Below are 72,089 nucleotides of genomic sequence, written 5' to 3'. Positions count from 1 at the left end.
TTCTACTTTCCTTTTTGGTTCCGGCATCAGTTCGGCCATAACCAGACTTGCCCAGCAGAGGGGATGGAATACCCAGCTTCATACCTGATCAAAGGCTCTCATCTTGCCCGACATGCCGCGATATGGGGAACTAGAGAACTTCTGGCCCCCGCTCCCACTTTTGACTGTATTCTTTCTGATGAATGCATGGTGTGGCTGGAGTATGAGGCACAAATTGGGCCAACTTTGGCATCTGAAGCTTCCACAAGCTCTGGGAGGGGGCGCGGGAACACCTGACTTAACCATGCCCCTAGTTTATTGCTTTAATCTGCACTTTCAAGTTTTTTTTCTGTAATAAAAAGCAACTTCAGTTTTGTATCAAGAGTCGGAGAACTCTATATTGAAATCAATGAGATTGAAGGTTGTGGGTACTGAAAATTTTCCGTTTGGTCCAAAAATGGTCAAAGTTGTAAAAGATTAATTTTGAACGAAATCAACTTTTATTAAAACTTTCCAAAACTATTTTCGATATGGATCGCAATTGGACACACCCGGAATCTATCGCTGAGATGTACAACCCCGAATTTGGCAACTGGAAAGTTGCCCCTAGTCTGAACTGCGCTGCACTGGAGATCACAACCGAACTCTTGAATAAAGAGACAAAGATGGCCAAGGAAATCACATGGACATAGTTGATTTGGAGGTGTTTGTGGCTGGACTTCAGGGTGAAGTTGCCTACATATCCCAAAGATGGGAATCAAGCCTTACGTAGTTCGGTTAAGGTTCACTCGAGTATTGACGCTCTCCTTTTGCGCTCTAACTTTTGCCAAGGTCGCCCTTTTTGGGTTTTCAACCTTGCGAGCTTGGTTTTCTCATTTCAAATTTTCTATGCTCTAACTTTTGCCTAGGTCGCCCTTTCGGGTTTTCGGCCTAGCGAGCCACTCAGGGGTAATATTTCTTCAACTTGTCCATGTTGATCGGTTTGGAAAATTCTAGGCCATCCAGGTCCATGAGAATAACAGCTCCACCCGACCAGACAGACTTGATGATGTAAGGACCAGTCCAATTAGGTCTGAACTTGCCCCTAGGGTCGTGGATGGGAGCTCGGTTGTCTTTGAGCACCAAATCCCCTTCTTTCAAATTCCTGGACTTAACTTTCTTATCAAAAGCCCTGGCGATTCTTCTCTGATAACCCTGGACGTGGTACAGTGCTTTCAGCCTTCTTTCATGAAATAGCATGAGTTCTTCAAATCTGCTCTGCTGCCAATCTGCCTCAGCTATCTGGCACTCTGCCAAGACTCGCAGTGATGGAACCTCAATTTCAATTGGCAGAACGACCTCCATCCCATAGACCAAGGAATACGGAGTCGTCCCAGTGGAAGTTCGGATTGATGTTTGATAGCCCCAGAGAGCAAATGGCAGCTTATCTGGCCAGTCCTTGTAGGTTTCCACCATCTTCTGCAAAATGCGTTTGATGTTCTTGTTGGCAGCCTCAACCGCTCCGTTGGTTTATGGCCTGTATGTAGATGACTTGTGAAAAGCCACGTTGTATTTCTCCAACAAGTCGATCACCTCCTTCTTAAAGTGGGAACCATTATCCTAACTGACCTCATTCGGGACCCCGTACCGGTAGATGATGTTGTTCCTGATGAACTTGGCTACATGCGACGCCTTCAGCACAACATAGGATTGGGCCTCGACCCACTTTGTAAAGTAGTCTATCGCCACCAGGATGTACTCATGCCCATTCGACCCCTTCGGAGTAACTTCCCCAATGACATCAATCCCCCAGACTGAAAATGGCCATGGTGAAGTCATGCTATACAGCTTCGACGGCGGAATGTTCATGCGATTTGCATGAATTTGGCATTTGTGGCATCGCCGAACAAAACCAATACAGTCTTCCTCCATGGTTGACCAGTAGTAACCCTGCCTGAGAATCTTTCGAGCTAGCATTACTCCGTTCATGTGAGATCCGCACTCTCCTCCGTGGATGGCCTCCATTAGGCGCTTTGACTCTTCTTCTTCGACACACAGTTTATGCATTCCCAAATGGCCCCGTTTGTACAATTTACCCCCGCAGATGATGAATTGAGCAGCCATTCTTTGTATCGCCCTTTTATCTTTGGCATTTGCCCCTGGTGGATATACCTCATTTTCCAAGAAGTTCCAAACGTCGTAATACCAGGGGTTCTGATCTTGTACTTCATCTATTGCCGCAATCAACTCGTAAGCCGGCGCAAACTTCTGTTCAATGATTATCGGACGCATCTGGACTCCGTGAGGAATGTCTATCATGGAAGATAGAGTTGCTAAAGCATCGGCGAACCTGTTGTTCTCTCTTAACAGATGGGTGAAATTTAGCTTTTCAAACCGAGGAATCAGAACGTCCAAGGTCTGATGATAGATTTTCATCCTTTATTCTTTGACTTTCCAATCTCCTTTTGCTTGAGATACAACAAGGTTCGAGTCCCCAATGACGTCCAACCGTTTTGCCCCTAGTTCCAAGGCGGCTTCTAATCCGGCGATGCATGCCTCATATTCTGCTTCGTTATTTGATACCTTGAACCGGAGTTTGAAGGCTAACGGTATACGGGAATCGTCGGGCGCTATCAGCAACACCCCTATCCCATACCCGTACTGATTTGACGCTCCGTCAAAGTACATTGTCCAAGTCTCTTCTTCAATATGCAAAATAGCCTCATCTGGGAACGCATACTCTACTGCCTTATCTCCTTCTACTGGATGATCTGCCAGGAACTCCGCTACTGCTCTTTCTTTTACTGACTTCCAAGTTATGTATATGAGATCAAATTCGGAGAGAAGAAGCAACCAGCGAGCTAGTCTACCCGTAAGTGCCGGTTTCTCAAAGAGATATTTGATGGGATCTAGCCTCGAAACCAACATTACAGAGTGGGCTAACAGGTAGTGCCTCAACTTCCTGGTGGCCCATACCAAAGCTAAACACGCCTTCTCCAACGGAGTGTAGCGAGTCTCGTAGTCCAGCATCTTCTTGCTTAGATAGTAGATAGCCTTCTCGGCTCTATCCTCAGACTCTTGAGCGAGCATACAGCCCATTGTTGTTTCAGTTACTGAGAGGTACAATATCAACGGCTTCCCTAGTTCCGGTGGCGACAGCACGGGCGGGTTCTGTAGATACTGCTTGATCTGCTCAAACGCGACTTGGCATCGGTCATCCCATTGGAACTTCTTTCCTTTCTTCAGGAGACTAAAAAGTGGTTCACAAGTCAAGGTTAATTTTGCGATAAATCGTCTTATGAATTGCACTTTACCCAGAAAGCCGCATACCTCCTTTTCAGTCCTTGGTGGGGGCATTTCTAGGATGGCCTTGATCTTGGAGGGATCGACCAATCATGGATACGGAGAAATCATCCCCCGAGCACTCTGATGTGATCTGAGGATCCGAGAGGAGACATGCCAGTGCTGTCCCGAACTCCCAATCTGTGCCGCTTGACTCATTTTCTTTGCACTACCCAGCCGCAGCTGTTAGGTTGATCTGCTCTTCTGCCATTTCAATCTCTGGTAGTTGCAAGTCAAAGAAGATCTCAAAACCCGGCAGGCGCCTCTTCTCTGGATTCAGCCATGGCTCTGGAAAGCCACAAAACGGGAAATCTTCCCCCTCCCGGACGAAGCGTCCGTTTAGGGTCCCCTGGATAGACCTATGCACCAACTCGTAGTGCTTCCCGGTCTGTTTAGCTCTGGCTCTTCCAGCCATCTCCTTTTTCTTTCTCTCCCAATCCTCTTTGGTAGAAGTATATCCTAAGCCAAAGGTATATGGGTTATGCGGCACTTCGGCCAGTTCTGCTACGCCCTTCCGGCCACCTTTTCCCAATCCCATTCCGGGTATGTATTGTAGCTTGTTCATAAGGTAGATTGATTGAGCGCTGACATACACCCCCTCATCAATAGCCATCATATTCTACACCACCCGAGCCTCAGCCAAGGTAAACCCGGATAGGAATACATCCTCCTCACCATGTATGATCTCCAGAACCGGTGTAGTGACTTCCGGCGGAGGATGTATAGAAGAGTTTCCGAAAACAACAGCCACCCCCTTCCCATGGGGGTACTTCAGCATCTGGTGCAGAGTGGAAGAAACGGCCTTCACTTGATGTAGCCACGGTCGCCCAAGGAGCAGATTGAAGCTCGCTGGCACATCCAAGACGTGGAACTCAACATCCTGTTGTGCGGGCCCAACCTAGGTTTGAATCCTAACCGTTCCCATCACTTCTCGGCTGGTGTTGTCGTAAGCCCGAATCACCTGGGCAGTCGGTACAAAGTCCGCTGGCTTCAAGCCAATAGCATACGCTGTGCGGGACGGGCACACGTTAATTGCGGACCCTGTATCGATTAGGACTATCGGTACCCACTTCCCCCTGCACTCCACAGAAATGTAGAGCGGCTTATTATGGTCAGAGCCCTCAGGCGGCAACTCTTTGTCAGTAAAGGTTATAGCGGGGGAAGCTCCACCCGAGAAGACCAACCTCACCAATTGCTCAGGCGTTGTGTCGATCGAAAGTTTGGCCTTGTCCATGGCTGATAAGACAGCTTGTCTGTGGACCCGTGAAGCCATAAGTAGTCCCCAGATGGAGATGTCTGCCTGAATCTTCTTCAGCTGCTTCAGTACAGCTTTTTCTTCTAACAACATCTCTTTCTGCCTTTCTGCCTCCTTTTCTTTCCCTGAGGGCTCTGATTGGTCCAGGTGCGGGGGTTTGAAGTACCGCCCGCTCCGGGTCATGTGGTCGACCTCCTCAGTGTACCATGTATTGTCAGGCTGATTCTCTCCCCATTCCTCGTCTGTGTGGGCAAGACATAGGTCTTTATCTTCCCACCACATCCCTTTGGCAACTGTCGTGCAATTATTCGGCCCCACCTCAGGCATTCTCGTTTTCAAACCACTGCCGGTCTGCGCAGGCCCTTTCCCCTTTCTAACCCTCTGCTCTTGTTCAGATCTTTCTTGTTCAAACTGCCCTAGCATGACTTCTTGCTCTGTGTCGTCCATGCATAAGCTTTCCAACTCCCGAGCAAAATTCTTCGTACCGGTGCTCTCCGGCAATATTTTTGACTTCCCGGCCATTCCGGCCACTGCAAATTGCTCCTTCCTCGAAGGTTCCTGCTCTGACTGCTGTACGTCGACGACATCTGGTTGATCACTAAGCCAGTCTGTATTACCCATCGAGCTGCTCAAGTCGAACCAGTTGACGGACTCATCCCCCGGATTCTGTTCGTCAAAGAAATGCAGGCTGTCGATGTCTTCCTCTAGCCCGGTCAAATCATCCAGCCTCAGACTCGGATTATCCTCTTTTATCATATCCACCTCCAGCCCCACAGGCAATTCAATCTTTGGTTCGGTCCGACCCATCGGTGCAATGTAGGCACAAGGGTTGTACTCTCCCTCTTCTGTTAAGCTCACGGGCTCTTCAAGCCTGCTCTCCTCCACCACAGTCACCACCACTGGCTTGGATTGGGGAATGGACGTGCTCATCATGCACAAGTCTGTGCTTTCGGGGATGAACAACGTCGGCTTAGGTAGGTGGGAGGGAGTGATGTATATGCTGGGGTCATATGGGCTGGCCGCTGTACGGATTAAGTTTACTTGTCTGGGTGGAGGGGGAGGTTGATTATGGGGAGGGAGGGGATTTGTGGTGACGTTGGGTTTTTCAGGAGGTGCAATCACCTTGCTGTCAATGAGATCTTGAATCTTATGATGAAGTCGAAAACACGAATCGGTGTCGTGACCGTGTTGTTGATGGAAGGCACAATACTTGGCCGGGTTATGTGTGGGAGGGAGAGGATTAGGTAGTGGGCGAGGTTCTAAGGGTTTCAGATGCCCCTTTTTGATCAAGACCCTCAAGGCCGCAGAGTATGGCATGTAGAGCGGGGTATAGGTCCTCTGGCCCCTAGGTTGGTATCTTGTCGTTTGTGGGGCGGTTTTGGGTGCACTGGTAAATGGGGTGGCAGTGTTGGACGTGGTGGTGACCATGCTGACGTCAGAAGTCCTCGCAGCAGCACCACTACTCGTCGCTGCATTTGGTCCACGGGTAAAGGCCCTCTTGGGCTGCTCCCTTTCATGGTCTATCAGACCTTGTTTCATTGCAACCTCAATTTGCACCCCAATCTCATGGAGGTCGGCAAAGGTGGGAAGGGGTAGGACTATCATCTTTTGCATGAGTTTGGGTTGTAGGTTGCGCACAACCATCCTTATCTGGTCCTTTTCCAATGGCCGGACCGTCATCATGGAGGCCTTGGCCCTCCATCGTGTAACAAAATCTGAGAATCCCTCCTTCTTCTCTTGGCGGGTCGCTTCGAGATCACGAGTTGTGACCTCGATCTGCGTGTTATATGAGTACTGAGCGACGAAGGCCTCGGCTATCTCCTGCCAATCTCTCTTCACAGAGTCTTCCAACTTCGCATTCCAGATTGCCGCGATGCCTGATAGGGTCCTGCCGACAAGGGATAGCTTTTGTACCCTCGATAGGCCCATCGGTCGCAGGATGTTTGAGAACAGCCTTAGGTGCACCCTGGGGTCGCCTGATCTGTCAAAACGGTCGATATGTGGCATCTTGAACCCATCCGGCAATGTCACAGCTGAGTCCGTATATCCATCCTCTATGTTTGGAATGGAGTTGTCACCCTGTGCCTTTTTGAACAACTTCTCCAGTTTGCTCAGTTTGATAGCGGTCGGGTCCATCTCCAACTCATATGGCGTATCTACCGGGTAAACCGGTGCTTTTGAAGTCTGTGGCGGAGCTGGTGGTGGGGCTGGCCCTGCTGGTTGGTCCGTATTTTCCTGGACATTGGCGGTATCTCTGGGTGTTTGAACCCTAGGTGGAGGTGGGGCTGGATGCGAAGCAGATGCTCCAGCTTGTTGTTGAAGCCTGGCGATTTGCTCTGCCTGCTGTGCCATAACCTCTGCCTATCGGGCAGTAACCTCGGCTTGGCGGAAGGCATCCCGCTGCATATTTTCCATGGTCTGCTGGAGCTGGCGCATCATTTCCTCCATAGTGACAGAAAACTGTTGGCTTGCTAAACTCGGTGTATCCCCTGAAGTAAATGTAGAAGACTGATCCCTACTAGGCACAGGTGACTGACGGACTGGCGAGCTCTGCCTAAATCTTCTATGCCTTGTAACCGGCGGAAGTGACACAAACAATGGTTGTCCACTCATAAGATCCCCAGATCGGTACAATCTCCTAACACGGGTCCAAAGTGCTCGAGGGGTAACTGCCTCTTCGGAAGCAATGATGAAAGACTACTCTGCAAAAACAAAAAGAAAGCAAAAGGAAACAAAAATCAGAAAACGGACAACACCTCGGCTCAGATAAACACACAGTTGTTACTACAAGCGAGATAATCTGCCTCAAACACTGATTCTTGCCTCCTACATTCTGCCTCAAATCTGATACCCCTCAAACAGTGATGTCCTCAGACTGATTCTCAAAACACTGATGTCCTCAGACTGATACCCAAAACACTGATATCCTCGGACTGGTACTCAAACTTGCAACTGATACATGCATTCTGGCAGAGACGCACTCTAAAGCACATAGCAAGCAAATTAGAGCCAAAACAGCCCTATGTTGGGGTAGGGTTTCCCTGTCTTATTTTGTCAGGAACTAGGGGTTCGCTACACAAGCAAACGGTTTCAAACAACTTACATTTGGGTGAGCATCCTGTCCTAGTTTGGAGTGGTCACTATGGATTCCGATATGCAACTAGGTCGATTGGTCAAAGAGGGTGCCTCGGCAGAGCCGAGGTTTGTGTTCCCATCATGGCAGAGCCCGTAACTAGTCAGCCTTGTGGCACGCTTTTCCAAGCAATGCCTCCGGCAAACCGCTCAGGAATAGCAGACGGCAAACACTGTGACTTAGGCGCACCAATGCAAATGCAATGCAAAGAGACACATAAGTGTAGACAAAACAACATATCATGCATTCGAGTCAAGTTCTCGAAAACGCCAGCAGAGTCGCCAGAAACTGTAGCTCGACTTTTTCGTGCCTCCCCCTTTTCGGGAGGGTTTCGAAATGAAGCCTCCACAGTGTCGGACTCGTGTCACGGTTCTGAATCTAGTCTCACAAAGTGCAATGTGAGACTGATAAATCACCAAAGAGTCCAATCCGGCAGTCATTTTAGAAAATCAATTTTTGAAACAGAAAATGCCAAAATTGGACTGCTTTGCCAGATTACAAAGTCGCCACCTAAATATTTTTATTTTGGAGAATTTAGGAAACCCTGACTCGGTGCCAAAGGCCAAAGTCCGTCATCACCAAATTTGCCTCGGCTCGGAAACTTAGGTACGAGAGGGGAAGGGCGTAACACGCAAGCACCCCCGCTCGCCCGATCAAAGATCGGCCTCTACTAACATGATACGTTGTTTTTGAAAACACATGCGTTCTTATTCCGGTTTATTAAGCTAGCTTACTATGTAATGCACATAGCATACAAGTATAGACTCGGTTGCGAGAATCGGAACAAAACAACTCATGTTTGTTTTTCGAAAATGGTTTGAAAGTGCTACCCTCAAGTAGGCTAAAGCGCGGATTTGCCACTATCTCAGTGGGCTTTAAAACATGATTTTGCCACCCTCAAAGTGGGCTTAAAACTCGCATTCGTTGAATTGTTCCAATTCAAGTAACCGAACCTCCACCCACAGGCATTCAAGCAGTTTATATCAACTAAGCACGTAGCCTCATAGTAAGCATGCTATCATGGCAAGATTCACAATCATACAAGGATGCTAAAGCGTAAACACTCACAGTGTACTCCAAGCCAAAATAGAAACTAGTTAGTAATCATGCATGATCCTAGCTATACAACAATGCCTAATGCGAGACATGCGATATGATTTAATGGGCTCGGCTACCTAAGATGGCATATGAATGCAACACTTTGAAACATGTGAGGCACGTATTCAAGAAAGTGTATTGAAATTACAATGCAATTTGAACGATGCACCGAGCCCGGTGCATGCAATACAGATGAATGATGCAAACATGCGAAGCATAAGGTATGCTAATTGAAAATGCCCTAAGACTAACCATCGAAAGCGGGTAAATAAAAGGGAGAAAGAAATGGGGCTTGGAAGACATGCACACACGCACGCACACTTATTACAACACATATGCCCTCACAGGGAGGGTCCGAATGAATGTCCAAAGTCCAAGTGTCCAAATAATAGTACAGTCCAAATGTAAATGAATAACTAGCTAATGTCTAAGCTAAGTTAAGTATTACAACTCAAACGAATTAGCTAATTAATTAATTAATTCAAATTAATAAACTAGGCTAAGTTACGTTATTACACAAGTTCAGAGACCCCGGGACACGGGGGATGCATGCATGCTCGTCGGGTCGCCCAAAGACCGCCACTGCTTTGCCTCGGCTTGCCTCTGTTTTCTTTTCCTCTTTTCTGTCGACTTCCATCGATCTCTGTCGATTTCTGTCGATCTCTGTCGATTGCTGAAATAACCGATTTCTGTCGACTTCTGTCGATCTCTGTCGATTTCTGAAATGATTGATTTCTGTTGATTTCTGTTGATCTTTGTCGATTTCTGTTGATCTCTGTCGATGGTCAGCCAGCCACAAATGCTAAATTGCTGGTGACTGTTGTACTACAACAGAGGGCAAGCTGGGCAAGAACAGGGTTTGTCTACAGGATGTATGCACTCCCGTGCCACTCCTTATCATGCTCAAATTCAAAGGAGGGGCATTCTCGGTTCCCAAGACCACCAATCGCGCATCTCAATGCGTGACGGCCAAGGGGCCAAGACATGCAATTTCAATGGATGCACACAACAAACACTCAAGAGCCATCACCCTATCATGTCTAGCCAAGGGCATTAGCGACTAGGGAATGCGACACGTCTCATCACTTTGAGTATGAGACGTCTCGCATTCTCAAACATAATGCAAGGCACACAAGCATGCAATGATGATATGCAAATGTGCACTAAGGATCAAGCAAGGCAAACATGCAAATCATGCAATGCTCTTCAAGCATATGAGCCACAAACATATGAAGCTATGCACAAGGACTGGGGCAGCCATAAACAGTGATCTTTCATGCCAAAACCAAGCCAAGAATGCTATGGAAATGATGGAACACATGGTAAAATGATATGCCAACATGCAGGGCTATGGAAGCATATGAACTAAGGTCATGCAAAGCAAAGCCAAGTGGCCCAAACCAGGTTATGGCAGAGGTTCTATATGCCAAATAGAAGGCCAAAACATACTGGAGGTAGGTCAAAACAAGGTGGGACAACATGCTTATATGCAAGGCTATCAAAGAGCATGAACCATGGCCACACAAAGCAGAGTATGCATGCTGGAAAAGGCTCAAAACAGTCACTCTATATGCCAAAATAGAGTGAGAATCATAAAGATCATGCTCAAAATCAAAGCTCTGCAACAAGTCAAAACATTAGGCTCCTAAGGCATGTGAACTAGAGCCATAACATGCAATGCATCAAGACTTCTTTCAGCCCAAAACAGTCCTTCTAAATGATGAATATAAGCCAAAAACATGCTGAAAAATGACTAACATGACCTAGCATCACATGCTCCCCTTTTAGGCCACTTTAAGCACTTAAACACAAGCATGCAAAATCAATGAACAGTGCAACAAAAGGATTGAAAACAGAGGTGTATCATGCCAAAATATGGACTTTTGAAAGCCAAAGTCAAGCCAACACATGATGGGAATGAGGGCTAAACCATGAAGCATGCTAGGCAACAAAGCACATTTGCACTACAAGTGTGTGAATCATGCAACCAAAGGCCCAACCCACCCAAAAAAGTCTTTATACATGGCAAAATAAGGCCTAATACGTGCTCATATGCAGCAAGGATAGCTCACAAAAATATGCAAGTGTGCTAAGCCAACTAGGCTTAGCATATGGAAGCTAGGAGGGGAGGCTATCCCCTCCCTTTTTGGGCTTCAAAACAGAGGCTCCACCATTGAAATCCCTCTGGGATTCAGTGGTTCAAAGGTCAAAATGATGTAGGCTCAAGAGCCTTTAAGCATGGCACACATGGCTAGCAAACAAGCAACAAAAAGAGGGACTCACCCTCAGCCTCAACAAAGGTCTAAACAGTCATTTTAACACATCAAAATGTAACCTTTTTCAATTGAAAAGTAGGTCAAAAAAAAGCATGCAAAATAGGCAAGTCAGTAAGCAAGAAATGAGGCTCAAAAGAGGAGAGGGTCTCACCCTTGAAGCCAACAGCAGAACAGTGCTCTTTTCTGAGCTCAAACCCTCTGATGAACCAGCAAAAACACTCTCAGGAGGTCTCTCCTCAACTTAGACAACTTAGGACTAGGGTTAGAGGCTCAAAAATGGGAGAAGGGCTCACTCTAAACACTCCTAAGCATGAAATTCTAGAGAGAGAAGAAATTTAGAGAGAGAGGCAAGTTTTTTAGGGTTCCAAATCTGCTGAACCTCTAACAAGGGAGAGAGCTTCTCTTTTTATAAGCAAGCATGTATTTAGCTTCCAAGAGAAGCCAAGGACCCCTCTGCATCCAGCCATACACGTGTATGGTGGATAGGGTAAGTGCAATCCAGCTGTGGCCAGCTGGAATATACTGAGTGAATGTGGCAAAAAAAGGTTATCGGCCGAATTTTATGGCCGGCCGGCCATATTAAATGGCCTACAAAAATTAAAAATGGCCGTCAGCCACAAAAACTGGCCGGTAGGGGTCCAGGGCACTCCCAGGGAGATTTAACAAGGTTTGGCTCAAAAGAAATCCCAAAACAAGGGAGGTTTGATGGTCCAAAAGCAAGGCACACAACCGAGGGCTTTGGGCCCTCGAAACGAACGCAAACAAGCGCGATCACCGGGCATACGGCTGATGACGTCCGAGTCTTAAGGTCGGTCAAAAACGGGGTGTCTACAGGAGGGGAGTGCGGAACGCACATGAACGGAGTAATGTTGGCTCGGAAGATCCTTAGATAGGGTTATTATTGGTCCACCATGGAGGAGGATTGTATCAGATTTGTGCGGCGATGCCACAAGTGTCAGATTCATGCTAATCACATGAACATTCTGCCGTCCAAGCTCTACAGCATGACTTCGCCATGGCCTTTTTCTGTCTGGGGAATTGATGTCATCGGAGCGATTACGTCGAAAGGATCAAATGGGCATGAGTATATTCTGGTGGCGATCGATTATTTCACGAAATGGGTAGAAGCCCAATCTTATGCAGTGTTGAAAGCCTCTCATGTGGCCAAGTTTATCCGAAACAACATCATTTGCTGGTACGGTGTCCTGAGTGAGATCATTTCTGATAATGGCTCACACTTCAAGAAAGAGGTGATAGACCTGTTGGATAAGTACAATGTGGCTTGTCATAAGTCGTTAACTTATAGACCGCAGACAAACGGAGCTGTCGAGGCCGCAAACAAGAATGTCAAGAATATCCTGCGGAAAATGACAGAGACCTACAGGGACTGGCTGGATAAGTTGCCATTTGCGCTCTGGGGGTATAGCACGTCGATCCGCACATCTACTGGGGCAACCCCTTATTCGCTGGTGTATGGGATGGAAGCTGTTTTGCCTATCGAAATTGAAGTCCCATCACTGTGGATCATGGCGGAGTGTCAAATAGCCGAGGCAGATTGGCAGCAAAGCAGATTCGAAGAGCTGATGTTGTTTGATGAGAGAAGACTGAGAGCACTGTATCATGTTCAGGGTTATCAGCGCAGAATTTCCAGGGCCTTTAACAAGAAAGTTAAGTCCCGGAATCTCAAGGAAGGGGACATGGTGCTCAAAGACAACCGAGCTCCCATCCACGACCCTAGGGGCAAGTTCAAACCCAATTGGACTGGTCCTTACATCATCAAGTCAATCTGGTCAGGAGGAGCAGTTCTTCTTATGGACTTAGATGGCCTCGAATTTTCTCAGCCGATCAACATGGACAAGTTGAAGAAATATTACCCTTGAGAGGCTCGCTAGGCCGAAAACCTGAGAGGGCGACCTAGGTAAAAGTCAGAGCACGAAAAATTAGAAAAAAGAAAAATTGAGCTCGCAAGGTTGAAAACCCAGAAAGGACGGCCTTGGCAAAAGTTAGAGCGCAAAAGGAGAGCGTTAATACTCGAGCGAACCTTACCCGGAACTACGTAAGGCTTGATTCCCATCTTCGGGATACATAGGCAACTTCATCTTGAAGTCCAGCCATAAACACCTCCGAACCAACTTGGTCCGTGTGATTGTTTTGGTCGTCTTTGTCCTCAAGAGTTCGGTTGTGAACCACAGTGCAGTGCAGTGCTCGTCAGACTAGGGGCAACTTTCCCAGTTGTTGGATCCGGGGCTGTATACCTCAGTGATAGATCTCGGACGTGTCCAGTTGTGAGCCATATCGAAAATGATTTTGGAAAGTTTTAATAAAAGTTGATTTTGTTCAAATTAACCTTTTTACAACTTGGACCATTTTTTGACCGAAAGGAAAATTTTCAGTGCTCACAATTTCAATTCATTGATTTCAGTGTCGAGTACATTCTCCAACTCCCTGATGCAAATCAAAGTTGTTTGTTTTATTACATTCAAAAGGAAAAACTTGAAAGTAAAGGTCTAAGCAATAAACTTGGGGCATGTGAGTCAGGTGTTCCTGCGCCCCCTGCTAGTATTTGCAGAAGCCTCTGCAGCCAGAGTTGGCCCGATTTGTGACTCTTCCTCGAGCCAAGCCAAGCATGCACCTGAAAGGGCAGAACTGAAACTAGGGGCAGGAGCTAGCAGCTCTCTCGCGCTCCAAGCAGTGAGGTACTGAGGTATGCGCGAAGCACGGAGTGGGACGGCAGTAGGGTATTCCACCCCCTCCTCTAGGCAGGTCTGATCATGTCCGAACTGGCATCTGAACCGGAACGGGAAGTAGAACACGCTGTGTGTCAGGCCAATCAACTCGATGCCAGGCTGTCAGGACATGCTGTAGCTCATCTCAGTCAGGCCAAGCCAGGGGCAGCGCCAAGCTATGTCAGTCGCAGCCCGGTTGCACATCCAGTGGCACCACCACCCCTCGTTAGGGAAATCCACTAGCCATTGGCGGAAGAAATACGCTCGGGCTGAGTACTCAGGGGAAGGGTCCACTACCTTGAGTTTATCCATCAACCAAACCTGGGGAGGGATGAAAAATAAGAGAGATTAAAGAATAGAGAGATGTGCGTGGAGAGAAATAGAAAGAATGGGTTTTGAGAGAAAACAGAGCATGAGTGCCGAGTGATGTGAGAAAGACATAAGAAAGGGTGGGAAACAGTACCTGGAGTAAAAGTGGACTCCCTGCCAACCTGGTGGTCTCATGGCGATGGAAAGCATCTAAACCCATCAGCGTTTCGGCCAGAACGAGTCTTAAGCAAATCTTGCCATCTCGTAGGCCTTGGGCGACTTCAACTAGTCGAATGCTAGCTCCACCAAAACTGGGGGCAAGCAGGAAATGTACAAGCATGCACAAGCAGAGGGCGTGCTGTCGAAAACCTCGCCAGAGGAGGTCACCGCAGTCACCGATGTCAGAAAAGTGATGGATCAAATTGGGGACGTCTAACTCCCCGTCATGGGCCAGAGAGCGAGCTTCATGAGAAGTAATGCCACACATTCGTCCCAAGGCTTGGGCGCATCCAAAACGGGACTGCGGTACGATTTCCTCATCGTGATGGGATTCCATGAGTGCTTGAAACTCTTCCAGTGTCGGGCACATTTCTTGCCCTCCGAAGCTAAAAACGTGAGTAATTGGATTCCAGCATCTCGCCGCGGCATGAAGGAATGGAAAGCAAAGTGAAGACCGGTTCAGTGGGAATAGTGCATTTATGCCGAAACCTCGAAAATTCACCTTTTCCGAGCCATCTAAAGTTGTAATCCAATTTGAGAGTTTTTCGACGAAAAATGGCTCCATTTGAGGTGAAATCAGAGCTGAAATGAAGAAATCACGAAGCTCCACCCTTTATAGAAGATAAGGCAGTGAGTGGAGGCCAGCTGTCAACATTCCGGAGGTTCTGCACACTTCTGGCTGGCAAGCCCCCATTTGTGGCCAGCAGGCCACCACTTCTGGCCGGCTAGGCCTCACTTCTGGCCGGCAGGTGGCCGGCCATTCCCCCTTGCAACCTGCTGTCCCCCTGTGTATTGGGCAGTTTCGGTAGTTGATGTTTGTCCTGTTGTTTTGAGTCTTGAGAGTCTCGAGAGTCTCGAGAGTCTTGTTTTGAGTCTTGTTTTGTTTTCGAAACTGTGGTTTCTTGTGTCATTTTGTTTATCGAGTTGTAACTCGTTGGTTGCATTGTTTATTTGTCATCGAGTTGTATTTTGTTGTTATGGTTAGTCGGTTTGTCACCCGGTTAAGAATTCATTTCAAATTAAAATACAACGTTCCAACCATTTTGTTGCGTGCGACTGGTGCTTAAGATACAAGAAGTAAAGCAACACATTTTTCATAAAATTTGCGAATTTTCATTGATCATGGCTGTTGTTTTACAAAAGAGGTACAAGAGTTTTGTGCAAGAAAAGAAAATCTAGCTAAAGCTGTACATGTGATGAAACTGCTAAGCTAACAAACAAAACTAAGCAAAAATACAAAAATCAGCGCCAGCTGTCTCAGGCCCGCGAAGCACTCTTCGTCCTCTTCCTAGGAGGAGAGGACTCTGGAGTGCTATCTCCATCGGCACCACTGTCTAAACCTGAGTCGGCATCAGCATCTGAACCTGCCTCCTCGCTCTTGTCTCCCGAACCTGAGCCAGTATCAGCCCCGCTCTCAGTAGCCTCCGACTGCGAGCTCGCCGCCTCCTCGGCCCCTGCGTCCTCGCTCTCCTCGTCGTCTGTGGCTGACTCAATAGAACTCTACTGACCTCGATCTCGGCGCCCGCCCCGGCTGCGAGCGGAAGGCTGTCTCCCTCTCCCCCCTGCTCATGGAGGAGGTGGTGGCGGTGAAGGTGCAACTGGCACCACAGGCACTCTCAGTCCGCAGGAAAACTGAAAAACACAAGGTATGGCAGATATCAGATATGGTACAGTTGCAAGATGCAATACAACAGATGTCGTGATAGCAGTGCGGTGATTTCGGGTGTCAGTATGGTGATGAGATAAAGATGAGACGAATGTTATATCGTGCAATGTGCTGTGGCAAGATGCAAGAAATAGGAAGCATACCGGGATGTCATGGAGGCTGAGTAATGCCTCCCTTTGTCGTAGCATGCCTGCAAAAGCCGCGGCCAACCCTAGCAGACTATCCACATACTCTGGAGATGCTTGCAAATGTAATGAAGGTAATCAGTACCGAGAAGGAACTCTGAATGGCAAATATGTGAATGCATGAGAAGGTAAGAGTCATACCGGAGGTGCGTCCGGGGCTCGAACAAAGAGATGAACTCCCTCCGCCGGGATGATGGGGATCTCGTAGGTGCTCCCATCTGGCCACCAACAAGTCAAGGTAGAAGGGATCGCAGGCCAGCCAATGGACTGTCCCGTAGAAGGAGCTGCACCAGCACTCGCCCTAGCCCTGCGACTAGTCTCTCCGGCCCTGGAAGTCCCAGCTCTGGATGTCTCAGCCTTGGAAGCCTCGGCTGGAGGCCTGATCCTAACACCCGTCAACGGGGGCATTAGATGCGTCTGTGTGAAGGTGGTGTAATCCCCTCCGGCTCTGAAGAAGTCGGCGTCTCGCCCGAGGGTGTGCATGATGACCTCCTGGGCTAAGAGCCTATCTGTAGTGCGCATAGATGAGGGAGGAGGCATCGGAACCACAGGCGCACCTGCACCCAACGTCTGCCGAATGAAGCGCTCGCCGAGAAACCAAGCACGGCAGACGGCCCCCTCCAGTAAAAGCCTGAAGTGAGAAGCATCCCGTGCCCCGGCATACCGCTCGTAGGTCCCGGCTGGCATCAAGGCCCAGGGCTGCCAAATATTCTGCAAAAGATGCTCAAATTGTCAGTAACTAGAAATGAGCGCAGTAGCCAGATGAAAATACTTGTGCAAGTTGAGTTACCTCGGTCGCTGTCACCGTGTCAAAGAACTGGCGAAAGAACTGGAATGACTCCAGTGGTCTGCGCCGGAGCCGGCCGTCAAACCGCCGAGAAAAGGGAACGCTCAGAGGGGTCTCCTCAACCGGGTCCGGAGCAAGCGCCGGAAAATATGCGCAAACCCAGAGCTGCAAGAGATAAAGATAAGCGATGAGCCGTGAACGGAACAGGTACAGTATGTAAGATAAGCGGTGAGCTGTGAACAGTACAAAGATACAGTACGCAAGATAAGTGGTGAGCCGTGAACAGTACAAAGATACAGTATGTAAAATGGGCGGTGAGCCGTAAACAGAACAGGAATACAGCATGTAGTATGAGCGGTGTGCCGTGATTGATGAGCAGTGTGCAATACGAGTGGTGTGCCGTGAACAGTGAATGATATGCAGGATGGGCGGTGAGTCGTGACCAGTGAACAATATGTAGTATGAGCAGTGTGCCGTGATTGATGAGCAGTATGCAGTATGGGCGGTGTGCCGTGACCAGTGAACAATATGCAGTATGGACGGTGTGCTGTAACCAGTGAGCAGTATGCAGTATGAGCGGTGCGCCGTGGGCAATAAGCAGAAAGTACAGCATGCAAATACAGAAAGTACAAACCAGAAGGCACGAAAAATGCAAAGCAAGAATGAAAAGGGGAGTATAGAAAGTACCTCCTAGGCTCGCCAGTAGCCGCCGATCCTGTGTCCCTTCCGGCGGGAGGTCGAGCTCATAAACCCGTACAGGGGAGTATAGAAAGTACAGCATGCAAATACAGAAAGTACAAAGCAGAAGGCACGAAAAATGCAAAGCAAGAATGAAAAGGGGAGTATAGAAAGTACCTCCTAGGCTCGCCAGTAGCCGCCGATCCTGTGTCCCTTTTGGCGGGAGCTCGAGCTCATAAATCCGTACAGGGTGGCGAGGGCTGCGCCGCCCCAGTCATAGAATCTGATCAGAGGAAGGGCCGCCAGTGCGCTCAGCAAGTACAGCTCGACGGTGTTCCACCTGTTCGCAAACAAGGTGGTACCGAAGAGGAACATCAGGAAGCCGCGCGCGTACTGCTCCGTCTCCTCAACTGTCTGGGGGATCTGCCCCCAATAGTGCTCCTAGAACCAACTGTAGCGGACCATGGAGGGCCGGGAAAGTGGAGGACGTGCTCCAAGTAAATGTATCCATGCTGCCTCCCGCATCCCCATCTCTGGATCGAGAGGGATCGGATCACCCCCCACGCCTAAGCCAGTGATCATGGCGAAGTCGTAGGGAGCCATCGTCATCTCCCCGACGACGGAGAGGTGGAAGGAGTTGGTGGTGTCCCACCACCTCTCAGCCAGAGCACCTAGTAGTCGTCGGCTCGTGAGGAGCCTTGACAGGCCGGAACAGAAGGGGCCAAAACCGGCGTCGTCGACGATCTGGCGAACCCTTGCGGGTAGCTCGAAGTACCACCACCGCGCTGTGACAGCCCCGTAGCCCCGGATGTCACGAGAATCCACCTGTGATGAGCAGATGCAAGTCAGTGCAGAAAATATGATGAGCAGATGCAAGTCAGTGCAGAAAATGAGATGAGCAGATGCAAGTCAATGCAGAAAATGTGATGAGCAGATGCCAGTCAGTGCATGTGGTGCAGTGATTAGTGGCCAACAGAATAGAAAATGCAGTGCGGTAATTGCCAATAAAGAAGTGCAGTAAGTACAAGTCAATGCAACCTACAAAGTGAATAGGGTGTACCTCTGCGGCCTCGAAAGACAAGTGCAGTAGGAGATCCTCAGGAGCGCGGCGCGCAAACTCGCTAAACTGTCGTAGACCTCCACTAGGCAAGACATGTGCCTGAGGCTCGTATGCCTCCGGGTCGAAGGGACGCGCTCCTGCCGGTACCACCTCTGGCTCCGAGCCCGAGTCCGAAGCAAACCCCGCCTTTGCTATGGGTGGGATGTCGAGGGGAGAGCCTCCGGCAGGTATGTCATCCGCCATCTGAGCACGGTGTGTGAAAGAGGGTGAAAAGTGGAGAAAAATGGAAAAAGGGGTGAAACTAGGCAAAAGTCAACCCCGGGAGAGAAAATCGAAGAAAAAGTCAAAACCCGGAAAAGTGGATCGAATGCAAGAGAAACTCGAGGGGAACGAGGCTATATAGGTGAAACTCCAAGAAAAGGAGGTCCAGATCAAAATCTGATCGGTTCAAAGTGAAGCCCCTAAAGCGTACCTAGCGAATCAACTTGACGTGGGTCGTTGGAAAGCGTGTATAGAGGGCTTTTCTAGAGAGAAGGAAGGTCTAGAGAGAGAGAGGGAGAGGGTTTTCGAACTTTGAGAAGTAAGGAAAATGAGGCTTGAGTTGTGAACTTAAAGGCCTCGGGTGAAAAACCCGAAATGCCCCCATTTTTGCACTTCTGGCCGGCTAGGCCCTATTTCTGGCCGGCAAAGTGTCATTTGTGGCCGGCAAATCTCATTTGTGGACGGGACCTGGCCGGCAAAGGATCTAGGTGGCCGGCATCCTCCCCCTGGTTCCCTATGGTCTTTAAATGTTGTTTTGTGTCTTTGTCCCCTGGAGAAAGGGTGGAGAGATTTTGTTTTGGAAGTGATTTGAAGGCCTTTCTGCGCGCAACGGTCCCCCAACTTCCGAGCTTTGTACGAGGTGTATCCTTTTTATGTTAAAACCCTCTGGGAGGTAAACCAGAGGCCCTTACATTGAGCATGCGTTTTGAAAACGATTAGCATTGAGTATGCGTCTTGAAAGATTTGCATCGAGCATGCATTAAGAAGCTTTGCATCGGGCATGCGTTTTGAATAAAGTCTGCATTGAGCATGCATCCTGTCTCGCATGGAACATATGCTTTGGATTTTACATAGAACACGCATTGTGAATGCCTCGCTTTGAACATACCCTGAGTACTCTACATGGGACATGCACTTTGTTATGATTGTTGTGACGTTCTTCTTGTGCATACACTGTCATGACCCGAACCCGCCCCTATGGGTTAAGGACATAACCGGCCAGTAATCCTGAGATTACCTACGGCCTCAGACCAAAACAGACATAATTTGTCAGAGTAAAGGGGCCAAACGGAAGCAATAAATAAAAACTTTGTCCATAGAGCCGTGCTTATATGCACATCAACAGACCATATTCAGTTACGTTAATAACCCACAGTTCAAAAGTACAGTTTCACAAAATTCATTACAAACAGGATCATCCAAAACAAGTCAACCTATGACAGACTATTACATATTTACATAAAGTCCCTGCCGGCAAGACAAGATATAATTACATAGCAAAAGGCAAGGGTAGGTCTCAAGAGTGAGACGCAAGGCTGACTTCCCCAAGACTCGGATTTTTCCTAGCAGACTTCACTGGGGCTGGGTTTGGACTTCCCTTGGCTCACCTACAAACACATGAATGAGCGTGAGCGATAGCCCAGTGAATAATATCAAACGTGACAGTTATATAACAATACGTAGAACAACATGCACCAAACGGCCTTGGGCCCAATTCATAATTCTATTTAGCGAATATATATGTATATATCTATACAACATTCAAATCAAGTAACTGTAGTCCTAACATTCTGGCCTTTGGCCCATTCGGATTTCCATTCATGGCGAAACGGCCTTCGGCCCATTCACTTATGTCGAAACGGCCTTTGGCCCACTCTTTCATGTCAAAACGGCCTTTGGCCCACTCTTTCATATCAAAGCGGCCTTTGGCCCACTCTTTCATATCAAAACGGCCTTTGGCCCACTCTTTCATATCAAAACGGCCTTTGGCCCACTCATTCATGTCAAAACGACCTTTGGTCCATTCATTCATGTCAAAACGACCTTTGGTCCATTCGTTCTTATCAAAACGACCTTCGGTCCATTTATACCAAAACGACCTTCGGTCTATTCATTTACTCCTGTCAGACTTTTGTCTACAATCCCAATTAACAACTTATAGAGTTTATAGGGGAATAACAATTGGACATTTGACAAGCTTTCAAATATTGATATTACTCACAGTGATCGGCTTGTGGATGCGCCCTGGAGCTTGACCCTACACATTTCATGAGTACAAAAGGGTCACTAACAGTTCAATCCGTTCTTTCATTCACATATTCCTCTTTAGGCTTTATTTTTATCTCAATAACTCGTTTACAATGTTTAACATATGCCTAAGAGTGCTTACAAGTGAAAGGGAACGGAAAACGAAACACAGAACGCATAAACAAAATTCCAGGAAACAGGGTCCCCGCTCGAGCGTCAACCTATACGCTCGAGCGGACCCTTAAGGCCTGCAAAAGTACTGGTTGCATGAAAATTACGCTCGAGCGTTAAATAGGGCGCTCGAGCGGAAGGCCTGTCTACAAAATTCCACGCTCGAGCGTGATATGTCCCGCTCGAGCGGACATCCAACTCTGCGAAAATGCTGGGAGCACGATTTTCCCGCTCGGGCGGCCATTACCCCGCTCGAGCGGACATCAAAATTCTGGAAAACCCAGAACTGTGTTCTTGAGTTCCAACATCGAATTCAAGGGCCCCAAATGCATGATTTCGGCTCAAACTTCATATATATGTGTACTAACATGATATAGACACCAAATTACCACATATTGAAACTCAATTCCCATGAATCAATCACATGCAAACCCAAACTATACCAAACTTACTTCCAATAAATTAAATTCATGCATTTAAGTTTCATATCTTCATCAATCATGCATGCATGTCAATTCTTGACTCCATTTCTATTCCAATCAATGCAAATGGCGTTCATTCTCATGGAACACAACAAAAACATGCTTGCATGTAGGATTTAACACTCATATTTCTATATTCATCCCAATACATGCTTGATTATGCAAAACCATGGTGATTCTATACATGCATGTGCATTTTAACTTCAATTCCATCAACTAGAGTACAACTCTTGTTCTTGATCACCAATTAACCTTTAATTCACAAAATCACAAGTTCAAACTCATGAATTCATAAACAATCACTTACCTAGAAGCTCAATCTATGGTCAGTTCTTGAGTTGAACTTCAAATTCGTGACCTTGGGCCAAAATTTACACAACTCTCTCCCTCACTCTCTCTAGCAGCCGACCTCCCCCCTTTCTTAGAGTTTGATCAGCCAAAAATGAAGGTATATGAGAGAATGAGAAGTGTAGTGCTCAAACACAAGAAGTCCCACTAGCCACAATTAAGATATTAAACAATTTGAGCACAATGCCATTAAATAATTCAATTTAATCTGGCCCGAATCAATTTTTCAATTAAATTTCACCGTAGGCTCTAAAAATTATGCCAATCACAATGGCGTAATCAATTCCGGGTTCTGTGGCCGATGAGGCCCTCAATTAAATTTCCAAAGCTGATTATTCAAACAGATATTCCTACGGTGAACAGATAAAACTTCAAAATCACATATATTCACATAATGGCACATAAAATCATGGTAAACACGTAATCATACTCAATTTAAGGACCAATTGGCATACTACGGAACAGGGGTATTACATACACGACATTGTATGTACGGTTCATTTAGAGGAATTATGGTCGAGACTACCCTTCGCTCGGTTGAGACCGTCGTATCTCTTTTCAAGCGCTCGAATGAGTCCGACGTGCTTAGTACCCCTCACTCAGTTGAGACCGTAGTATATCCTTTTCAAGCGCCCGGATGAGTCTGATGTGCTTAGTACCCTTTCTCGCTTGGTTGAGACCGACGTATCCTTTTCAAGCGCCCGAATAAGTCTGACGTGCTTAGTACCCCTCACTCGGTTAAGACCGTAGTATATCCTTTTCAAGCGCCCGGATGAGTCTGACGTGCTTAGTACCCTTTCTCGCTCGGTTGAGACCAACGTATCCTTTTCAAGTGCCCGGATGAGTCCGACGTGCTTAGTACCCTTACTCGCTTGATCGAGACCGTAGAGTATCCTTTTCAAGCGCCCGGATGAGTCCGACGTGCTTAGTACCCCTCGCTTGGTTGAGACCGTCGTACCCTTTTTCAAGCGCCCGGATAAGTCCAACGTGCTTAGTACCCCTTTGAAATGCTTGGTTGAGATCGTAGTATTACACTTTTGGCACACTCAAATGAGTCCGCCGCTTAGCCTCTTTTACGAACGCTCGGATGAGTTCGGTGTTTCGTCGCTGTCTTACGAATGTCCGGGTACTCCCGATGTTCCTCGTAGCTTTCTCACGAATGTCTGGGTACGCCCGATGTTCTTCGTTGTTTTCTTGTGCATGTGTTGCGTTAATTTATGGTTCCCCAGTAGATTCATGGTTGAATTTGCATAATTTTCTTACATCCTTTCTTCATCGAGATATGGTTCGGCTTGTGTTGTTGTTTGTTCTCCTTCTCCCCGAGGGCGAGTTGGTTAGATTTACTTTGTTACACTTTTTTTCGCATGCCATTCGTACTTGAGTGTTTCATTGTTCATACTGCATTGCATGATCATGAGTTATGTTCTTGCATTTGCATTGCCCCTGAACTACGCTGGTTTGATTCCTTGCAAAGGGATACGTAGGCAGCCCGTGGGCGCAACCATTTGGTGTTTGTTTGTTCGCTTGTTTGTCCAAGTCTTCGGCCTTGTCAAAAGTGGGTCGTCTCTGGGCTTTGACACTCACTCCCGTCATTTTATGACTTCCGAGTTCTGTCAAAGAGGGGCAACTGTAGACACCCCACTTTTGACTGTCCTCAAGACTTGAACGTCACCGTTCATGCTCGGTGATTATGCATGTGTGCGTTCACCTCGTTTACTTGAAGTTCTTGGTGGAATGCTTGAGGTTGGGACCTCCATTCTAAGTTCTTTTTCAGCATGGTTGTGCACCAGGACTGGAAACTCAAGTGTGAGCACTTGGCCACCTTGCCGGCCACCTGCCGGCCACAAGTGTCCATTTTGTGCCAACATTTGTGGCCGGCCGGCCACCATGGGGCTGCCCATGAGGCCTAGCTGGCCACTTGTGAAGATTGCCGGCCAGAAATGGATTTTTGCAGATCTTTTGAGGACAGCTGTACTCCAGCTGTCCTACCTACCTAATCTCCTCCATACACGTGTATGGAGAGATCTGGAGCAGCTGGGAGGCCTCATTCAAGATCCTTGCAGTTCTTGTAATTGTAAGTTACAATTATTTTTATTAAAATTTTTTCATATTTTCAAATGTTCTGTATTGTTCAAATTTATATCCTTTTGATTTCGTAATCCATCTCCTTCATTTTCTATACGCTACTTTTTCCGCCTTTGTGGTATCAGAGCCATTTGATGTTGTATCCAGTTTCTAACTGTTTTGCTACTTCTACTCAATCGTCTTTATTGTTTATTTGATTAATCTTGTTTTCAGTTCTTCTTAATCACCCACAAGATCAGTCTGTTCTATCCACCTAGTTTAAGTCACCCACTTTCGTCCCTGTCCTAAGTAAGTCCTTAGTATTAGGCTGTGTTGGACTTAGGGGTTTTCCGAATAGGGTATGTATGTATACTAGATATGCGGTAAAATTGACAAGAATAGGGTATGAATTAAGATATCTGTAAAACTGATTAATTAAACAGAACAATGAGTCGATTATTTAGAAGTAACTCATCAGTAAGTTCTAGGTCAACAACTTTGCCCTCAATACCTAATCAAGGATTAGTAATTAATGAAGAAGATGTTGAAATACAAAATGATAAATTTGATACTGGATGGAATATACACAAATTGCCAGTTAAAGAAATTTATAAAACTACTTTTTTACAAAACATTTTCAAAGTTGCTCTCCATGTTAAAACTATTGAACAAGTTTATGCTTTAGAAAAGCCTCTACAAACATGCCAATTATTTGATTCAAAACTAATCAAACGACATTTAGATAATGGTTATAATTTTATGCATATTGGTTTAATTCAAGTTGGTGTCAATCCATTAACTATAGTTGGTAAAAATACTTATGTTTTATTATGTTTACGTGATGCTCGTTTTCTTAATTACACTGATAGTTTAATGGGTATGATGGAAACTGGTCATCATAAAGGTCCAGTCCATTTTAATTGTTTTCCTGATTTTACACTAAGTTTACGTGATCCACATATTCTTAAAGCTTTAACATTAAACATTCAACTACATGGTTCCTATACTGAAATGTTAGAAAAAGTTCATAATATTGCTTTAATTTATCGTGTTCATTATAAATGTATGCAAACTAATTTAAATGTTCATGCTTTACATAAAAGCCCTAAAGATAAAACTTTATTGATACAAAGCAGTAGTAGTAATGAATCCAATATTAATATTCCCCAAATGATTGAATGGCAAAATATTAATTTACCTGAACAATGGGTTACTGTTAATGAAAATTATAAACACAATCAACAACAATCTTCAATTCAAGATATCCACGATATTCAACAATATAATGATGGTTTTGTTCGAATTAAATTTAATCGAAGTCAATCTTCTAGGCATAGTACCTCTAGTGTCCCTACTGAAATTACAACTGAAGATGAAATATTTAACACTCCTTTATTTCGCAAAAATAGCCAAATACATCTAGGACAAACCAACCAAACTTCCCAAAATAAACTCAAAGGAATTGATAATTCAACTACTTCCCAGATTAGTAAACCTGTTTATACAACTACCACGCATTTACCAGAAGAAGAAATAGCTTCAAACAATTCCCCAACTCAAACTGATTTCGAAGAATTTACACCTCCGATCAATCCTCAACTCATGACAATCAAAAAAGACTTTACTCCTGATTTAGATAAATTACTTATTGACTTTCAATCCAAAGAAAATAGAACTAAAAGACATGCTTATCGTGCTAAATATGATTCTGCTCAACAATCCAGAATCACTCGAAAATGGTATGATTTTATGGTTCAATATGGTTTCGAATTATCTTTCTTTGATTATATGGATCAATATTACAAAAAGATCAACACAATCACAAAACATAAATGGAAGACTTCTCCTAATACTTCTGTTAGCTCTAATCATCCTCCATTAGAAAATATAATTATTGATCATCAAGGTTCTGAAGTTCCAGCCTCTCTTTTTAAATTACCTGGCACTGATCCTGAAATTAAAAAAGTTATTGAACAAAATAATTATACTAACCAATTTCTCAAAACTATTGGTAAACAATTAGATAAACTAGAAACTAATTTAGATGAACAATCTACAAAATCTACTAAACCCTTAGATCAACCTTTACTTAATCTTCCTAGTCATCGTTCTAAACGAACTAGCTTAATCACTAATGATCAAACTACTGTCAAAGCTATTGAACATTTATTTACTAAATTAACTCCCAATGATACTTCTACATCCAAAGACAAAGGTCTTACTGTTTTAAATTAACAACCTATTACCAACACTGTTTCTGATCAATCTGAAACTGACACTACTGATAATGAAATAAATCAATTAGCCCAACAATTTCAATCTTCTCATCTTAATAAAATCCATTATCCCAAAATTAATCCTCACACTACCAAAAATTGGTATTCACGACCTACTCCACCTAATCTCCAATTTGAAGAAACTAATCTTAATAACCAATTTTCTATTTCTGCTAAAAAACTATACGAATGGAATATCGATGGTCTCAGTGAAGATCAAATCCTTCAAAAATTAAATCATTTATCTATGGTTGCAAATAGTTGTCTCAGTAATTATCCTCAATATTCTCAATCTGAAATTGTTTCCTTACTTACCTCTGGTTTTACTGGTATGCTCAAATCTTGGTGGGAAAAATACCTTACTGAAGCACAACGTGACTCAATCATTTATGCTAATCAAACTGATGAAAATGGTCTACCTATTTTTGATGAAACTATTGGATGTTGTCACCCTGATGGAATCAATCAATTAATTTATACAATAGTTCGACACTTTATTGGTACCCCTTCCAATATTTATTCTCGCATCCATGATCAACTAAGTAATCTTAACTGTCCAACCTTAAGTGATTTTAGATGGTATAAAGATGTATTTACCTCTCAAGTTATGTTAAGAGAAGACTGTACTAAACCATTTTGGAAAGAAAAATTTATTAATGGCTTACCTAGCTTATTTGCTCACAAAATCCGAGATGATCTTAGTCAACCTACTGGTATCATTGAATATGATAATTTAACATATGGTGATATAATTAGCACTATTCAAAAAGAAGGTTTAAAAATGTGTATCGATCTTAAACTTACTCAGAAAGCTAATAAAGATAAACATAAAGCTAAATATGAATTAGGCAATTTCTGTGAACAATATGGTTTACCTCCTGTTGCACCCTCTCGTCGAAAATCACATAAATACTCTAAACATAAACATAAATCATCATACAAATATTCTAATAAATATAAAAAGAATTATTCACCTTCCAAATCCAATGATAAATTCTATACTAAACCTAAAAAGAAATCTTATAAATCCACATCACATCCAAAATCTAAATCTACCAAGGATGTTACTTGTTATAATTGTGGTCAAAAAGGACATTATTCAAATAAATGTAAAGAAAAACAAAAATTAAAAGATAAAGTTAATCAACTTCAAATTGATGATACTTCCAAACATCAATTATATGAAATCTTTCAATTAAATCAACCTATTAGTAGTTCTTCTTCTTCTGATCACCCTGATACTTCATCTGATTACCAATCACCTAGTGATAATTCTGATAACAATATTAATTAGGATGTAATGATGTTTGTTGCAAACCTGTTAAACAAATTATTGTTCTTACCAAAAACACTCAAGAAGAATCTGCTCTTATTGACCTAATTAGTAAATTAGATGATCCAAAGTTAAAACAAAAATATACTGATAAATTGAAATCCTTATTAATCCATTCAGATACCAAACCAAAGTTTGATAAACCTATAATTAGTCTATCCAAAACTTTAGAGCGATTTAAAAATAAACAAAAAGAAGTTACATTATAAGATCTACAGCAAGAAATCAATCAGATTAAACAAACAATCAAAGAATTACGGCATCAAGATAAAAAATTAGAAGACGAAATTATTACTTTAAAACTTAATAAAAGTCTAGATAATTTCCAAACCAATGATCAAGAATCTCCACATGAATCTGAACATGATTCTGATCCCGCCAATCCTGATAATTTGATATTTGATAATCGATCACACCACTCTCAATCCAACAATCCTGAAGAAAAAAGATTAAGTCTAATTAATAAGCTTTATATTCAAAAATGGTATTCTAAAATTAAAATAATTGTAAATGATTTTGAATTAGAATTAATTGCTTTAATTGATACTGGTGCTGATTTAAATTGTATACAAGAAGGTTTACTTCCTACTACGTATTATGAAAAATGCCAAGAGAAATTAACTTCTGTTAATGGTACTAAAATGCATATCAAATATAAATTACCTAAAGTTCATGTTTGCCAAGATAATGTATGTTTTAAAACCTCTTTTGTTTTAGTTACAAACATGACTGACAAAATTATCTTAGGTTCCCCATTTATTTATTTATTATATCCCTTTACTACATCTAGTACAGGCATAACTACACATGTTTTAGGTCAACCTGTTACATTTAAATTTTTATCTCCTCCTGAATTATTACAATTAAATCAATTACAAGATTGTTCTATTTCCCATCAAATTAACCGCCTGACTCAACATATAAATTTTCTTAAAGAAGAAATTAATTATAAACGCATTGACCAACAATTAACTGATCCCGTTCTTATTTCTCAAATCAATGATTTCAAATTAAAACTTGAATAAACTGTTTGTTCTACTTTACCTACTGCATTTTGGCATAGGAAAAAACATGTAGTTACTTTACCTTATGTTAAGAATTTTGATGAAAGACACATTTCTACTAAATCTCGACCAATTCAAATGAATCATGAATTACTTGAAATGTGTAAAAAAGAAATTAATGAATTATTAACAAATCGCATCATTCGTCCAAGTAAATCACCATGGTCTTGCCCTGCTTTTTATGTTAATAAAAATGCTGAATTAGAACGAGGTGTCCCAAGATTAGTTATCAATTACAAACCTTTGAATGCTGTCCTCGAATGGATTAGATATCCTATTCCTAATAAAAAAGATTTAATTAAAAGACTCAGTCAAGCTGTTATTTTCAGTAAATTTGACCTAAAAAGTGGTTTTTGGCAGATACAAATTCATCCTAGAGATAGATATAAAACTGCATTTAACACACCCTTTGGCCAATATGAATGGAATGTCATGCCATTTGGTTTAAAAAATGCTCCTAGTGAATTTCAAAATATAATGAATGACATATTCAACCCTTTTAGTCATTTTTCAATCGTTTACATTGATGCATATTAATTTTTTCAAAATCAATTAGTGAACATTGGAAACATTTAACTGCCTTCTTTTACACTATTAAAAGTCATGGTCTTGTCATTTCTGCTCCTAAAATTAAATTATTTCAAACTAAGGTTAGATTCTTAGGCTATGATATTTATCATAATACTATTTTATCTATTAGTCGATCCATTGAATTTGCTTCCAAATTTCCTGATGAAATTCTGGATAAAACCCAATTACAAAGGTTTTTAGGATCTCTCAATTATATCGCTGAATTTTACAAAGACCTTAGAAAAACTTGTCAACCTCTGTTTGATAGGTTAAAAGATAATCCCCCCCCCCTTGGCCTTCTGTTCATACTTCTATTGTTCAACAGGTCAAACAATATGTCAAGTCTCTTCCCTGTCTTGGTATTCCCACTAAAAATTCATTCAAAATTATTCAAACTGATGCTTCCGACATTGGTTATGGTGGCATTCTTCTTCAGCAAATTACTCCTCAATCATCTGAACAAATTGTTCGCTATCATTCTGGTGTCTGGAATAAAGCACAATTAAATTATAGTACTATTAAAAAAGAAATTTTATCTACTGTTTTATGTATTCAAAAATTTCAAGATGATATTTTAAATCAAAAATTTTTACTTCGTGTTGATTGCAAATCTGCTAAATTTATTTTAGAAAAAGATGTGCAAAATCTTGCTAGTAAACAAATTTTTGCCCGATGGTAGGCTATTTTAAGTATTTTTGATTTCGATATTACTTACATACCTGGTTGTCAAAATTCTCTTCCTGATTTTCTCACCCTGGAATTTTTACAGGGGGGTAAGGGATGACTGCACCATTTACTTCTTACCACAAATCCCGCATTACCTATTTCAAAACCCAAATTAAACAACTTGCCTACCGTATTCACCGCCTCAAATTAGCCAGACCAACTACCAAAAGAGCCCAATATATCAATTACTATCAACTTCAAGCCCGTCGCAATTTACTTGCTCACAACTACAACTGTTTACACCGCCATCAAGATTATTTAGATCTTCTTTCTGGCTGCTAACCATTGTTTCTTTCTTCACAGATGTCTCATCCAAGGCCTCCCTCCCAGGCTTTGGCCTCATCCTCCAGTAAACCTAATCAACTTATTGTCCCTCCTCCTTTGGAATTGGTCACCCAATCTCATTCACTCGAATTGATTAACCGTTACCAAACTCTTGGTACCATTCATCGTCCTGATTATTCATCTGCATTGGCCTCTGATCCTTTTGCATCTAGCCAATCGGTTTCAGTTACTCCATTCCCAGTTAACCCTGTTAAACCATCCCGATCCGAATACACCAATTCACATGTTACTAACCTGTTCTACAAAGAACCCAGTCACCCCAAAAATCAAACCATCAATGAAATTGCTAAATTCCATTTTGGCTCTGGATGCCATTTCACCCTTTCACATCCAGAGAAAACCCTCTTTTATTACAAAGACATTCTACTCAACCACCATTCCATCTTGATCAAACCCATCCAAGATCGCACTTATGCTTATAAGATCTTGTATCATTCCATCTATATTCACAATATTGTTTCCATAGCTGAATGGGGCAATCCTAACCAGCTACGAGATTTACCTGGTCATTCCATTCAATATAATTACCATGATTACGTTGATACTTGGTTCAAGATTTTCTTGTACCAAAATGAAACTTTCAGTCATTCTTGGTTCATATCATTTGATCAAAAATTCAAATCCGAGATACCTACCTGGTTTCTGAGATGGTGGACTCACTATGGCGCCATTTCAGATATCCTCCCTGATGATCTCAGTAACATAATTCATTATTTTGCCTCTGTTTACCCATTTTCTACTCACCAACGGCAATTTCCATTATTACTCATATTTATAGCCAAATATAAAATTCCATGGATATTCAAATGGCATTATGGGATTGATGACAACATCATCATTCGCCAACACACAGTTAAATGGTGGGTCAAGTTCAATGTTCCCAGAATTCTTGAAATTGTTCAAGAAGAATTCCCACTTGATCAGCATGCTCCAACTCCTGCTCTTGCTAAAGCCCAGCAGAACCCAACTGCTGCAATCACTCAAGGAAGTCAGCCCAGTCTTCCTCCAGTCAATCTTAGAAGCCCCTCATCCAGTGGCTCCAAGCCCAAATCAATCAAATCCAAGTCCAAAGCTGTTGCTGCCAAATCAAAGTCCAAAGAAAAGTCAAAGCCAATTTCACCTCCAGTTCAGCCCAAAGGCAAGCCCAAGAGTAAATCCAAGTCATCCAAAGAAGACATGATCCAGTTAGCTCATCAACTTTTGGATTAAGCTAAAACCCAATCCACCGATTCAGAAAACGGTTCAGATCAGATCCATTCCTCTGAAGAGTCAACTAATCAGCATTCAGGACCCGAGTTTCAGGATGCTCAGGATCCATTTTTATAATCAACATAGGATTCCATATAGATACAAATTAGCTTCAATCAATACTCTTTTTGAGAAAAGCTGCCAATTTGTATTTATATTGATTCCATTATTCACATGTTCCACCGAAAGTGATGAATAGTAAAAGTTACTGTTCACTTTTACTGTTCACCATCACTATTCATCCAGTCAACTTTTGATTAAAGCTGCTCAACTGTTCAATCAATCAACCGAAAGCAACCGACAGCATCTGCTTTTACCCCATGCTCTGTCAGCTGCTTTCATCAGTTAAATTATTATGTTCTTTCTTTTATTTTGTATATAATGTAATGAAGTTGAATTCATTCGGCAGACTTAGAAAAATTATGAAAATTCTAAGAGCTCTGAGTGAAAACCAACACTCTTATGCTGTAGCCATTCAAGATCCTTGCAGTTCTTGTAATTGTAAGTTACAATTATTTTTATTAAAAAATTTTCATATTTTCAAATGTTCTGTATTGTTCAAATTTATATCCTTTTGATTTCGTAATCCATCTCCTTCATTTTCTATATGCTACTTCTTCCGCATTTGTGGCCTCTCCTCTATATAATGAGGCCTCCCCCTTTGAGAGAAAGGTTGACAAATTTTTTGAGCTGAATTTTTCTCCTCCCTCTCTCTCTAGAATCCTTTCTCTCTAGAATTTTGGCCTTAAAGCTTGTGTTTGCTTGTGTTTTCTCCTTGGAGGCCTTGAGCTAAGTGTTTGAGCTTGAAGAAAGAAGTGCTTGTGTGTGTGTGTGAGCTTGAGGGGCTGTCCTCAGCTGGTTTTGGTGCCATTTCAGTTTGTTTTTGAGCTCAAACCTCCTTTGTGCTTCAAGAGGTATAGCCTTAACCCTTAAGCCTGTGTTAGCTTCGTTTTGTGCTATCTTTTGCTATCGTTTTGAGGACTGAATTTCAGAGTTTGTGAACTCAATAAAACTTGTTTTTGAGGCCTTAAAATAGTAGGTTGAGGTCTTGGTGAGTTGAGGTTGTTTGCTCCTTGTATTGGAGGGTGTTGAGCCACCTTGTAGCTCCTCTTAGCAAATCGTTTTTTGACCTAAAAATAGCTTTTTTACAAAGGTTTTTCAGTGCTCAAAAAGTGGTTTTGAATTCCCAAATAGGAGGGGGTAACCCCTCCTTCTTGTTGTTAAAAGCCATGCCTAGTTGAGTTTGTAAAAGAGCATGTTTTGGTAGTTTATTTTGGCTCACTTCAGGCTTGCTTTTGTGCCTATTTTTCCATGTATTAACTCTGTTTTGGGTGGCTTGGAGGCTTGCTTGCTTGCTTTTTGTACTTGTAGTGCATTTATGCCTTCTAGCCTAGCTTCTTGCATGTTTTAGCCTAACTTTCGAGCATGTGTTGGCTTGCTTTTGGCCTGAAATAGTTCATATTTTGCCATGATATAACTCTATTTTGGGTTGGTTAAAGAGCATGAGCATTGCCTTGAAGGGTTGTAGTTTGAGTGCTTAGGAGAGCATATTAGAGAGCATGCTTATCTGACTTGTTTTGCCTCATGATCAGTGCATTTTCAGCCCTAATATGACATGTAGAGGGATTGCTTTGATGAGTTTAAGTCCCTCTTGCATTGGCTTGTGTAGCCATGGTTTAACTGCTTGGGTTGTGTTGCATGTTGGCATATGTATCTAGCTTGATTTGGTGCATGAGCATAGCTTTTTCAGCATCAATATGCCATATAGAATGACTGTTTTGAGGTGGCTAAGGCCCTTATGCCATGCATCATATAGCTTTAGTTCATGTGCCTAACTAGTCTAGTGCATTGGCATGCTTATCTTGCTTGTTGTGACCCATTATCAGCATGTCGTACTCACTGGTTGGAGGCTGCAGGGCACTGTTTTGCATTGGTTTTGATGTTTAAGGCTTGCCTTGAGTGGCCATGGTATAATGCCCTTGCATGTCTAGTTGATTAGCCCACTTGAGCATGAGTGCTTGGGCCATTTGCATGTCATAGATGTGTCTTGCATGCATATTTCAGTATATGATTCATGTCATTCATGCCACTTTGTTGATTGTCTCACTTTCATTGCTTTGAAAGTGACCGAGGCCATCTTTCCCGTAGAGGACTTTCACATTGGACTTAATGAACTAAATGATGGTTCGGTAAAGCTAAAATATGTAAACAATAAAATTGAGCCAAGTAAAACATGTCAAGATAACATTTGTGTGCATTGCATTGCACGTGTTCAACTCGGACGTTAAGTTGGACACGAGGGATAATGGGGCGTTTCGAACTTGAGAGTGTTGAAACGTGCCATTTCTCTTGGTCGCCGTTGCCCTTGATCATGCATGATAGGGTGATGGCTTTGTTGTGTTTGTGTTGTGCATACATTGATAGTTGCATGCCTCGGTCCTTTGGCCATCACGCATTGAGATGCGCGATTGGTGGTCTTGGGAACCGAGAATGTCCCTCCTTTGAGTTTGAGCATGATAAGGAGTGGCATGGAGTGCATAAATCCTGTAGACAAACCCTACTTTTGCCCTGCTTGTCCTCTGTTGCAGCACAACAGTCACCAGCAAAAAGCAGCATTTCTGGCTGGCAGTGCCACACTTGTGGCCGGCAGTGCCTCATTTCTGGCCGGCAGTGCCTGACTTCTGGCCGGCAATTTGTCATTTTTGGCCGGCAAAAGCTCACTTTTGGCCGGCAATTCAGCATTTGTGGGCGGCTGACAATCGACAGAAATCGACTGACCATCGACAGAAATCGACTGGCCATCGACAGAGAATGTATCTAGTGTGCTCCTGAGGCAGTACAAGTGATCTGGAAGAGGAAAGGAAAAACAGAGGAAAAACAGAAGCAGGCCGAGGCAAAACGGTGGTAGTCTTCGGGTGACCCGACGAGCATGAGTGCATCCCCCGTGTCCCGGGGTTTTTCTAACATATGTAATAGTGTAGCTTAATTAGTTTAGTATGCATGCTTAGTATAATTAGCTTAGCTTAGTATAGCTTAGTTAATTAGAGTGTTGTAATAATTAATTAGCTTAGATTAGCTAGTTATTTATTTGCTTTGGACTGTACCTATATCGGACACTCGGACTGTTTATTCGGACCCTCCTGCGCGAGGGCGTAATGTTGTAATAAGGGTGTGTGCGTGTGTGCATGTCTTCCAACCCCCTTTCTTTCTCCCTTTTATTTACCCGCTTATGTTGGTTAGATCAGGGATCATGTTTTGTTTAGCATACCGTATGTTTGCATGAGTGCATCATTCATTTGTTTCGCATACACCGAAGGCTCGGTTCATCATTCAAACTGCATCGCAATTTCAATACACTTTCTTGAATACGTGTTTAAAAGCATGTTTAGAAGTGTTGCATTCGTGTCATTAGTAGCCGAGCCTACTTAGTTGCATTTTGCATGTGTTGCATTAGGCATTGTTGTATAGTTAGGATCATGCATGTTTGCTAACTAGCTGTTGTTTTGGCACGGAGTACTAGATATGTTTTACGCTTTTTTTTTTTTTTTTTGGTCTCCCAGGGTATCCTCCACCGACCGCGGAGACTAATCCCTTCGCTGATTGTAGGCACCTCGAAGGGTGGAACAGCTGGCCCAGAGATTTACGCTTTAGCATATTGCATGAGTGTGATTGCAATGATAGCATGCTTGCCATGAGGCTATTTGCTTAGTTGATATAACTGTTTAAATGCCTGTGGATGGAGGCTTTGTTACTTGAATTGGAACAATTCGACAATTGTGAGTTTTGTGCCCACTTGAGAATGGCAAATCCGTGCTTTAGCCTGCTTGAGAGCGGCACCTACAAACCATTTTCGAAAAGCGAACATGAGTCGATTTGTTCCAAGTCTTGCGACTTAGTCTATACTTGTGTGTTTGTGTGCATCACCTAGTAAGTTAGCATAATAATCGGAATAAGACGCATATGCTGTGGATAACAATCGCAAACATGATTAGCAGAGGCCGATCTTTGATCGGGCGAGAGGGGGTGCTTGCATTCTATGCCCTTCCCCTCTCGTACCTAAGTTCCCGAGCCGAGGCAACTTTGGTGATGACGGACTTTGGCCTTTGGCACGAGTCACGGGTTTCCTAGATTTCCCAGAAAACAAAATATTTAGGTGGCGACTCTGTTATCTGGCGAAGCAGTCCATTTTTGGCATTATTTGATTGAAAATCGATTTTCCAAAATGTTTCTGCCAGATTTGGACTCTTTGTGCAAGATCACATTTTTAGCACCGCGACGAGTCCGGTACATCTGTGGGCTTCCCGCCCGTCCTGAAGAGGGGCGCGACGGAAGGCCGTCCCACAGTAGCTCATGATTTACTATTTTAACAAAATGGTTCATGATTCGATTTGCAATTTGATAACAATAATTATAGACTTGTTTATTTTCAGTCTCTCTTCTTAATCTCAGAATTCATCAGAATTATCGGTGCTGTAGAATTATTTTTAATTTTTTTTTCCTTGTTAGGTAAGCATTTTTTAATTTTTGTCAATTGAGAACTCATATACATTTTGGTAACTGATCTTTATAAACTGTCCATTTGTTAAGTCATTCAACATCTGGCAAGCTCATGATAACCCAACCACATATTTAATCTATGTTACATGGACTTAGGTGTGGTTATGTGTCGGAGTGTCAAATTCATCTATTTTCAAGTCGAGGACACCGGGACACAACCATATTTAATATTTCTATTTTAAAGGGTAAAATGATGTTTATAAACAAAAATACAGAATTTTATGTATAAGGTAGAAGTCTTGTGCATATCCTACATATATAACAAACGCTACTACTTGTACCGGTTGAGTTTATCTCCAACTAGGCATAGCAGACACATATCCCATATACTAATCCAAGTATCAAGTATCAGGCAGGGGCACTTCACAAATTCAGAAGAGTGCATTCAACATAGGATTTAATTGCTTTTTCAACAACTAAAGATTTAACATGTAGAGTTTCCCATTTCTTTCTCTCTCGTGTTAAAATCAAGACCAGATCCATTACCCACAGTTTCAGCAGAAATATAATAATGTTGGCTACAACTTTTTTTATTTTATTATATCCAACCTATGAAGAATAGGGGATAAAAAAAGTGAGAAAAGCTATGAACAAAATAAATAAGAACAAGAATTAGAAGGTTAAAAAAAAAAAAATTCTACATAGAAACCAATTAAATTGAATTCTTGTTTTTGTTCCCATTTAAATTATTTATGCTTGTAATTCTATTTCTTACAAATTATAAGTCCAGAACAGATGCACACACTGATGATATTCACTTATGGTGCAGCAATGGTAAAAGGAAAATATTGCACTCGAATCCAAGATAATTTCATCGTCAGTCATGCAATTAGAGTGCAAAAGAGAAATGGTGAAACATGACAATGCATCATATGAATAACAGCAGGTTCAGACTTACTAACCAGTAAATGTGAGAAATCAAGTTCCTTATGCGTGACTGAAAATTCTATATCAAATGGTGCAATCTGAAAATCCAAGCTTCACAGTTAGGAATTATATACTCAAACTGATTACAATATTTACCTATATTAAAAGGTGGGAGATAACCTGCTCCCTTAAGATGAGGAGATGCTTTATAAGGAAAAGTTGCCCATCCATTGGTGATGCCTTTTTTGCAATCAGTCTGCTTGCTTTCTGCCACAGATAAAGGAAGAACCAATCTTATACAGTTCATTCCACATCATGGTTGACTCCCTTTTAACACCCCAGGTGTTACCCTTTTCATTGTTTATGAGCATTTTCCATCTCAAGTGTGACTGAATCTAAGTGCTTGTGATGAAAGAAACCCCAAGAAAATTTTGTCATGAAAGATATAATTGGTTATTGTAAAATTTATCCTTGGATATGTGTTTGCTTTTTCCATCCCAGGTATTACTATTCTCATTATTTATCATCCTAATTAATTTCCTAAATGCAAATGCTTCATATGGTTAATTATGTATCATTTATGTTTAATTGTGATTGTGATCAAGTGATATAACTTATTGCGTAAACATTTTGAATCATAAACCAAATTGATTAATTTCATAATTAGCCTCAAGTTGGAATCTATGGGAGATTAGCAATTTAATTATTGGCATTTAAGCAACTCTAATATAATTAAAATGTATTAAGGGGAAGCCACTCTTGGACCTAGGAAGGGTTAAATACACATAACCTTTCCCCCACATGCAGAAAGATTGTTTCTATGTTTTGAACTTAGTTGCACGAAGCGGGAGCAGGAGCGGAAAAGCGTGAGGCGATAGAAGTTTTTTAAGTTGGGAGCGCCTTGGGGAGCGATAATATATATATTTACAATTATTTTTAAAATATATTTATTATATAAAAATAAGTTAAATAATTATTCTTAAATATATTTATTATTTTTATTGATAATATTTTTAATTTATTTATATGTTAAAATAAATAAAAAGAAAAATTAGATATTTTATTTTATAATTTTTTATTATATATGATTTAATTAGATTTTTTTAAAAATATTTGAATGATTTATTTTATTTATTATATGTTAAAAAGTTAAGAAATAATAATTTACAAAAATTATTATTATATATGATATTTTAAGAAATAATAATTAGATATTTATAACTTTTATTACATATATTATATATGATAAATCATATTATATTATATATATATATATATGATCAAACGAGAGAGAGACAGAGCAGAGACAAAATGAGAGAGAGAACAGAGACGAAGACGAGAAGAGAGAGAGAGAATAAAGACGAAGTCGAAGCCCTAATCTCAGATGATCGAAGCCATCAGAAATCGAGATCGATAGTCGACGTCGAAGGCCAGGTTTCTATCTCTCTCTCCCCTTTACGATCCTACCATGGATTGAATCGCGTTTCTGTCTCGGAATCGCATTTCTTACGAAGATTCGTCACCTCTTTGAGAGATTACTGCAACTAAGGTTTTGAACCCAGGATGTCAAGGTCACAATGCAACACCCTTACCGCATGGGACCCACGTGGATAAAGCATACATTGGATTGCCTTGAATTTTTGGTACATTCTTATGTGCTAGTGCTGGATTTACATTTTTCCAAACAAGGAACTTTGCGCTTGAACATGATTAATTAAGGTTGATAAAGTGATTAACTTAAACCACGGTCAAGACTTAGTAGAACACAATATTTTCACAGGTATGGTTCGAATTGTGGGTTCCACCATATGTGGGACTCACCCTTTACCTCACTTCTTCAACATGTCTTAATTAAAAAAATAAAATTTATAATATCGGACACTTTATTGACATTTTGGGGACACTTCTTGAACAGTATGAACACACTACATTCTTCAAAACACAACTTATGCACTCTAAATATGTTTTGCAACTTTCATAAGATAAATATATCATGTATATTGCAATGTTCTATAACTGTTTTGCATTCTTTATAATGTAATTGTTACGTGAATGATATTTTGTTGCTTAAATTATGAAATATATACTTTTTAATGTAATTATTGTTATGTTAAATATTTTTCATTATCTTTAAATAAATTGTTCATATATATCACATATAACAAATTTGTAAGATTTTTGACAAGTCGTAAGCTTGTCATGTCTACCATTTTTTTAAAATTGACATGTCTGTGAGCCTGTGTCGTGTCACGTGCCCGTGTCTGTGCTACTTAGTGTGTAAGTGTGGACTTGTGATGTAACATACATATGTTTTGGGTTGGTATGTTAACTTGTGTATGTGTGATGGGATGGCCTTTTGTGCCTTGACCAAGTTTAATGTAAATGAATTATGCAAATAGTTTATGTATTTCATTAGCATTTTGTGAAGGGATTTGAGACTTAAGAATATGCTCTATAATGTCGACAACATAATTACCCTCAAATTATGTAACATGCTTCCACTATAATATAAACAATTCAATAATAAACAGGTTCACTTGACATCCAGTACCGGTCACACCTCTAATTCCATATAGGGCACTGCTAGAAATAAGGGTTTTAGAGGCGTTTAAAAAACGCCGCTATAGGTCTCAAAAACGCCGTCAAATCTTTTTGTGACGTTTAGCACCAAACGTCGAAGATGCGGCCGTCGCTATAACTTTATGACGCTTTAAAAACGTCGTTATATCAGTATAGGCGACGTTTTTTAAAAACGCCGCTAAAAACTCTTCTAACAGTATATGACATCACCATGCTATTTAGCGACGTTTTTAAAACGCCGTTGTATGTCTTTTTTAAAAAATCCAACCGTTGGTTTGATATTTAGCGACGTTTTTAGAAACGCCATGATAGCCTCTTTTTTTTTAAATTTTAAATTGTTCTAATTTTATGTGATTGAACTAAAAAAATACCTGTAATAAAACTGAAAAATAACACTAATATTAAATAATAACTCCCATTCAAAATACAACATTAATTCACTTTTCCATTCAATTTAATATCCAATCGCCATTAATTCAATTTAAGACTATTTACAATACAAACTTTAGGAAGAATTGTGATTTGATCCTGCATGTTTATATATTCACCTTGTTGCGGTTTTGACAGATCTGAGAAGCTTAAGCTGTGCAGGTCATAATCACTGTTAATAGACAGATAGCTTCAAGACTGAGCAACTTGAACAATATACATTAAAGCAAGTGAAAAGAGGAACATGAAAGTTTGTTTTAAGAAGATCAACACCCCAATCCATATGAAAGGATTTATATGTTTTTAGATTGTTGAATCGCGTGAAATTTCATTGGTTCCTTAGTCCAAAAACTTCTAGCCAGTAGCCACTCACAAGATTAATTGATTGTTTTTTGATGAATTTGCTTGAATATCATCTATATAAACAGGTGGAAGCAATAATAAGTTCCCTTACCCTTAGATCCTGTAACTCTATCCTCCCTTCAAAAGGCCATGAAGATGGTGGCCTTCTATCTTCCACAATTGCTGGAGGCTCTCGAGGTATGTGCATGAACTGTTTGATTCGTTCCACTGAAATAATATAATTAGCCAAGCTGCTATATCATCGAATCATGAACACTTGGGTGCTTGTCAAAGCCAAAGCATAAGAAAGAGAAAGTCCAACAAGCCCTGCAAAAATAGACATGTTTTACGAATCTAAAAGAAAATTTCTAAGCAATACATGAATTATTCCACTGAACCATGGATATACCTGGATCAACATAACCCTTGGGAAGTAAAACCAAGAGAAAAACAGCAGTGAATAAAGTAAGATTTTGAAGTGCTTCTACTCTCAAAATTAACCACTCCATGGTTGCAGTGGAGTAAAAGAAAAGTTTTGCATCATTGTCTACAAGCTTTAGGTAGTTTTGGAAGAACCTGTTTGCCATGTTAAATGCTCTTATAGTTACCACTCCAAGTGAGGTCTCGGCTGCATAATTCATGACAGGTGCTTTTGTTGTTCCATTGATTCTCATTAGTTCCCTTGCCATAATATCCCTTGAGTCAATAAAGAATTTTCTTAATTAAAATTTTCCTTTCATCGATGAAAATAAGAAAAATATTACTATTAAGTTTGAAAATGAAACTCACCTGAACATATTTTGAAGCCACTGTAGCAAAGAATGCTACAAAGAGAACTTGCCACGTGACCGACGCCAACATAGTTTCTGCATATATATACACACACACATATTATATTCATCAGTCATATCTTGTGTAAAGAGGACCAACATTCTTCCAAAAAAGACAGAACCAGCTGCAGCAGATTAAGATGTCCATCATGAAATAGATTAAGTAATAGGCTCCACGATCGGAAGCTACCAAGATATGCAAGCGGCTAATAAATTTCTTCATGAACAAGGGCTTACCTCCTTTTGTTCAAGCTTTTTGTCCAATTCTTTGAGCTCCCTATCTAATGTTTCTTGAGGAGAAGAATGTTCTAGCTCTTTCACCTCGTCTTCCACGTCAAGTTGTGGAACAAGGGCAAGACAGATACAGACATGGCTATTGTACTAACAAAACATGTCTCCATTTCCAAAATCTGCTATTGTTAAAAAAAAAATTAAAAATGGTGCAGGTGTGTGGTTTAACTCCCCCTATGTCGTGCTAGAATTTAATCTTTTAGTCCCAAGCCCTGCTAAGGAGGGTTGTACGTTATGTACTAGCCTAACAACCAATATGTAAAAATTCATCTCAGATCCCATATGAACATGAATCGTAATATGAATATGTGTGCTTGGAATTCATGCCACAGAAGCAGTTTAAAATCAAGCAGCAAAAATTCTAGAATCAGTTCTGGATCAAAGCATTGGAGCAGCATGCACCAATCCCATGCCACCTTCATAATAGAAATCCCTGTGAAACATAGAAACGGTCCAACAGAGGTCCAGTATCAGCCTGTTAGCTTCATACAAGGTCAGAGAAAATACCTGGAATAATAAGTGGTAGAAGTCAGAATGAATAATATTGCAATTCAATAGGAAAATTTAGAAATATAAAAAATTGTTTAGTGGACCTAGATTATCATCCTCATTATTAGATGAAGAATAATAGGGGGGGGAAAAGTTTGATTATGATTGAGTTTCATGCAAATTCCGTGAGAGAGAGAGAACGCTTAATTAGGCCACTCCTAGACCCAAAATGCAAATGAAAAATAATGGAACCAACTGATCAAGGTCAGAAAAGAATTCACAACCAAGTTGTGAAACCACACAACAAATCTTTGACCCTTGACTTCGAAGCTGAAAACAACAAGAACCCAATAGCAAAAAGGAGGATCTGGTAGCAGCCTCTATTGATTAATGACAACTTTAAAACAAAGCCCAATTAGCTTTTTTGCCCTCTCTAAATTACTAGCTACTTTTTATGATCCATTTCCATTTGTTTCGTAATACTAAGCATGGAAAAGTGATACAATTATGTACTTAACACAACTTAGCAAAGCCTTATTCCCAATTACTTGGGGCCGACAACATGATTTCAGTTTTGCCATTCCACTGGATCAAGGGCCATAGTTTCATTAAAATCAAAAGTAAACATTTCTTTCAATCATGTAATGTAACAAATAAACCAACAACATTTCAAGGGAAGAGACGGGAGGGAAGTAGATGCATGCAATGCATTTACAAATTTCAAACAATTTTATATTTCTTTCAATCAATTTCATGTAATCAAAAGTAAACATTTCTTTCAATCATGCCCATAGGTAAACACAGAGCCATGTCAGATGTTCAACCATTTTATTCAACCTTTGCCTCAGATGGAGAGAATAAATACATATAAAGCACTTACATGTGCACCAGCAGAAATGTGAAGATAGAGTGGCTTTTCACCATCGGGGGCTGCGCTTGGAGGACGATATTTGCCCCTGCAAATATAATTTGATCAAATGCATTATACACAAGAATAAGATATCACTACAATGGACCTCATTACAGCCTGCAATGACATATTTACCTTGTTATTACTACGGCCCCAGTGCACTTTTGGATTTGCAAGGTTAGTAGAAGAAACTATCAATCTCACAAGTGTTAATTTTTCCAGACTAACTTAAAGACAAAATAGAAAGTTATCCTTCAACCATGAAAACCAAATGAATAATTTCACCTCTTCCTGGGTCTGATGTTTTGTGAGTTTGTAGCGAACAGCAGAATCAGCATCATTAATGACGATTTCTCGAGCTATCAACTCATCTTGAATTTTTTGCTACAGTAGAAAAATAATATTATTCAAAAACTAATAGAGATTTAAAACAAACAAATAATCTATGCTCTAAATAAATATATAGTGAGGACAAGGAAGATTACACTTCAACAGATTGGAGCTTTAACATTTATAAAACGTGATGATTAAACCAATAAAACAAAACAATAATCTAGGCTGAAAATAAATATATAATAAGGACAAGGAATGTTACGCTTCAACCCTAAACCCTGGTGCTTCCCCTTCCCCAAATTCACCCATATCACCATATAATAATGGTAAGGAGGAAAGTTAGCTGAATACTCCACCACATTCTATCCCACCCATCATCTCCAACATGTATTTGGAACCTCACACGCATTAGAACATGTTTGGATACACTCCACCTTCCTCTCTGCTTCCTTCCCCGTCAAAGATATGGCAACCCTACATTTGAATACCCACTTCAATTTTACCATGTTGCATCACTCCTTAGTCCTCTAAAGACCTCATCCTCTCTTATAGTGTTCAAAAGACATAAATTTTGAGCAGCCTATTGAGGAAAGAAAAACAAAAGTGATGCTCACAAATTTTAAATAAGCTTCACAATTGTGATCCAATAGAACAAAAGGACTCCACTGAAGTAAAGCTAATACAAAATTAAATTCATAGATTTTTTTTTTTATTTTATTTTTATACTTCATTTTCAACATCCAACATAGGGAAAATGAAAAGAAAATCACACAAAATTGAAAAAATTGTAAAATTAACCAGTGGATTGATGTTAATGGTAGCTTGCGATTAGCTTGCTGAAGCAGAGGCAGATGCAGAGGCAAGAGAGAGCATCATCGAAGCCATCTGAATCAGAAAAGACGATGAAACGATGAGATCAATTTGAAACACTTAAAATTAGTAAAAAAATCAAGCAGTGATGTTCGAGAGAAGTAGAACTTTGTTGAGTCTAAATTCGAATTGGTAATCGATTTAAAAAAACAAGAGTAAGAACACAAAAACAAACCTCAGAAAAGTAATGAAGTCGTGTTCAGATCTAGAAACAAAACAACCAAAAACAGAAAACCAACCCTGCCTTTCAAATAAAATTGATAATTCAAACAAAAACGAGAACAAATCACTGTTTTCTTCGTAGATTTATAGATACACATACATATGAGGCAGCGAGAGTGAGAGATGCACCACATCTACCAAAAAAAATTGAAGGAAATGATAGATCTGTTGTGAACGAAGCTTCAGATCTCAAATCGGCTAAAAAAAAAATGAAGAAGTTGAAGAATCAAACCCATAAACTTCATGATCTCTGTGTGTGTGTGTGTGTGTGTGTGTGTGTGAAAAATGATAGATCTACCTGATTGAAGTGTTTAGATCTAGAAACAAAACAACCAAAAACAGAAAACCAACCCTGCCTTTCAAATAAAATTGATAATTCAAACAAAAACGAGAACAAATCACTATTTTCTTCGTAGATTTATAGATACACATACATATAAGGCAGCGAGAGTGAGAGATGCACCACATCTACCAAAAAAAATTGAAGGAAATGATAGATCTGTTGTGAACGAAGCTTCAGATCTCAAATCGGCTAAAAAAAAAATGAAGAAGTTGAAGAATCAAACCCATAAACTTCATGATCTCTGTCTGTGTGTGTGTGTGTGTGTGTGTGTGTGAAAAATGATAGATCTACCAGATTGAAGCTTAACATATCATATGTTCGATAGATCTACCGTTAACGAGTAATGATAAATCGATTTTCATGATCCATTTTCTCACTGAGATGAAATCATTGAGATGAATCTCTCAATCGCTCTGATAAGGGTTTAGAGAGGATCGAGAGAGAGAGAGATAGATATTTAGAGAGAGAAAGAGAGACAGTGAAGCTCACCTTCGTTGGTGCTCGCTTCCTCGACCTAAGAATGAACAAGTGGTGGTGCTTCGAAATCGCTCTCAGAGAGAGAGAGACAGAGAGAGCTCTCTATTTGGGTCTTAGGCGAATCTCAGATTCAAAATCAGGGTTGGATAAGAAGGGGAGACCCAGCGCGTGAGGCACAACGCATTTGGAGGCGTTTTTAAACGTCTCTTATTATAAAACGGTGTCGTTTTATTAAATAAACATGCGACGTTTTATAAAACGTCGTTAAATATTAAAAACAGTGACGTTCAAAAATGCGTCGTTAAAAAAACGCCGCCTAAACTCTTTTTTCCTGTAGTGGGGTGAGGGTGGGGTCATGACACTTTCTCAAGGTCACTGATCAAATTTCGGGTTATGCATAAAAGAGGATGCTTTCTATTATATATATATATATATATATTACTGTTAGAAAGCCAAACACCCCTCCTACTTTTGGAGCCAGTTGGCAGATCAATCTTCTGATATCTCAATTTTACAAATATCATTTATTCTAAAATTAACAGGAGAAGAAGACCTTTTAGTACTTTCAACAAAATTTAAATCTATATGTTCCCCATCACCATCTTTTTCATAACTCTCCACTACTACCCAACATTCACTCTGTCTTTATCTCCCAGCTGTCTTATCATGAGAGGTTTGATCATGTGTATATCTATCACGTGTGGCATGGCATCCTCTCCAGTGTTTATAAAGCAGAAGCAGAAGCAGAAGTAATGCAGTACAAACTTCTAATCACTAAAAAGTGTACTGATGAAATTTTCTGTTAGCTCACTTACTTGGATGGAATCAGAACAAACTTCAACAGCTTCCTGATATAGATAGAAACCAGTCAGTTGATTAGAAAATAGAGGTATACATCTAAATCTACAACAGGAGTTCAACAGAAAAGATTTCTAAAAAAAAACCTGTGCCAAACCCGTGAAAACTGTTGGCTCTAAACAGCGATACAATTTCGATAAACAAGATAGAGTTTTCTCCAGGGGTGGGTACCATGTCTTGAAAACATCTGAGTTTTCATCAGCCTGCATTTTATAAGAGAAAGTATAGAGCTTAGCACAGTTGTATGACGAATTTACACGAGAAATCATAAAGTAAATAAATATCTGGACAAAACCACGATAGGAATTCAACTAGCAATTTGTCCCTCAACCTGTCCACCGTTGATTGTCTCTCCATCTTCTATACTCTGTAAATAGCCGGTGAGTTTGAGGATGACTTTGGGTTCATGGTTTGTTCTATGTCAATACTTTCAGAGGCCGGGCATTTGAACAACCTTTGGATTTGAGTGGTTTCAGAGGTTCAAGCATTGAATTGGATTTAGCATTTGAGGAAATAATCTCGCCACAATCTATGGTCTATTGTATTTGTGTTTTGTATACATTACAAAAATGATAGGTATTGAGATTAAAAAAATAAACAAATAAATTCTGTTGTGGCATGTGTATATGATTCCTTTTAGCTCCAATGTAACTTGAACAGAATCTTGAAATCAAATGAGAGACTCAAAAATGGTAGCAAAAATTATTTAATTAAAGCATTAACTCACTAATATTTATTCTCTTGTGCAGGCTAATGAAAACTATTTAATAATGACATAAACACATGATTATACATGGAAATGGTAGGATTAGACTTACAGAAGTAGTTTCTGATATCATCTCAGGAGATCGCTCCAGCTTTGCAGAGTAATCCAAATCTTCATCGAAAGGAATGTAATTTGCAATCTTGAAAACAACAAGAGAAGGGTTCAAAAAGATACTAGCATAGTTGACGGAATAATAGTTTTATCAGAAGAACGATCAAGATAGATAAATACAACTGGCATGCTGGAAGCAACAACAAACACACTAATACCATAATGAAAATCAACTAGGATAAGAACATCAAAATTCTCCTTGGATGCATTTTACATGGTGTAGACACCCCATTTTTGACCGACCTTAAAACTCAGACGTCACCAGTTGAGCGCTTGGTGATGTTGCATATCACGCTCGTTCAGAAGTTTCAGAGTCGCGGCCGTGAGCCCTGCCTCCGGATTTCTGAACCCTCTTCTGTGCTTTGCCTCGGTTTGCGAACCAGGCTCGGTTTTCTTTCTTTCTTTTCCTGAGGGGAGGGAGAGGTCCCATAGACCATCTCTCAATGGCCGTGGGCTACATTTCATGGCCGTAGGCCATTTTGCCCATTTCGGAGTCCGGTTCCCGGTTTTCGGAGCTGTCAGGCCGTGTGCCTAGGTTCGGGACCGCTCAACCGTCTCCGTTTGCTTTGAATTTTGGCATGCATCTTATTTACTCCCTTTTGAGGGACACTGGGGTCTGAGAAACCCACTTCGTGGCCGAACGCCACTTTCGGTGTTTAACGGGCAGTTTTCGAGACCCCGAACTGCGTGTTTTGGCCCCCGAACATTCGTTTTGCATTGGTTTTCGTTCATTTTTGGCAGGTACCTCTATTTTATCACTAGGAAGGCCGTAGAAGGGTGGGAGGCCAGCAATTGTTGCAACAACCAGTTTTTTACTCCTCCGGCGCCCTCCGACGCCCGTTTTTCGCACTTCCGAGCCAATGTTAAACACCCTTGGGCCACTTTCTTGAACTTTGAACCACATATTTGTGTTGTACACACATGGGAGGAGCCTAAAAGTTCATGGCCGGCCACTAATGCTCCTTGACCCTTTTGAACCCCTCCTTCCGAGCCAATGTTGAACACCCTTGGGCCACTTTCTTGAACTTTGAACCACATATTTGTGTTGTACACACATGGGAGGACCCTAAAAGTTTATGGCCGGCCATTAATTCCTTTTGACCCTTTTGAACCCCTCCTAAAATTGGCTTGTTCTCTCTCCTGTTTTAGAATTTCCAAATTCGAACCACAGGGTTGTGAAGAGGAGACCTGGGAGGCCACCAATATGTGGTGGCTGGCCACTATTTCAAGTTGACCCTTTTGACCCCTAGCTGGCCGGCTAGGGGGGGTGGCCGGCCGGCCACTTTCAAGCCCAAAAACCAGCCGGCCATTTTCCTTGTGCCAGGAACTTTATAGCTGTGTAGCCCTTTCCCCCAGAAAATATCCCAATCCGGGGGATATTTTGTGGGGGAAAGCTTGCCTCCTTTTCCCCCACCTTTACACCCTCCTTTTGGTCTTTATAACCAGCTGCCATTGTTTGTGATGAGGGTTAGAAAATTTGGTCTTCAAGCATAGATACACAAATCCCTCTCCATCTTTCTCATTTCCTTGAAAACTTCCAAGTCCCTAACCATCATTTCTTCTACACCACCAAGCTCTACCACCACTACTCCATTCCAGCAGCAAGGAGAGGAATTCCAGCAGCTAAGAGGCAACAAATTTGGCCCAAGAAGCAACAAAAGAATTGGTCTTCATGGGTAAGTTGCAATTTCCCCTTTTTGGCCCTTTTCTTGGATCTTTTGCAAGCCATCTATGCTTTTTGTTTCAAGCTCCGGCCCTAACTGAAAGTGGCCCTCTTTTGAGCTCATTTTCACTTTTCATTAAGGACTCAACCCTGTTTGAGCCCTCCATGATTCACTTGCTTCATTAATCCTCTTATATGTCATAATCTTGCATGCTATTTTTGGCCCACGAGTAATCTGTTTTTGAGCATGTTGTAAACTGATATTAGGCTTATTTTGAGCCCCTCTTCAACATTGAAGAAGGGTTCAACACCATTTGGGACTTCCATGTTGTACTTACCTTTATACTCCCCTTTTGGTCCCATTTTTGCATGCAATGGCAGCCTACCATGCTTTTGTTTTTGGCCATTTTACAGTTCTGAAAATAGTCTTATTTTGGCCCATTATTCATTTTTCCTTTAGGGCCTTTCATGATTTGGGACCCCCATATGCCACGTCATGTTATATCTCTCTTTTGGTCCCCATTCTTGCATGTTTTGTTAGCCTACCATGCTTTTGTTTTTGGCCATTTTACAGTTCTGGAAATAGTCTTATTTTGACCTTATTGACATGTTTCATTAAGGGTCTTTGGCTTTTTGGTGAATATTTTGCATACCTCATGTTATAGCCACTTTTGAGCCTCATTTTGCATTGCATTTCTAGCATGTTTGTATACTGATTTTGAGGCTTCCATAAACTGTAAATGTGCATATTTTTGGTCCCTCTTCAGTGTTGAAGAAGGAAATTTTTCAGTTTGGATTTTGCTTATATCACTTGCTTCATTACCCCTCTCTTGGCCCCTATTCTTGCTTGCCATTTTTGCCCTACCTATGCTTGCTATTTGGCCATGTTTATAACTGTGAAATTTCCTTTTTTGGGACTGCCTAGCTTCTGTATTTGCATTACATGTCCATATTGTGCACACATTGCATAGCTATAGGCCATTTCGGGTGCCTAAATTCGCATTTCGGGACTATTCCATGCATTTGGTGTCATTTCACCTCATTTCGGGACTGTTTTGCCCCATATTTCATTGCTGAAATTCTATTAGAATGATTGCTTTCCATTTCTATGTCATTGCATCGCATTCTATCATTGCCTCGGTTTACGTGCCCGTGTGCACGCATTTCGTGGCACTTCGTTTTCATCCATCGGCATCCTATATGAGTGTGGCTGAGGCTCACTCATGTTGGTATAAGCCCATATCATGTTTTCATGTCATTGCATCGCATTCTATCATCGCCTCGGTTTGCATGCCCGTGTGCACGCATTTCGAGGCACTTCATTTTCATCCACCGGCATCCTATATGAGTGTGGCCGAGGCTCACTCATGTTGGTATAAGCCCATATCATGTTTTCATGTCATTGCATCGCATTCTATCACCGCCTCAGTTTGCGTGCCCGTGTGCACGCATTTCGAGGCACTTCATTCTCATTCACCGGCCTCTTATGTGAGTGTGGCTGAGGCTCTCTCATGTTAGTATAAGTCCATGTTGCATTCTATATGCCATTTTTACCATATTGCATTGCGTATGCCATGGCCTCGGTTTGCGTGCCCGTGTGCACGCATTTCGAAGCATCTCATTTTTTACAGCATAGTGCATGCTAGGTTGTATCTTAGATCGCATTCTGTCATTTTCTCGGTTTGCGTGTCCGTGTACACGCATTTTGAGGCATCTCCTTTTTACAGCATTGTGCATACTAGGTTGTATCTTAGATCGCATTTTATCATCTTCTCGGTTTGCGTGCCCGTGTGCACGCATTTCGAGGCATCTCATTTTTATAGCATTGTGTATGTTAGGATTGTATCTTAGTTGCATTTCATGCATGTCGTGCATATTGCATCGTGTCCGGGATAGGAGTTAGCCCGAGCACAGAAAACGAGATACATTCCGTACTCCGAGTGACGGGATGTGTCTCAATTTCCCAGTCACCGACATTCCGGATCATCCATGATGGAGTTAGGTTTATTGTGTTTCATGTGCATTCATCCTATATTGAATTGTGCATTTCGATTCCTCGGCCATCATGCCTCGGTATGCGTGATTGGTGGCACGAGGATCGAGGTATGCATATATTTGTGAAATACATTGATATGCCCCTTTCCTGCTCTCTGTTGCAGTAAAATCAGGAATCAGCAATTTTTCGGGACTTGGCACACATTTCAAGAATAACTGGTAAACAGAGGCTAATTGGGGCATCCCGGTGGATTTCCGCGCAAGGCAACCCGGACATGCATCATCCATCAGAAGCGAGGCAGTCCCTGGCTCGCACGCCAGTTTTATTTTTTTCTTAGTTAATTTTTTAATTAATTAGGAATTTGTATATTATTTGGACTGTATTATTTGGACTGTAATATTCTTTTATTTGGGACTGTATTATTTATTCGGACCCTCTGCGCGAGGGCACAACTGTAATAAGTGTGCGTGTGTGTGTTGTATGTCTTCCAACCCCACGTCTTTCTCCCTTTTATTTATCCGCTTATGATGGTTAGATTAGGGCATATTTCAATTAGCATACAGTATGACAGCATGTTTGCATCATTCATCCGTTTTGCATGCACCGGGCTCGGCGCATCATACTAACTGCATTGTATTTTCAATTCCAAATTGAATACATGTTAGCTGTAGCATTCCATATGCCATGTTTAGAATAGCCGAGCCCGCTATAGTTTGCATTTTTGCATGTGTTGCATTAGGCATTTCTGTATACTTAGGATCATGCATGATTTCTAATACAATGCCTGTTTTGCCTTGGAGTACTCGGTGAGTTTTATGCTTTAGCATCCTTGCATGCGTGTGAGTGACTGCCATGAATAGCATGCTTACCATGAGGCTATTTGCTTATGTGATATAACTGCCTGAATGCCTGTGGGTGAAGGTCGGGTTACTTGGATTGGGACAATTCATCAACTGTTTGTTTTAAGCCCACTAGATAGTGGCAAAAACATCTTTTTCTAAGCCCACCTGTGGGTGGCAAAATCTACATTTTAAGCATACTTGCGAGTAGCAAACTATCTTTCAAATAAACAAGCATGAAATGTTTTGTTCCAATTCAGGCGACCCAGTCTATACTTATATGCTGTGTGCATCACATAGTAACCTAGGCTAAATACCGGAATAAGAACACACATTGTTTTCAAAAAAAGATATCATGGTTAGTAGAGGCCGGTCTTTGACCGGGCGAGCGGGGGTGCTCACGAAGTAACCTTCCCCAATCGTACCCAAGTTCCCGAGCCGAGGCAACTTTGGTGATGACGGACACGTGGCCTTTGGCACCGAGTCAGGGTTTCCTAAATTCCCCCATAAAAAATATTTAGGTGGCGACTCTGTATCTGGCAAAGCAGTCCATGTTTGGCACTTCTTTTCAAAAATCTGTTTCTCAAAACGATTTGCCGGATTTGGACTCTTTGGTTCAGATTAAGAACCGTGACGATATGAGAGTCCGAGCTGTAGTGACCCCAAATGAACAGAACGGGACTTAATCCTCCCGGGAGCGTTCGGGGACGTCTACAGTTTCTGGCGACTCTGCTGGGGACTTAGAGAACTTGACTCGAACTCATGATATCTGTTTTTGACTACACTTGTGTGTTTCTTTGCATTGCATTTGCATTGGTGCGCCTAGGACACCGTGTTTGCCATCTGCTATTCCTGAACGGTTTGCCGGAGGCTTGTCTTGTCAAGGCATGACCATAAGGCTGACCGGTTGTGGGCTCTGCCAGTATGGGAACACAAACCCCGGTTTTACCGGGGCACCCTCTTTGACCATTCGACCTAGTGCATATTCGGATCCATAGTGACCATTCCAAACTAGGACAGGTTGCTTACCCGTTTGTAGGTTGTTTGAAACCGCTGTGTGCATAGTGAAACCCTAGCTCCTGACAAAATAGGACAGGGAAACCTTACCCCAACATAGGGGTGTTTTGACTCTCACTTATCTGTTATGTGCTTTAGAGTGCGTCTCTACAGGAATGCATGTATCAGTGTATGAGTTTGGGCATTAGGCCTGCGGGCATCAATCAGTTTCTGGGAATCAGTTTTACCTGAGAGTATCAGTTTGCAGGGGCAGAAATTTGGGCAGAATTCAGTGGAGGGCACACTCATTCAACTATGCTCGTAACTGTTCAGATGGAATCAGGCTGAGATGCTGTCTGTTTTTCTCTTTTGCTAGGTAGTCTTGGAACTATAGCTTCAGAAGGCTCCGATATCCCCCGAGGCTCATCGAACTTGTGCTGATAGACTTTGCTAGGTCAGAGATTCAGTTCAAGGGCAATCGGTGTTCCTCTACCAGAGGCAGGGTAAAAAGGGCTAGTCAGGCACAAATCACCGGTTCAGCAGTTACCAGATCAGTGGCCCTTATCCACCCCACCAGTGAACAGTCAGGCTGAGGTCTCAGTTTCTACTGCCGGGATAGATACCAATCAATCAGATGGAACAGCAGAACACGTCAGGGATGGAGGCCATGCTGCGCCAGATGCAAGAAAGTATGAAACTCATGCAGCAGGATGCTGCCCGTCAGGAGGAATTTGCCAAACAGCAGGCTGCGATCATGGCCCAGCAGGCCGAGCTCATCATCAAGCTGCAACAGCAAAGCGACGCATCTACCTCACAACAAGTTCCTCCCCCAACAGGAGCTCCAACACCTGGGGAGACGCACAATGTCCAGGAAGGTACGGACATTCCGGCAGGGCCGGCTCCACCCCCAATTTTACCTCAACTATCCAAAACACCTACCAATCTACCAGACTCTCCCTCCGAGTTCGAGGTCGACCCCACAGCGTTGAAGTTGAGCAAGCTCGAAAAGCTGTTCAAGAAATCCCAGGGGGTAAAGTCCATCCCGGGCATTGAGGACGAGTACACCGACGCAGCTGTAACTCTGCCGGACAGGTTCAAGATGCCTCATATCGACCGTTTTGATGGGTTAGGAGATCCCATGGTCCACTTGAGCTTGTTTTCAGATGTTTTGCACCCGATGGGCTTGACAAGATTACAGAAGCTCTCCCTTTTTGGCAGGACCCTGTCGAGTATTGCAGTCACCTGGTATGCCAAATTAGAGGATTCAGTGAAACGAAGCTGGGAGGAGATGGTCGAGGCCTTCGTCGCACAATATTCATACAATACCCAAATCGAGATTACGACCCGTGATCTTGAGACGATGAGGCAGGAGCCGAAGGAGAACTTCTCAGAATTCGTGTCTCGGTGGAGAGCGAAGGCCTCGATGATGACTCTAAGGCCTACTGACAAAGATCAAATTCGGATGATTGTGCGCAATCTCCAGCCCAAGCTAATGCAGAGAATGATTGTAATCCCCTTTCCCACTTTCTCAGATTTACACGATATGGGGGTACAGATCGAGGACGCTATGAAGCAGGGCCTTTTTGACCAGGATAAGGAGCAGCCCAGGAGGACGTTTTCCCGCAGTTCGAATGCGACCACCAGTGGTGATGCAGCTGCAAGATCTTCTGATGTGGGCATGGTGGCTACCACCGTATCAAAAACTGCTACCCCATTCACCGGTGCGTCCGGAAGTAGCTCACAAGCAGCCAAATATCCACCCCAAGCCAAGAAGGTTTTCACCCCACTTTATATGCCTTTGTCAAAGGCTCTAGGGGCTTTGATCACGAAAGGGCATCTGAAGCCCCTCAAGCCGCAGCCATTACCAAAGAACCTCCCTCTCTCACACAACCCAGCTGACTACTGTGCCTTCCATCAGCGAGCTGGCCATGACACTGACATGTGCTTTCGTCTCTGCCACAAAATACAAGATCTGATCGACAACAAGGTCATCCCTGCACCAGGTCCTACAAGGTCTATCGGCACTTGATCAGTGAACTTATGGGGGGATAATGTGATGTGATCGAGGGATGAACCACCTACGGGCAGCGCTCAGTTTACTCCGGATATGGTGGATGGCATGCACTGTTTTGAGCATTTGCGAATGCCGGTTTCCGACTCGGGTATTGGGTCAGTCTTGTTGTTTTGTTTTGAGTCTGTCGTTTTGTTTTGAGTCAGTCTCTTTTGTTTTGGGTCTGTCTTGTTGTATCGAGTCAGTCCTGTTGTATAGGAGTCAGGTGATTCCAGGGGGTGTTGCCTCGGGCATCACCATTTTGTTTTGTGTTTGTCTTTTCGTTTTGTTTTGAGTCTGTTTCTGCCAGGGAGCCAGTTGTGCCGACAGATTTGAATGAAACAGCAGTGGTTTTTCACGCTCTTGTGTTTGCCTCGGCCATGTGCCAATTGTGCCAGAAAGTTTGAATGAAACGGCAGTACTTTTTGCCTACTCTTCTGCACCCCAAAATCATTGCATTGACCTAAGTTTTTTAAAACTTTTTGAACACTGCGGTGAAAACGAAGAGGAAGTAATTCCCCGGGTTTTGCAAAAATTTGATCATTTGAGAGAAAGAGAGGCGTGCTAAGCCTTTAACCAATGGAATCATGCTTGTTAGCGTGAGTACTGAGAAGGATCCTGACTTGATCCAGATTGGTCCCACACCGTCTTCAGCACGAGCGATTAGTCGCATTCTTAAAAAATTTTCAAAAATAAAATGTTTTGCGCGGTCCTGCGAAGACTTGTGTGGAATCGCTCTTGAGATTGTGCAGCTTAGGATCGCTCTCAGCCTCGAGACTCGACTCCTCATTTTCAAACCTTGGGTCCATTCAGAACGTTCAATGGTCAACTACGATGTGAGGCCTGTGTGGCCAGATTCAAAGCAGCCCTCGAACAAGAGGCAAGGAAATCGGGTCAAGAAGATCAGATCTCATCAGGAGAAACTTACGAAGCTAGAACAGCTAACAAGCCCGCGGGGGACCTCACTACAGCTCGGACTTGACTTTCGTTAGTCACGGTTCTAAGTCTGAACCAAAGAGTCCAAATCCGACAAATCGTTTTAAGAAAAACAGATTTTTGAAAGAAGTGCCAAACATGGACTGCTTTGCCAGATACAGAGTCGCCACCTAAATATTTTATTTTGGGAAATTTAGGAAACCCTGACTCGGTGCCAAAAGGCCACGTGTCCGTCATCACCAAAGTTGCCTCGGCTCGGGAACTTGGGTACGATTGGGGAAGGTCACTTCATGAGCACCCCCGCTCGCCCGGTCATAGACCGGCCTCTACTAACCATGATATCAATTTTTGAAAACATTGTGAGTTCTTATTCCGGTTTATTAGCCTAGGTTACTATGTGATGCGCACAGCATACAAATATAGACCGGGTCGCCTGAATTGGAACGAAACATTTCATGCTTGTTTTTGAAAATGGTTTGCTACCCACAGGTAGGCTTTAAAACATTTGATGATTTATTCCAATTTAAGTAACCCAACCTTCACCCACAGGCATTCAGGCAGTTATATCAGATAAGCACATAGCCTCATGGTAAGCATGCTATTCATGGCAGTCACTCACACGCATGCAAGGATGCTAAAGCATAAAGCTTGCCGAGTACTCCAAGCCAAAATAGGAATTCATTAGAAATCATGCATGATCCTCACTATACAGAAATGTCTAATGCAACACATGCAAAATGCAATTATAGCAGGCTCGGCTATTCTAAGATGGCATATGAAATGTTACAATTATCATGTATTCAACTTTGAAATTGAAAGTACAATGCAGTTAGTATGATGCGCCGAGCCCGGTGCATGCAATACAGATGAATGAATGCAAACATGCTGTCATACTGTATGCTAATTTAAATATGCCCTAATCTAACCATCATAAGTGGATAAATAAAAGGGAGAAAGACGTGGGTTGGAAGACATACATCACACTCACGCACACTTATTACAGTTGTGCCCTCGCGCAGAGGGTCCGAATAAATATACATTCCCGAATAAAAGAATATTACAGTCCAAAATATTACAGTCCGAATAATGTACAAATTCCTAATTAATTAACAAATTAACTAAGAAAGCTGTAAAACTGGCATGCAAGCCAGGGACTACCTTGCTTCTGATGGATGATGCATGTCTGGGTTGTCTTGCGCGGAAATCCACCGGAATGCCCCAATTAGCCTCTGTTTACACCTGTTCTTGAAATGCGTGCCAAGCCCCAAAAAGTTGCTGATTCCTGATTTTGCTGCAACAGAGAGCAGGAAAGGGGCATAGCAATGTATTTGCACAGATATATGCATGTCTCGATCCTCGTGCCACCAATCACGCATATCGAGGCATGATGGCCGAGGAGTCGAAATGCACAACTCAATATAGGATGAATGCACATGAAACTACAGCTAAAACCTAACTCCATCATGGATAATCCGGAGTGTCGGTGACTGGGGAATTGAGACACATTCCGTCACTCGGAGTACGAAATGTACCTCGCTTCCCGTGCCCGGGCTAACTCCTATTCCGAACATGATGCAATATGCATGATATGCATGAAATGCGACTAAGATACAATCCTAACATACACCATGCTATGAAAGTGAGATGCCTTGAAATGCGTGCACACGGGCACGCAAACCGAGAAAATGATAGAATGTGATCTAAGATACAACCTAGTATGCACTATGCTATGAAAATGAGATGCCTCGAAGTGCGTGCACACGGGCACGCAAACTGAGAAAATGACAGAATGCAATCTAAGATACAACCTAGTATGCACTATGCTATGAAAATGAGATGCCTCGAAGTGCGTGCACACGGGCACGCAAACCGAGAAAATGACAGAATGCAATCTAAGATACAACCTAGTATGCACTATGTTATGAAAATGAGATGCCTCGAAATGCGTGCACACGGGCATGCAAACCGAGAAAATGACAGAATGCAATCTAAGATATAACCTAGTATGCACTATGCTATGAAAATGAGATGCCTCGAAATGCGTGCACACGGGCACGCAAACCGAGGCAATGGCGGAATGTGATGTAATGACATGAAAACATGATATGGGCTTATACCAACATGAGTGAGCCTCAGCCACACTCACATAAGATGCCGGCGGATAAAAATGAAGTGCCTCGAAATGCGTGCACACGGGCACGCAAACCGAGGCGATGGCAAAATGCGATGTAATGACATGAAAACATGAGGTGGGCTTATACCAACATGAGTGAGCCTCAGCCACACTCACATAAGATGCCGGCGGATAAAAATGAAGTGCCTCGAAATGCGTGCACACGGGCACGCAAACCGAGGCGATGGCAAAATGCGATGTAATGACATGAAAACATGATATGGGCTTATACCAATATGAGTGAGCCTCAGCCACACTCACATAGGACGCCGGCGGATAAAAATGAAGTGCCACAAAATGCGTGCACACGGGCACGCAAACCGAGGCAATGACAAAATGCGATGCAATGGCATGGAAATGGCATGCAATCATTCTAATGGAATTTCAGCACTAAAATATGGGGGAAAACAGTCCCGAAATGAGGCGAAATGACACCAAATGCATGGAATTGTCCCGAAATGCGAATTTAGGCACCCGAAATGGCCTATAGCTATGCCAAACATGCACAATATGGACATGCAATGCAAAGACAGAAGCTAGACAGTCCCAAAAAAGGCACTTTCACAGTTATAAACATGGCCAAACAGCAAGCATAGGTATGGAAAAAATGGCATGCAAGAATAGGGGCCAAAAGAGGGGTAATGAAGCAAGTGATATAAGAAAAATCCAAACTGAAAAATTCCCTTCTACAACACTGAAGAGGGACCAAAAATATGAATATTTATAGTATATGGCAGCCCCAAAATCAGTATACAAACATGATAGAAATGTGATGCAAAATGAGGCTCAAAAGTGGCTATAACATGAGGTATGCAAAATATTCACCAAACAGCCAAAGACCCTTAATAAAACATGTAGAATGGGCCAAAATAGGACTATTTCCAGAACTGTAAAATGGCCAAAAACAAAAGCATGATAGGCTAACTAAACATGCAAGAATGGGGAATAAAAGAGAGATATAACATGAAGTGGCATATGGAGGTCCCAAACCATGAAAGGACCTAAATGAAATATGAATAATGGACCAAAATAAGCACTTTTTCAGAACTGTAAAATGGCCAAAAACAAAAGCATGGTAGGCTGCCATTGCATGCAAGAATGGGGAAGAAAAGAGGAGTATAAAGGTAAGTACAACATGGAAGTCCCAAATGGTGTTGAGCCCTTCTTCAATGTTGAGGAGGGGCTCAAAATAAGCCTAATATCAGTTTACAACATGCTCAAAAACAGATTACTCATGGGCCAAAAATAGCATGCAAGATTATGACATATAAGAGGATCAATGAAGCAAGTGCATCATGGAGGGCTCAAACAGGGTTGAGCCCTTAATGAAACGTGAAAATGAGCTCAAAAGAGGGCCCCTTTCAGTTAGGGCCGGAGCTTGAAACAAAAAGCAAGTGGGGCTTACAAATGGATCAAGAAAAAGGGTCAAAAGAGGAGAAGTGTTACTCACCCTTGAAGATCAAAGCTTTTGTTGCTTCTTGGATCAATTTGCAGCTCCTTTAGCCTTTGAGAAGCCTTCCTTGTTGCTGGACATGAAGTGGTGATGGTAGAGCTTGGTGGTGTAGAAGAAATGGTGATTAGGGACTTGGAAGTTTTCAAGGAAATGAGAGGAATAAAGATGGCTTTGTGTATGGAAGCTTGAAGAACAATTTTTCTAACCCCTACAAGTGAAGCCACCAGCTGGTTATAAGGGCCAAAAAGGGGGTGTAAAAGTGGGGGAAAAGGAGACAAACTTTCCCCCACAAAATATCCCCCGGATATTGATATTTTCTGGGGGATAAAGCTCCACAGCTGTAAAGTTCACAGTGCAAGGAGTTCGGCCGGCCTGTTACTTTTGCTGCAGGTGGCCGGTCGGCCACACCCCCTAGCCAGCCGGCTAGGGGTCAAAAGGGTCAATCAGATTTAGTGGGCGGCCACCAACTGATGGTGTCCTCCTATCTGTGTACAACACAACCCTGTGGTTAAAAGTCCAAGAAAGTGGGTCCAAGGGGTTCAACATTAGCTCGGAAAGAGGGGTTCAAAAGGGTCAGGTGGAATTACTGGCCGGCCACCAACTTTTAGGGTCCTCTCATGTGTGTACATCACAAATATGTGGTTCAAAGTTCAAGAAAATGGGCCTAAGGTGTTCAACATTAGGCCGGAAGGAGGGGGTCAAAAGGGTCAAGTAACATTAATGGCCGGCCACCAACTTTTAGGGTCCTCCCATGTGTGTACATCACAAATATGTGGTTCAAAATTCAAGAAAATGGGCCCAAGGTGTTCAACATTAGTCCGGAAGTGCGAAAAACGGGCGCCGGAGGGCGTCGGAGGATGTATAACTGGTTGCTGTAACAATTGCTGGCCTCCCACCCTTCAGTGACCTCTCCGGTGATAAAACAGAGGTACCTGCCAAAAATGAACGAAAACCGTTGCAAAACGAATGCTCGGGGACCAAAACGCGCAGTTCGAGGTCCCGAAAATGGGCTGTTAAGCACCGAAAGTGGCATTCGGCCACGAAGTGGGTTTCTCAGACCCCCAGTGTCCCTCAAAAGGGAGCAAATAAGGAGTATGCCAAGGGTATGGTTAAGCGGAGCAATAGGAGATGGTTAAGCGGTCCCGAACCGAGGCACACGGCCAACGGTCCCGAAAAACCGGAAACCGGACTCCGAAATGGGAAAAATGGCCTACGGCCACGAAATGTAGCCTGCGGACATTGAGAGATGGTCTACGGGACCTCTCCCTTCCCTTAGGAAAAGAAACAAAGAAAACTGAGCCTGGTTCGCAAACTGAGGCAAAGTACAAAAGAGGGTTCGGAAGTCCGGAGGCAGGGCTCACGGCCGTGACTCTGAAACTTCTGAACAAGCACATTATGCAACATCACCAAGCGCTCAATCAGTGACATCTGAGTCTTAAGGTCGGTCAAAAATGGGGTGTCTACAGGGTGTTGCCTCGGGCATCACCATTTTGTTTTGTGTTTGTCTTTTCGTTTTGTTTTGAGTCTGTTTCTGCCAGGGAGCCAGTTGTGCCGACAGATTTGAATGAAACAGCAGTGGTTTTTCACGCTCTTGTGTTTGCCTCGGCCATGTGCCAATTGTGCCAGAAAGTTTGAATGAAACGGCAGTACTTTTCGCCTACTCTTCTGCACCCCAAAATCATTGCATTGACCTAAGTTTTTTAAAACTTTTTGAACACTGCGGTGAAAACGAAGAGGAAGTAATTCCCCGGGTTTTGCAAAAATTTGATCATTTGAGAGAAAAAGAGGCGTGCTAAGCCTTTAACCAATGGAATCATGCTTGTTAGCGTGAGTACTGAGAAGGATCCTGACTTGATCCAGATTGGTCCCACACCGTCTTCAGCACGAGCGATTAGTCTCATTCTTAAAAAATTTTCAAAAATAAAATGTTTTGCGCGGTCCTGCGAAGACTTGTGTGGAATCGCTCTTGAGATTGTGCAGCTTAGGATCGCTCTCAGCCTCGAGACTCGACTCCTCATTTTCAAACCTTGGGCCCATTCAGAACGTTCAACGGTCAACTACAATGTGAGGCCTGTGTGGCCAGATTCAAAGCAGCCCTCGAACAAGAGGCAAGGAAATCGGGTCAAGAAGATCAGGTCTCATCAGGAGAAACTTACGAAGCTAAAACAACAGCCATTCTCCTGGATTCAGATGACTTCGGGATCTCAAAACCATTTGACATGGACAAAGCTACACTTTTACCCTTGAGAGGCTCGCTGGGCCGAAAACCCGGAAGGGCGGTCGAGGCAAAAGTTAGAGCATGAAAAGAAGAAAACAAAAAAGAGAACAAAAAAGAAAGATGCAAAGAAAAGAACAAAAAAAAAAAGAGAAAAAAAAAGAAAATAAAAAAAAAGGAAAAAGAAATGAAAAGAATTGAAAAGAAAAGAAGAACAAAGTCGAAAACCCGCAACGGGCACCTTGGCAAAAGTTAGAGCCTAAAAAGTGAAGGTTAAATACCCAAGTGTACCTTAACCCCGAACTACGTGAGGCTTGATTCCCATATTTGGGATACGTAGGCAACTTCATTCTGAAGTCCAGCCGTAAAACAATTCGATTGTGTCCATGCGATGGTTCTGATCATTTTCGCTTTCTCTGTATCCGAGAGTTTGGTTGTGTTCGTCGCTCTGAGGACTGCCTACAATGCGCTGTGGTGCCATTCAAACAAGGGGCAACTTTCCGTTGCCATTCAAATGCGCTGCGGTGCTATCCAAACAAGGGGCAACTTTCCGTTGCCATTCAAATGCGCTGCGGTGCTATCCAAACAAGGGGCAACTTTCCGTTGCCATTCAAATGGGCCGCGGTGCCGTTCAAACAAGGGGTAACTTTCCGTTGCCATGCAGTTCCCCTCAAGCAAGGGGCAATCTTCCTTCGAATCCGAGGTTATGCATCTCGAGAGTAGGTTCCGTGCTCATTGAGCAGTGGTCGTTTGCAAAAATAGTTTTTGAGAATTTTTACTGAGGTTGACTAACCTTTTCGAAAAGTATTCCATTTTCAAAACTGGACCATTTCTTGGACCCAAAAGAGGGAAAATTTTCAGTGCTCATGGCCTGACTTGCATGATTTTAAATCAGAAAATTGAACAAGCACGTTAGTCTAACTCTCATTTTGGTCAAAATTTTTTAGGAGAAAACTAAAACAAAAAAAAATGGTCAAAATGATGAACTAGGGGCACAGTTGAGTCAGGCTTCCTGTCTTTCCCATTGTCAACATACTTGCCAGAAAGGGCACTCTACTTGTCGGAAAAGGCACCATATTCGGCAGAATAGGGCACAACCAAAGTTAACAAGCAAAATGGCTGAAAGCTCTCTCATCCTCCAAGCAGCGAGGTATCAAACCGAGTGCGAAGCACGAATTGGAATGGATCGAGATGCACCATTCCCTCATCCGGCGCATCGACAGATGTCACCGAAGGAAATAGCCGTGAGCTGATTATGTTGGACACGAGCCCACAGTTTGCTGTTCATCCATCAAACCACCCAGCGGAGGGATGAAAAATGAGAGATTGAAGAATAGAGAGATGTGCGATGAGAGAAAAAGTGAGAAGAGGGCTTTTTCAGAAAAACAGAGCTTGAGGGCCGAGTGATGAGAGAACCACAAATGAGAAAGGGTGGGGAACACTACCCGGTGAAACAGGCTCCCGGTGTGCGTCTGTGTGTCGTGTCTTTTGTTTTGTGTCTCGATTCTTGTTTTTGAGTCGTTTCGAGTGTTACTCGATGTGTCTAGGTTGTGTGCCTTTTATTTCCTTGTTGAGTCGTTTTGCTGTGTTCAGTCGTAGGCTCGATACCCGGTCAAAAGCTCATTTACCAATTCCAAAACAAAATCGTTTTGCGCTCCGAGTGCCGTGCCGTCCTCCACATCTGTGCAAAACAAGATTCGTTCTTTCATAAAACCGCAGGGATCAACCCGGGTCATGTCAGAACAGTAGAACTAGGACCTATTTGAAGCTATATATGGGTTCCAAACTACAAAGCAAAGCAAAAGAGGAAATGTCGGGTATCTGAGTTTGTTTCAACTTCAGTAAGTTCCGAGACTACATTCTGTGCGTACCTCTTCAAGTCTTGCCAAAGCTCCGAAGTATGAGTGCGCCTCTACCTCAAGCTCAAACTCAAGCCTACTTCAGTGCCAGAATGGTAATCAAAGTGCTCCCTCAGAAAACCAACCCCTGCCAGATGCATCTTGGCTGTGTTTGCCATGAGTTCCTAGGAGACCATCTGCGACGGTGGAAACTAGAGTTCGGACGGCTATCGCCTAGAACGCAAAGGTTCGGAATTTCCGAGACTAAAGTCTGGTTTAAATGCCCAGGGGTCTATCCTTGGCTTGAAATCTGTATGGCAGCCCCATAGATTGAGATAGCATGTGAATGCACCTCGATTCTGGATACTGAATCAACCTAGTCTGTCACCCCGTTAGAGAATAGGGAAAGTTGTGAACATGACCAGGAAGGAAAGGTAGTAACTGCGGTTTGGAAGTACAATCAAGAAAGTGCAAGGAGAACCCACTCTTTTCAGCTCAAAAGGTTTCTGCGGAATTTTCAACTCGTGTCTTCGATGTGTAACTCATCGTCAGTCGGCATGCACGAGGTGTATCCTTTTTGGAATGTATGGTGACCCCTTCGAGAAGTAAATCGGAGGTTGCGTTTGGAATTTGGTCTACTTAAGGCTTGCATGCCCTTATTCGGTATTTTTGTTTCAAACGGGTGTTGTCACGCGCATTCCACTAGCATTGTTATGCTCATTGCTTGCATTGTTATGCACATCTATCTAGCATTGTTATGCTCATTCGTTGCATTGTTATGCACATTTATCTAGCATTGTTATGCTCATCAATTGCATTGTTATGCACATTTATCTAGCATTGTTATGCTCATCAATTGCATTGTTATGCACATCTATCTAGCATTGTTATGCTCATTACTGGCATTGTTATGTACACTTCACCTGCATCGTTCTGCACCTTTTCATTTGCAATTGTCGTCTTTTCTCCTCTCGCATGCGATGCGTTAGGGCATCTTTGGTTTCGAACATTCGGATGAATTCCGGTGTTCATCCACCTCTTTTCTCTCTTGCATGTGATATGCTGAGAGGTTTTCTCTTGCGTGTGATACGCTGAGAAACTTTCCCTTTCCTTCCTAGCATGTGATATGCTGAGAGGTTTTCTCTTGCGTGTGATACGCTGAGAAACTTTCCCTTTTCTCTCTTGCATGTGATATGTTGAGAGGTTTTCTCTTGCGTGTGATACGCTGAGAAACTTATCTTATCTCTCTTGCAATGTGATATGCTGAGCAGTTTTCTCTTGCGTGTGATACGCTGAAAAATCTCTCTTTTCTCTCTTGCATGTGATATGTTGAGAGGTTTTCTCTTGCGTGTGATACGCTGAGAAATTTATCTTTTCTCTCTTGCATGTGATATGCTGAGCAGTTTTCTCTTGCGTGTGATACGCTGAGAAATCTCCCTTTTCTCTCTTGCATGTGATATGCTGAGCGGCTTTCTCTTGCGTGTGATACGCTGAGGAATTTGCCTTGCCTCTTTTGCGTGTGATACGCTGAGAGGTTTACCTTCTTCCTCTCCTATGTGTGATGCGCAGAGAGATGTTGTGTGTAAGACTCCGGGTTTTCTCAGTAGTCGCTTTTAGCCTTCTCCGCGTGAGACGCGGTGAGAATTGCATAATTTTCTTATATCCTTTCTGCATGAAATGTAGTTAGATTTGTATTCACTTGCTTAAAATTGTCGCATACTTGCTTCGTTACAGCTCTCTTTGCATGATCATGAGCGATAACCGGCTTCGCGTAACGTATAAGTCCAACTTTCAAAACCGGCTTCGCGTCGCGTATAAGTCCAACTTTCAAAACCGGCTTCGCGTCGCGTATAAGTCCAATCTTCAAAATCTTCTTGCATATCATTTTCCATTTTGCCCCTGCCTGCGGGCATGCCTGCGGGCACATCTTTGTCTATCTTGTATGTTTGTCTAAGTCTTCGGCCTTGTCAAAAATGGTTCGTCTCTGGGCTTTGACATTCACTCCCGTCACTTGTGACTTCCGAGTTCTGTCAAAGAGGGGCAACTGTAGACACCCCATTTTTGACCGACCTTAAGACTCAGACGTCACCAGTTGAGCGCTTGGTGATGTTGCATATCACGCTCGTTCAGAAGTTTCAGAGTCGCGGCCGTGAGCCCTGCCTCCGGATTTCCGAACCCTCTTCTGTGCTTTGCCTCGGTTTGCGAACCAGGCTCGGTTTTCTTTCTTTCTTTTCCTGAGGGGAGGGAGAGGTCCCATAGACCATCTCTCAATGGCCGCGGGCTACATTTCGTGGCCGTAGGCCATTTTGCCCATTTCGGAGTCCGGTTCTCGGTTTTCGGAGCTATCAGGCCGTGTGCCTAGGTTCGGGACCGCTCAACCGTCTCCGTTTGCTTTGAATTTTGGCATGCATCTTATTTACTCCCCTTTGAGGGACACTGGGGTCTGAGAAACCCACTTCGTGGCCGAACGCCACTTTCGGTGTTTAATGGGCAGTTTCCGAGACCCCGAACTGCGTGTTTTGGCCCCCGAACATTCGTTTTGCATTGGTTTTCGTTCATTTTTGGCAGGTACCTCTGTTTTATCACTAGGAAGGCCGTAGAAGGGTGGGAGGCCAGCAATTGTTGCAACAACCAGTTTTTTACTCCTCCGGCGCCCTCCGGCGCCCGTTTTTCGCACTTCCGAGCCAATGTTGAACACCCTTGGGCCACTTTCTTGAACTTTGAACCACATATTTGTGTTGTACACACATGGGAGGAGCCTAAAAGTTCATGGCCGGCCACTAATGCTCCTTGACCCTTTTGAACCCCTCATTCCGAGCCAATGTTGAACACCCTTGGGCCACTTTCTTGAACTTTGAACCACATATTTGTGTTGTACACACGTGGGAGGACCCTAAAAGTTTATGGCCGGCCATTAATTCCTTTTGACCCTTTTGAACCCCTCCTAAAATTGGCTTGTTCTCTCTCCTGTTTTAGAATTTCCAAATTCGAACCACAGGGTTGTGAAGAGGAGACCTGGGAGGCCACCAATATGTGGTGGCCGGCCACTATTTCAAGTTGACCCTTTTGACCCCTAGCTGGCCGGCTAGGGGGGGTGGCCGGCCGGCCACTTTCAAGCCCAAAAACCAGCCGGCCATTTTCCTTGTGCCAGGAACTTTACAGCTGTGTAGCCCTTTCCCCCAGAAAATATCCCAATCCGGGGGATATTTTGTGGGGGAAAGCTTGCCTCCTTTTCCCCCACCTTTACACCCTCCTTTTGGTCCTTATAACCAGCTGCCATTGTTTGTGATGAGGGTTAGAAAATTTGGTCTTCAAGCATAGATACACAAATCCCTCTCCATCTTTCTCATTTCCTTGAAAACTTCCAAGTCCCTAACCATCATTTCTTCTACACCACCAAGCTCTACCACCACTACTCCATTCCAGCAGCAAGGAGAGGAATTCCAGCAGCTAAGAGGCAACAAATTTGGCCCAAGAAGCAACAAAAGAATTGGTCTTCATGGGTAAGTTGCAATTTCCCCTTTTTGGCCCTTTTCTTGGATCTTTTGCAAGCCATCTATGCTTTTTGTTTCAAGCTCTGGCCCTAACTGAAAGTGGCCCTCTTTTGAGCTCATTTTCACTTTTCATTAAGGACTCAACCCTGTTTGAGCCCTCCATGATTCACTTGCTTCATTAATCCTCTTATATGTCATAATCTTGCATGCTATTTTTGGCCCATGAGTATTCTGTTTTTGAGCATGTTGTAAACAGATATTAGGCTTATTTTGAGCCCCTCTTCAACATTGAAGAAGGGCTCAACACCATTTGGGACTTCCATGTTGTACTTACCTTTATACTCCCCTTTTGGTCCCATTTTTGCATGCAATGGCAGCCTACCATGCTTTTGTTTTTGGCCATTTTACAGTTCTGAAAATAGTCTTATTTTGGCCCATTATTCATTTTTCCTTTAGGGCCTTTCATGATTTGGGACCCCCATATGCCACGTCATGTTATATCTCTCTTTTGGTCCCCATTCTTGCATGTTTTGTTAGCCTACCATGCTTTTGTTTTTGGCCATTTTATAGTTCTGGAAATAGTCTTATTTTGACCTTCTTGACATGTTTCATTAAGGGTCTTTGGCTTTTTGGTGAATATTTTGCATACCTCATGTTATAGCCACTTTTGAGTCTCATTTTGCATTGCATTTCTAGCATGTTTGTATACTGATTTTGAGGCTTCCATAAACTGTAAATGTGCATATTTTTGGTCCCTCTTCAGTGTTGAAGAAGGAAATTTTTCAGTTTGGATTTTGCTTATATCACTTGCTTCATTACCCCTCTCTTGGCCCCTATTCTTGCTTGCCATTTTTGCCCTACCTATGCTTGCTGTTTGGCCATGTTTATAACTGTGAAATTTCCTTTTTTGGGACTGCCTAGCTTCTGTCTTTGCATTACATGTCCATATTGTGCACACATTGCATAGCTATAGGCCATTTCGGGTGCCTAAATTCGCATTTCGGGACTATTCCATGCATTTGGTGTCATTTCGCCTCATTTCGGGACTGTTTTGCCCCATATTTCATTGCTGAAATTCTATTAGAATGATTGCTTTCCATTTCTATGTCATTGCATCGCATTCTATCATTGCCTCGGTTTGCGTGCCCATGTGCACGCATTTCGAGGCACTTCGTTTTCATCCATCGGCATCCTATATGAGTGTGGCTGAGGCTCACTCATGTTGGTATAAGCCCATATCATGTTTTCATGTCATTGCATCGCATTCTATCATCGCCTCGGTTTGCGTGCCCGTGTGCACGCATTTCGAGGCACTTCATTTTCATCCACTGGCATCCTATATGAGTGTGGCCGAGGCTCACTCATGTTGGTATAAGCCCATATCATGTTTTCATGTCATTGCATCGCATTCTATCACCGCCTCGGTTTGCGTGCCCGTGTGCACGCATTTCGAGGCACTTCATTCTCATTCACCGGCCTCTTATGTGAGTGTGGCTGAGGCTCTCTCATGTTAGTATAAGTCCATGTTGCATTCTATATGCCATTTTTGCCATATTGCATTGCGTATGCCATGGCCTCGGTTTGCGTGCCCGTGTGCACGCATTTCGAAGCATCTCATTTTTTACAGCATAGTGCATGCTAGGTTGTATCTTAGATCGCATTCTGTCATTTTCTCGATTTGCGTGTCCGTGTGCACGCATTTTGAGGCATCTCCTTTTTACAGCATTGTGCATACTAGGTTGTATCTTAGATCGCATTTTATCATCTTCTCGGTTTGCGTGCCCGTGTGCACGCATTTCGAGGCATCTCATTTTTATAGCATTTTGTATGTTAGGATTGTATCTTAGTTGCATTTCATGCATGTCGTGCATATTGCATCGTGTCCGGGATAGGAGTTAGCCCGAGCACAGAAAACGAGATACATTCCGTACTCCGAGTGACGGGATGTGTCTCAATTTCCCAGTCACCGACATTCCGGATCATCCATGATGGAGTTAGGTTTATTGTGTTTCATGTGCATTCATCCTATATTGAATTGTGCATTTCGATTCCTCGGCCATCATGCCTCGGTATGCGTGATTGGTGGCACGAGGATCGAGGTATGCATATATTTGTGAAATACATTGATATGCCCCTTTCCTGCTCTCTGTTGCAGTAAAATCAGGAATCAGCAATTTTTCGGGACTTGGCACGCATTTCAAGAATAACTGGTAAACAGAGGCTAATTGGAGCATCCCGGTGGATTTCCGCGCAAGGCAACCCGGACATGCATCATCCATCAGAAGCGAGGCAGTCCCTGGCTCGCACGCCAGTTTTATTTTTTTCTTAGTTGATTTGTTAATTAATTAGGAATTTGTATATTATTTGGACTGTATTATTTGGACTGTAATATTCTTTTATTTGGGACTGTATTATTTATTCGGACCCTCTGCGCGAGGGCACAACTGTAATAAGTGTGCGTGTGTGTGTTGTATGTCTTCCAACCCCACGTCTTTCTCCCTTTTATTTATCCGCTTATGATGGTTAGATTAGGGCATATTTCAATTAGCATACAGTATGACAGCATGTTTGCATCATTCATCCGTTTTGCATGCACCGGGCTCGGCGCATCATACCAACTGCATTGTATTTTCAATTCCAAATTGAATACATGTTAGCTGTAGCATTCCATATGCCATGTTTAGAATAGCCGAGCCCGCTATAGTTTGCATTTTTGCATGTGTTGCATTAGGCATTTCTGTATACTTAGGATCATGCATGATTTCTAATACAATGCCTGTTTTGCCTTGGAGTACTCGGTGAGTTTTATGCTTTAGCATCCTTGCATGCGTGTGAGTGACTGCCATGAATAGCATGCTTACCATGAGGCTATTTGCTTATGTGATATAACTGCCTGAATGCCTGTGGGTGAAGGTCGGGTTACTTGGATTGGGACAATTCATCAACTGTTTGTTTTAAGCCCACTAGATAGTGGCAAAAACATTTTTTTCTAAGCCCACCTGTGGGTGGCAAAATCTGCATTTTAAGCCTACTTGCGAGTAGCAAACTATCTTTCAAATAAACAAGCATGAAATGTTTTGTTCCAATTCAGGCGACCCAGTCTATACTTATATGCTGTGTGCATCACATAGTAACCTAGGCTAAATACCGGAATAAGAACACACATTGTTTTCAAAAAAAGATATCATGGTTAGTAGAGGCCGGTCTTTGACCGGGCGAGCGGGGGTGCTCACGAAGTGACCTTCCCCAATCGTACCCAAGTTCCCGAGCCGAGGCAACTTTGGTGATGACGGACACGTGGCCTTTGGCACCGAGTCAGGGTTTCCTAAATTCCCCCATAAAAAATATTTAGGTGGCGACTCTGTATCTGGAAAAGCAGTCCATGTTTGGCACTTCTTTTCAAAAATCTGTTTCTCAAAACGATTTGCCGGATTTGGACTCTTTGGTTCAGATTAAGAACCGTGACGATTTGAGAGTCCGAGCTGTAGTGACCCCAAATGAACAGAACGGGACTTAATCCTCCCGGGAGCGTTCGGGGACGTCTACACATGGATACTACTCTCCACATCTTAGAATTTTGGTATTCCATAGTGGTTGCAAGTCGTTTCAATTTCCAATTGACTTAATAGACAACCTACTAAAATATTAACCAACTGAACGATGTAAATCAACTGACAGTAAAGCAGGAAGCATAGGGATGATAATTCTAATAATCTAAACCCTTCAAAAACTCCTGCAATGTCCTGTAAACTAATGAGTGAGCTAGTTTGTATGTATAAAATAATTACATAATTAAAAATATAGTTTGTTGTCTCTGATTGCTGATTCAAGAAACTCCTCTGCAATGGATTACATTCAGGTACAACAAAAAATTGGAAAACAAATAATACTTCACTAATAAACTCAAGTTTGGGAAGACTAAATAGGTGTACTTTTTGACTTTTTTTGTATTACGTGTAGAAAAAGTAGAGAGGAGATGTTGATTGATGTGACTCAAAAAAGATAAAAAGATGAAATAATTATGTACAACTAGAGGTCTACATAATTAGTCTGCTAGGATTTGCTGCTCCTAGCATCCCCCACCAGTGGAAACTCAGAAAAAAAATTAAAAATTAAAATCAAAGCTGGCAATATTATGTACAACTAGAGGTGGGACATCGACAACGTGCATATTCCTCACCAATGATATATGGACTCGGGGACAATTATCGAGTGTGGATGCATATTCAAGCGTCAAAGCTTCACACACCTAAATCTTAGGATATTGGAATATGTATTCAAAAGTTAGATATTGGTACAGGTTCACATCATCGTCGTCGGTCGCCAAAAGGAAAGAAAAAGAGGAGAGGAAAGTGTGAGGGAGAGGCGTCGGTCGCTGACAGGAAAGCAGAAGAGGAGAGTGTGAGGGAGAGACGTCGATCGCCGAGAGACAAGCAGAAGAGGAGAGGAGAGTGTGGAGAGGCGTCGGTCGTAGAGAAGAGGCGAGGAGTGTTGTGAGGGAGAGGAGTGTGCTAGGGTAACCGAAAGATGGTTTATATAATGGCAATTCTGTAATTTTTGAAGTTTTAGAGGGGCACATAATCCGTGAATCTATCATAAGAGTCAAATGCAATATCGCAGAACTCACTTCGTCGGATGAAATTATGAATTGCCATTGTTGCACAGACAAGTTTAACTTGGGTCGGCCACTTGTAGTTCGGTGGAATATCCTTTATCATCGGCCATCTGGCTTTCCAAACCCCAAACATTCTTTCTATTACACTTCTAAGTGATGAATGTGCTTGGTTGAATTTTTCTTCTGCATTTTGGGGGGGGGTTGACCTTGTTCAAATTGAGCTAGATTGTATCTCTCTCTTTTGTGAAAGATGATTGAGATAATACTTCTCACACAACTATAAACACACACCTCACAACATCTAATGAACTAAACATTAATTCATTATCATATCTAAACATTAATTGAATATCATACCAGATTTGTTCTAAATATCACTACAGTCAACATATAAACATTAATTGAAAATATAAGCTAAAATTCATGGTCTGAAATGAGACAGGAATTCATATCACCAATGAACTAACTAAAGTCCATATTCATCACCAATGTATAAAAATTACACCTAAAATGAATTAAAGTTGGATGCATTAAAATAAACTGTAAAAACATTTTGCAAAGTGTCTAAATGTCGTTGAACATGGACAAGTGATCCATATCCTATATACTTTTCTAATTAATGTTGATTGATGCAAAAAGAAATTAAAGTTTAGGAATTATTCATTATTAGCTTCCATGATTGGTGGGAGCTTAAAAATAACTTATTGATAAGTTAATTCCAACATATTCATACTCACAATGAAAAGGAGTTTTGTTCACCAAAAAAATGTCTTTGATAATGATGCTATTGTCAAATGTTATCATTAGTTTACAACTCAGAGCTGGCTAATTTTTATTTATTTATTATTTTCATATTCTTTCTTGTGTTTCTACTTCTTCCCACCTTAAATTTGTCTTTTGACTTAGAATTATGGCTACACACATGCACTCAACCAACC

The 72,089-nt window shown here is 42.4% G+C and overlaps 2 long non-coding RNA genes across 2 annotated transcripts; both read right to left on the bottom strand.

Annotated features, from left to right (window-relative positions):
• Nucleotides 1-36,933: 36,933 nt before the first annotated feature.
• LOC145800931 (uncharacterized) lies at nucleotides 36,934-37,886 on the bottom strand. Its single transcript, XR_014341525.1, has 2 exons — nucleotides 37,213-37,886; nucleotides 36,934-37,130 (listed from the first exon to the last, which is right to left on the bottom strand). It is a non-coding gene; the product is annotated as an uncharacterized LOC145800931 (long non-coding RNA).
• Nucleotides 37,887-45,493: 7,607 nt separating this feature from the next.
• On the bottom strand, nucleotides 45,494-46,970 carry LOC145801545 (uncharacterized). Its single transcript, XR_014343155.1, has 3 exons — nucleotides 46,825-46,970; nucleotides 46,093-46,209; nucleotides 45,494-45,996 (listed from the first exon to the last, which is right to left on the bottom strand). It is a non-coding gene; the product is annotated as an uncharacterized LOC145801545 (long non-coding RNA).
• Nucleotides 46,971-72,089: the final 25,119 nt, after the last annotated feature.

The sequence above is a fragment of the Camellia sinensis genome, chromosome 10, assembly GCF_055761805.1.
Source record: "Camellia sinensis isolate YWXY chromosome 10, ASM5576180v1, whole genome shotgun sequence".
Lineage (NCBI taxonomy): Eukaryota > Viridiplantae > Streptophyta > Magnoliopsida > Ericales > Theaceae > Camellia > Camellia sinensis.
This window is presented reverse-complemented; position numbering and strand designations above follow the sequence as displayed.